This window comes from Enoplosus armatus, chromosome 8, assembly GCF_043641665.1.
Source record: "Enoplosus armatus isolate fEnoArm2 chromosome 8, fEnoArm2.hap1, whole genome shotgun sequence".
Classification (NCBI taxonomy): domain Eukaryota; kingdom Metazoa; phylum Chordata; class Actinopteri; order Centrarchiformes; family Enoplosidae; genus Enoplosus; species Enoplosus armatus.
In genome coordinates, this window is record NC_092187.1 from 13,482,458 (window position 1) to 13,552,109 (window position 69,652).

At 40.7% G+C, this 69,652-nt stretch overlaps 7 protein-coding genes across 10 annotated transcripts; 2 read left to right on the forward strand and 5 right to left on the reverse strand.

Moving 5' to 3' along the window:
* Nucleotides 1–4,598: 4,598 nt before the first annotated feature.
* On the reverse strand, nt 4,599–10,835 carry cbx5 (chromobox homolog 5 (HP1 alpha homolog, Drosophila)). The gene is made up of 5 exons (XM_070910014.1): nt 10,724–10,835; nt 9,980–10,160; nt 9,292–9,523; nt 8,545–8,645; nt 4,599–6,378 (listed from the first exon to the last, which is right to left on the reverse strand). The coding sequence occupies exons 2-5, from the start codon at nt 10,108–10,110 to the stop codon at nt 6,237–6,239; spliced, it is 606 nt and encodes a 201-aa protein (XP_070766115.1). The 5' UTR covers nt 10,111–10,160; nt 10,724–10,835; the 3' UTR covers nt 4,599–6,236.
* A 625-nt stretch (nt 10,836–11,460) lies between these two features.
* On the forward strand, nt 11,461–15,258 carry hnrnpa1b (heterogeneous nuclear ribonucleoprotein A1b). Its single transcript, XM_070909943.1, has 13 exons — nt 11,461–11,546; nt 12,098–12,214; nt 12,342–12,488; nt 12,581–12,791; nt 12,874–12,966; nt 13,052–13,102; nt 13,198–13,251; nt 13,339–13,470; nt 13,555–13,695; nt 13,784–13,847; nt 14,020–14,767; nt 15,020–15,078; nt 15,156–15,258. The coding sequence occupies exons 1-10, from the start codon at nt 11,535–11,537 to the stop codon at nt 13,834–13,836; spliced, it is 1,011 nt and encodes a 336-aa protein (XP_070766044.1). The 5' UTR covers nt 11,461–11,534; the 3' UTR covers nt 13,837–13,847; nt 14,020–14,767; nt 15,020–15,078; nt 15,156–15,258.
* nfe2 (nuclear factor, erythroid 2) lies at nt 15,115–17,742 on the reverse strand. The gene is made up of 3 exons (XM_070909942.1): nt 17,695–17,742; nt 17,463–17,600; nt 15,115–16,736 (listed from the first exon to the last, which is right to left on the reverse strand). The coding sequence occupies exons 1-3, from the start codon at nt 17,740–17,742 to the stop codon at nt 15,462–15,464; spliced, it is 1,461 nt and encodes a 486-aa protein (XP_070766043.1). The 3' UTR covers nt 15,115–15,461.
* Nucleotides 17,743–24,882: 7,140 nt separating this feature from the next.
* Nucleotides 24,883–29,412, forward strand: copz1 (COPI coat complex subunit zeta 1). Of its 3 annotated transcripts, XM_070909920.1 has the most exons (9): nt 24,883–24,940; nt 25,441–25,509; nt 26,140–26,221; nt 26,313–26,404; nt 27,453–27,508; nt 27,633–27,710; nt 27,830–27,881; nt 27,974–28,012; nt 28,770–29,412. In XM_070909920.1, exons 1-9 carry the CDS (start codon nt 24,923–24,925, stop codon nt 28,815–28,817), a joined length of 534 nt encoding a protein of 177 aa, XP_070766021.1. In that variant the 5' UTR covers nt 24,883–24,922; the 3' UTR covers nt 28,818–29,412. The 3 variants fall into 3 exon arrangements, with proteins under 3 accessions (XP_070766021.1, XP_070766022.1, XP_070766023.1); XM_070909921.1 differs by lacking the exon at nt 27,974–28,012 and having other exon boundaries at nt 27,830–27,869; XM_070909922.1 differs by lacking the exon at nt 25,441–25,509 and having other exon boundaries at nt 24,923–24,940.
* A 12,090-nt stretch (nt 29,413–41,502) lies between these two features.
* Nucleotides 41,503–43,685, reverse strand: znf740b (zinc finger protein 740b). Its single transcript, XM_070911152.1, has 6 exons — nt 43,618–43,685; nt 43,198–43,431; nt 42,640–42,783; nt 42,429–42,564; nt 41,864–41,982; nt 41,503–41,746 (listed from the first exon to the last, which is right to left on the reverse strand). Exons 1-6 carry the CDS (start codon nt 43,660–43,662, stop codon nt 41,597–41,599), a joined length of 828 nt encoding a protein of 275 aa, XP_070767253.1. The 5' UTR covers nt 43,663–43,685; the 3' UTR covers nt 41,503–41,596.
* A 2,904-nt stretch (nt 43,686–46,589) lies between these two features.
* On the reverse strand, nt 46,590–50,418 carry csad (cysteine sulfinic acid decarboxylase). 2 transcript variants are annotated; one of them, XM_070910916.1, is made up of 12 exons: nt 50,368–50,418; nt 50,190–50,280; nt 49,446–49,668; nt 49,254–49,333; nt 48,771–48,825; nt 48,472–48,588; nt 48,298–48,362; nt 48,106–48,187; nt 47,794–47,993; nt 47,387–47,438; nt 47,206–47,295; nt 46,590–46,971 (listed from the first exon to the last, which is right to left on the reverse strand). In XM_070910916.1, exons 2-12 carry the CDS (start codon nt 50,243–50,245, stop codon nt 46,798–46,800), a joined length of 1,194 nt encoding a protein of 397 aa, XP_070767017.1. In that variant the 5' UTR covers nt 50,246–50,280; nt 50,368–50,418; the 3' UTR covers nt 46,590–46,797. The 2 variants fall into 2 exon arrangements, with proteins under 2 accessions (XP_070767017.1, XP_070767016.1); XM_070910915.1 differs by having other exon boundaries at nt 50,190–50,384.
* Nucleotides 50,419–51,190: 772 nt separating this feature from the next.
* LOC139289422 (uncharacterized) lies at nt 51,191–53,565 on the reverse strand. Its single transcript, XM_070911026.1, has 4 exons — nt 53,518–53,565; nt 52,394–52,734; nt 52,227–52,307; nt 51,191–52,140 (listed from the first exon to the last, which is right to left on the reverse strand). Exons 2-4 carry the CDS (start codon nt 52,707–52,709, stop codon nt 51,860–51,862), a joined length of 678 nt encoding a protein of 225 aa, XP_070767127.1. The 5' UTR covers nt 52,710–52,734; nt 53,518–53,565; the 3' UTR covers nt 51,191–51,859.
* Between the last annotated feature and the right edge of the window lie 16,087 nt (nt 53,566–69,652).

Below are 69,652 nucleotides of genomic sequence, written 5' to 3' on the forward strand. Positions count from 1 at the left end.
TGTCTGCTCTGAATGTTAATGGATTAACGCTCGCAACACATACAGCTAGACTGGGAAACTCAAGATGACTTTTAACGTGAAAGGCCGCCAATAAGTCGCCATCATAAATTCAGGGACACATGCTGTCTGTAGCGGCGCGGCAGTCAGGCGTGTTTCCTCCGGGAGGCCAGGGCTGAGGGACTGTGTGATGGAGAATGGGGGAGCAGGTGGGCTCTGCGTTGGCTGACCTTGCCTCTCAGGCCCCACAAGATATGATCACAGTATGCTGGCAGCTGTGGCCTTGCCTAAATAACACCCAAGGTATCATGTAGAGTAGGTACACCAACACAGTTTTTCCACCTACAGACTGCTGTGCTAGTCTTGCTGTCACTTCACCCTCACTTCAGAACATCTTGTAGTCTGCATACAGTGTTTTAAACTCAGACCCTGCTGATTTTGCATTTTTCCACCACAAGGGAAGCCCATTCTGTTGCATAATTTTTCTCTTAATTGCTTTAAGAGAGTAACTTAGGCTTGTCTAATGTGAATTTCCACATGGCAAAGAGAGCTGCAGTTGTAGTGCTCAGACACTGTGCAGCGACAGCCCCAATCGCTATGTGTAATTTAGCAGCAGGGGACAATGAGCTAATCTTGCAGGAGAGCATATACTCCCAATTTAAAATCAATCAAGATGCATTTGGTTTTTTAGGACCTCCACTTGAGCTGTGCTGTAAATAAGAGCTAGGTTTTCGAAGCGCACAATTGGTGTCTGCCTGCGTGGGGGGCGATTTTAAATCCACTGATGGATTCACAGCACATTTCACTGCAAAGTTTCGCACACATTTTGACACTAATAAGCCCCATTTTTCCTAATCATTTTGCTGCTGCACCCCAAGTAATTGGGTATAATTATGTCAGTGGATGATGTCTAGCTATTTGTTGAAGAAGTGACTTACAAGCAATCATTAACAGCAGCCTGGTTTTAAATACTTGAAAGAAAAACAAGTGACACATGCAGGGACAGAAAAGTTATGGTGTTGGAATTTGTAATCCAGTTATCTTTTTCTAGTGAATAAAACACTGCGCTGTGGTTCCCTATGATTTTCTGTCTCCAACCACCGAGGACTTACTTAATGCCTTCAATCTTTTCTACTCTCTCTTCTGCAAATTAATTTATGGTCTAATTACAGGACAAGCCTCCAGATATGAAAGAACACAAATCATTGGTCCTTACCAGATGGCAGAAAAACGGCACAGGATAATTGAAAATCTAGAAGTGGATCAATATTTAGAAGCCCAAGGTTACACGAAGTATGACAATACTATTAACATGGAAATATGATGCATTACTTCCACAGGCAAATTGGCTTCTGTTATTTGATGGTGAATGAGTACTGACTGAAATGCATCTATCGCTAGCTCATTTTAATACTAGCTTTAAACGATCACAGGTCAACTTCTCCCACACACCGCTAGATTATCAAAAGTTTGCTGTTGCCGTCTCATGTGCATACCTACAGCCATATGTGCACACTTACAGGCATGCACACGGTTGGCCAGTGGTGTGTGGATCAGGTCTGGGGATCTCCTTTCCAACAGAATGTACCATGAAGGCTCAGAGACCCACCATGTCACAGACTACCTCTGGCCCACCCTACCCTTCTCTAGCATTTACCTCTGGCCTGTTAAAAATGATATCAGCTCATGGAGGGCAAGCATTAGCATTTGCATTTTATTGGAAGCACAGAGATTTAGAGCAGAGGATATATCAGCTCTGAGCAGACAGAATTAGTTAACAATGCATTACCTGCCTTTTATGGCAGCTATAACTCTTTCCCCTGGTGGGGAGAGGAGATGAAGGGAGGAGTGGGGGGTGTGGGGGTGTGAAGGGGAAACACAGCCAGCAGAGGGTTGGCGGTGAGAGCCGTGGCGCAGTAGAGGGGGCATTTAGAACGAAGAAGCTTTGTCTATGGTGCTTTACTGCACATTAAGTGTGATAGCCACCGAAATTAGAGCATCACATCGCAATCACCTTCACACAGATCAGTGCACTGTGCGGAGGGATGATGCGCCAGCCATCACTGCAGACCTTTTTATCTGGTTGCAACAAGGCAATGGAGACACAGCTGTTGGGCAGCTGTGCCTACATGATCACAGCACGAGAAAGGCCACATCGAATTACACCAGTCTCTGTGATACTCTTTGAACACTTTTAAATGTTTCACAGTTTCTTTGAGACACTAATTGAAGAATGAGGATGTTTTTTTTTCTTTCAGAAACAAGGTGAAAGTGTATTGTGCCGCGTGTTATGTGTTATCTGTATGAGTGCCCATTTATTTGTTTGCTGTTTTAGTGGTATCCTTGAACAAGCTGTGTAACACTGATGAGGCCCACTGCAGCAGTCCCTTCCCTCGCCACAGCTCCCCCGACACTCATTTGGTGTAATGTGCTGCAAGACGACCCACCTCTGCCGTGGGCAGTACCCTGTGGAACTCATTTGCACTAGAAGTTACTGGAACAGGAGGGACTATGTTTGAAGTGCAGGGAGGCTGCTGCAAATAAATAAATACATTTACACCAAAAGTGTAACTATATTTTACCACATGATCCCAGCTGAAACAAAGAACATACTTAGTAAGACACACCTGGTTAAAAATACTGTATGTTACATAAAAACATTACACAAATTAATAGGTAGCCTATATATTCAAAATGTCAAATACTTAGTGCAGTGTCAAAAATCTATGAATGTGTCCTGAAAAGCCGACACTTCATAGCTAAACAAGGCACAGACAGCTCCTTATTGACTGCCACACACACACACACACACACACACACACACACACACACACACACACACACACAGTACACACCCATTTCTAGCACATGGCTCAAATCAGATTTTCCTCATTTAGATTTTTAGCTTTGAAGAAGCTTCACTCTGCATGCCCGTTGACCACGCACCGGGACTGCCTCTACATCTGTATTTGCCACACACATCACAGGCAGGGCTCCCACGAGCGCCACTGTGGCTTTCCCAACCAAACCTATTGGCCTGGGTTTGTCAGCAGACAGCTCCAGGCTCCATAAAACAGCCTGCTGCTCGCTCCCTTTGCCCAGCTTAATGGTCCCAGGGGCTGAAAATTTACTAGTGACCTTTGCATTCCATTTGGAGTGTAAAAGCCTTTTTGCTAGGAAAATTCCATCACTTTAGACGTAGCTGAGCAGCACTTTGTGTGTGTGTGTGCGTGTCAAAGAGGGAGAGAGAGTCACTATAAAAGGCAGCAAGAAAGAAAAAGAGGGTGGTGAGAGAAGAACAAGGATTAGACTCAACCTTCACTGCAGTTTATTGCTGATATCGCTGTAGTTCCCCGTAGCAGAGACACTATTCTTATTTGACATCTATTTATTATAATAAACTAATTTAACATTTTCGTCATGGTGGTCAGATTGTGACTAAATGGGGGCTCGCCCTTACATTTTGACGTCTAGCTTTTGTGGAAATTGGCTTTGTCATATTCATTGAGTCACTTTCAAATTGAAAAAAACCTCAACTCACTTTTCCTCACATCTTGCAGCATTACTCATTCTGTGTATTCAGTTTGTCATTTTAGCTATGTGGTGCTTACACTGAATTTTTTTTTATGACTACATCATCGCATCAAATGGAAGTGGGGTGCCTCGGTGGCCTAGGGCTTTAAGGCGCCAACCATGCACGAACATAAAGTCCTCATTTCGCATCTGGCCAGGGACCTTTGTTGCATGTCATTCCCCATCACATCCCTTCATTTCTCTTGAGTAATAGCTCAATCTAATTAAGGCATAACATTTAAAAAAAGCATCAAGTGGAACTAATTAGAAATATTCTTCATGTGTTGAGCATTATTTTAGACACATTTCAGCCTGACGTGTGTCTAAAAACTCTTCTCTACAAAATATATTTTAGTTTTAACACTGCATGCTTTGCTGCACCACATGAGTTTGTGGACCTGTAGGTGGGTCCAACAGATGCTAAGAAGAGCCAAAGTGACTCAGGAGACAATTGACATCCTAGAGATATCAAAGACGTGATGTTAGTCAGTCAACACGACATGCCCATGCCCTTGTGAAAGATGCATGATAATCCATAAAGGCTGTTGAGAAAAGACTAATTTATGAGTTGTTGTAGTGAGCAACTTTAAGAGTTTGAACTGTGAATGACTTGCATAAAAATGGAGTTATGACTTTTGCATTGGTGTTGTTGAACAGCGCCATCTGCTGGGTGAAAGCAGCTGATGCTCTTGAAACATTTTCTTCAACTAAGAAAACTGATTTTTTTTAAAAAGTCTAATTTCGACAGGCCACATTAAACAGATTGAGTCTCATGATACTTGTGACAGATACTTCTCTCTCCCCCCAATATTAGCAAATGTCCTGATGTTAAGATAAGGTTTAGTGTAGTATATTTATTACTCGTTTTATCCAAAACAATTCCCATTGAATTAGTAATTTTGACTTTACTTTCCACCTCCCAGTAAATGTAATCATGGGTTAGGGTAGGTAGGTTCAAATTAAAGTAATTTATTTTCTCTGCAAAAATTCTATTCACATCCTAAAACAAAAGCCAACTGACACCAACATTAACATTGAAAATGTTTATTAAAGGGTGCTACTGTACACATTTGTAACATTTAGCTGACACAAGAAATAGTCTACTTTTTAAAAATTCTGCACTGGCAAAAACTGAGGACAAAAGTCAAGGGTCTGAAAGGACAAAATATTTTTAATGAAAGGATATTACACCAAAAACATAATCTAAGTGATGTCAAGGGACATGATTAATGTACTGTATGTATGAAAGGGGAGAAGGTCACACCTTCATTCACAATGCAGATTAAAGCCAAAACATAAAAAAGGAAAGAAAACACAACAGACCTCAGTCTGTAGACAGAAAATATTTGGTCCCACGAGTCCATGTTTGAGCACAGCAGATGAAACTCCGCACAAGACCTCCGCTTGCCAGGTAGCAACATCGTCCCAGATACATTTTAATACTATCCGAGAACGAGCAAATTACTCATCACAATAAAAGTCAGGATATGCGTAATTGGATCAAAAACTGGTTTTAATGTTTCAAATTAACTTCACAATGGTATCAACAACAAATGCTGTAATTGTTGAGTGGATTTTACCACTTGACACTGTAAAAAAAACCAAAAAAAACCTTATCAAAGTTTCACTAACTAACGAGATCAATAACACCATTAAAACTGCAGGGTTGTCATTATAGAGATTGGTCAAAAGATTTTCATCTTTTAGCCACAAGGTGGCAGACCCCAATGACTCGTAATGAATGCTGGTTTAATTTCATGTGGCTACAGTTAAGATTGTCTAACCTGTTAACACGAGACTGGTCCAAAGATAACACTGCAGTTTAACAAAAAAAAAAGAAAAGTACAAAACTGAACAAAATTTGCCTTTTCTTGAACTGGTGACAGCTTAAAGAAATTTTAAAAACACCACACAACGTTCACGTTAAAACTTGGAAATAAGATGATAAAAATGACAATTTAAAAAAATGAACAAGGATATCTTTAATTCTTTATAAAGACATAATTGGCCGGTGTCATCTGCAACTTTGCAAATTGAGTAGTTATATCCTGGTAGACAGGACAAACTGAAAAATCTACAAGAGATAAAAAGTTTTAAAAAAGGAAGTGATTATGTAGTCAGGAAAGTGCTGCGGTGGTTGCTTCCTGAATATTGAGTCTACGGTTTTATCCCTAAAAGTGTTGGTGGGTTCTTGAAACAAAGAGGTGCATTGCCTATAAAGACTTTAGTATGGGTGTTGTGCACCTGCCGTGGGACAAGCTCATGGTTAACACAGCTTGTACCAACTCTGGCTCTCAAGATTATGTTATGAGTTTGATGTGCCCATGGATGCAAAATATCTTACCGACATAATCGTGTCCTGTAAGCACTAAAACATGGTGTGTTAAGACATTAAAAAGGTAAAGAATACAGACAGAACAGCAGAAACCCTCCCCAGTAGCATGTCACCCATGTCCGCTACAGCTTCCCCTCCTGTCTGATGGATCTGTCTCAGCAGCCTGGGCCCCTTGTGCTCCAACGGGACATGGGTGGAGATAACACGACTGTCCGCTGTCTTTGTTGGACATGGTGAAGAGGAAGGATGGGAGGTTTGGGTGTGAAAAATGTCTGACTCAAGGTTGTCCCTGCAGTGGAGGAGGTCCTGTTTTCCTCCTGAGGTGATGCACTCACGCGCTGACAGCGTCCTTCTCCTTCTTGTCACTGTCTTCATGCCAGGTGAGACGTTCCTCATAGAAGGCTATGACAATCTGTGGGCACTTATGATTGGCCTCCTTTGCAAGCACGAGGTCAGCCTCATCAGAGTCTTTCCTGCAAGACATAAAGACCAAAGTTTGTCTTTAAAGTCAGTTCAGGACAGTGCATCTCTGCACAAATTGTACATTTCCATACATGTGTTATGTTGGAGATTTTCAAAGATGGCAACTAATAATATACTGCATGTAGGTTACAAGTGTACATCATATAGTGTACGTTTTAATCACCACAAAACAGATAAATTGGTTTGTAATTCTTTTTGTACCATTTATTATTTGACTACCTTTTGTTATTAAAGTCAGATAATGTTTTAAACACCAAATCACTCAAGTCATTTTCTTTTAAATTATACAGTTACATTATAAACCATGCTTCTTATGGCTGGGTCCTAAGCAGGTTCACAAGCTCTATCAGCCTACTTTGCCTATGTTTACATTTATTTTCTTTTTTGTATATATTCCTACAGATCTTCCCCCATAAGTAAATTAAAGAAATCACAGATATGGTATAACTGTTTCCTCATTTTGAGTCAGCAATCACCCTGGAATGGAGCTTGACCAGGCATGAGTGATGAGGTACTACACATATATCCATCCAGCTAATGTATAATGACATAAAATTTTATGGTGTGGCTTATTGTTTGTATATGAATGGACAGCCAGGCTATTAGTGCTGCTACTGGGTAGTTTGTCAGTAGCAATCTAGCATATTGAAAGCTGCCATTTGAAAAAAAATCATGCCATTACAAGTTGCAAGCAGTAGTACAGACAGCAACCGCTACAGGCAACACCCAAAGAACCAAAAGGGTTGACACCTAGAAACCAGAAGAGCAACAGCAGCATTTTTTTTTTTCAGAAGATATATGAATAGTAAGTATCCTATTAAGTGGAACGAAATGCAGTGTACCTCATTCATGTCATTATCGGTTATGAAGGTACAACTGTAATATAAAATCATAGCCCTACAGTGCACTAAAGCCTGACCATGTATCATCTGCAATGTTTGTAAGAAAAATGTGACAGATGTTTATAACCTGTAACCTCATGTCATGTATGCTTGTGGTATCTGTATTCTGCAATATATGGTTTCAAAGAAACTGCATTGATTCCAGTTGTGCAGATAGAAATCAGTGCAACCAGTAGTCCTGAACATTTAGAGAGAAGGCAGTGTGTCTGCATATAGACACACACATACAATATGACATTAATATTGTCTGCTTAGAATAATTTCTGTGTCAGAAAAAGTGTGTTCCATAAATAAGACATTATTATTATTATTATTATTACTACTACTACTACTGACTACCACTGCCATTCAACCCAGGGAATTAAAGCTGGTACATTCCAAAAAGTCGCTGATTCATCAGTCGAGAAGACGTGGAGTCAGCTTGCATTTTGTCAATCGAATCACTGCTTTTTTTCCATTGTACATAGCACAATGCCGAAGCAACAGCATGGCAGGCTGTAAACTTAACAAACCAAGTCTGGTATCAAAATGACCTCACCACAAAACTAACACTGATGAAAACAGAGAGGGATGGAAATGGAGGGCTGCACAACGCCGGACAGTGCGAGGCAGGGCAGCGCGACTCATGTCTGTCTGCTGCTGCAACGCTCTCCGCTTTGGTGCTGACGGCCAATCAAGCCGGCTAAACTACTTTTGAACCTCACACACACACACTGGTACAAACTCCTCAACTGCCATCCAGGGTAACAGTGTTTGGCTGACTGAGCATTAAAACGTGGGTCTTAGAGGTAAAACATGACTAATGGCTGATAAGGAATTTAGTATGGGGGTGGCAGCTCTGCAGGTGCGCTGAACTGACACTATATGAGAAGTGGGTGAATAATATATTTCCCATAATTGTAGGTACGGTGTATTAAGAAAAGACGTTGAGTGTTTATAAAAACAAAAAAGATCTACAGAAAACAAAAAATACAAGCCAATGAGCCAGTGTGACAAATTAATGAACAGAGGATGGCAACCCCCCCCCCCCCCCCCCCCCCCCCCCGCTCCAATTCAATGCATCAGTTTGAAGTGCCGACTCTGAAAATTATGATTCTGGGGCAGCCCTAGATTTTATATTTAAGTCAATAATCATCTTAAGACCTGTGCATGATTTCTAATGAGGATATTGTTATTGAAATTTCACATAGCAACGTTGGACCAAAACTAAGTTCTACATGCAAATTTTAAGATGAACATATCAACAAAACCTACCACTTCATAAGAAACATTAGGTCTCCACATGAATCAGTTGCTCCAATGATCTTCTCTGGCTCAAGTCCTCTCTCGAAGCCACGTGCAACTAGAATGTCATCCTGAAAGACAACAAAGGAATATATATTATAGTATACAAAAAATGCTAGAGTATGTTACAACCAACTATAAGATTGCAGACTGATGTTTAGGTTTAGATATATTGTGTGTCTGCTGTTCTCACAAAATTTTACCTAGCATAATATATATTTTTCAGGTATTTGTTTTACAGGTTTTACAGGAATATGTAAGATAATTCACTTGTAATTACTTTCCAATACCAAATAAAATTAAGTCAAAAGAAAATATCAAATTTTCCATGTCAGCACAAACCCACTGATTCAATATATTTTTACTGTATGCCAAATAAAACTGGCAAAGGTTTAAGCAAATAAATATATAAAACTGTAACAGTGTCTCTCTCTTCTAAGATGAGAGACCCATCAACTGTCAATTAACATACAAATAATGAGCTTTAAGTAAAGAGCTAAGGTATTGTTTCTTCCAAGAGTGGAAAGCTACTTTTGAGTCCCCACTGTGCAGCACACAAAGCATGAAAAGGTGTTAACCTCAAGCATGCAAATTATCTATATTGACTGACTAATACCACATACACCTCAGACTTCCAATGCTATTTTATTTTTATTTTAGATCTATCATATACATCATATTTCCATAATAAAACTACTGCACCAACATATCACGTACCTCCTTCTTCTTTTTGGGCTTACTTCCACCCTCCTCGTCATCATCCGAGCTTCGCTTCTTTGAGCTACTGGAGTCTTTGGAGCGTGCCAAGGCGCTTGTGTTTGATTTGCTGGCCCCGCTGCTGGGTGTGGAGCTTCCACCACTGCTGCTGCTTTTCTTGTAGGTCTTCATGAATTCTGAAATGAGCTCTGGACAGTCCAGATTCTTCTCTGGCTCCCACGTGTTGTGCTTTCTGAAGATAAGTGCAGCAAGTCAGTACCAATATAGTCATAACTCTTAATCAAAGATCTGTTAAAATCAATATTATGATATCAAGCTTGAACTCATCATCATCTGCGACACTCATAACACTGAAATGTATCTTCTTTATCTATTATTTCCTGGTCTTTAAAGCAGCATTACAGTAAACTGATGTTTTGTTTGTGAATGTTGTATCTGACTCAAAAAGGCAGTGAATGCCACTGTCTGACAGGCTAACGATAGCCCCATAACTAACTGATAATCACCGTTTTCCCATTTTACTTCTAAGTCGAAACGTCAAACGATACACTCAAAATAAATCATCAAATGCGTATGTTAATAAATTTAAACTACAGCCGAACACAATGTTGATGATGTAGCTTAAATCTGTAGCGATGTAACGTAACGTAACGTTACTGGTTAGCACACTGGCAGAAATACAACTTACTCTGAGTATCCTTTCCACTTCAGGAAGAACTCAACCCTGCCTTTCACCACCCTCCTGTCCAGCACCTTCTCCACAACATATTCTTCCTCATCAGAGGATGAGGAGTCTTCTTCACGAGACTTTTTGCCCATAGCAAAGTTTGTTGCTGAACACTACGCTGTCGCAGGCCAATGGCACTCCCCTGTACAGGAAAACGATAGAGAAGCTAACGTTAAAGATAATATTGATAATCCGTTTCTAAAGTTCTAGCCGTTATATTCAGCTATACCGTTATACATTAACGTTACGTGCGACGCAGGTACTTGAAGTTTCTGGTCGTTATACTTTAAACGTAAGCCAACGCTAGCTCGATACTAGCTCAACGTTATATCAACGAAAGGTATCATTTCATTGTCGTCTATCCGATCTGCAACAGGCACGACAAACTGAAAAAAAAGCCCAACTAATCAGCTGGCTAAACACCTCTCGGTAGCTGTCCAGTCGCTGAAATACTTGACGTTAACGGCTAGTTAACGTTACAAGACTTACTTACTACGTGCACATAGCAATGAAGACATTATGTTGTGTTTGCTAAGCTACTAGCTAAGCAATGGGCATGAAAGGCAAACTTGCTAAAGCAAGTAGCATGCAAGCTAACGCTTCAACAAGCTAACACTAGCTATATTTGACACCTAAACGCAAATGTGACGTTAGAATAATACTTGCAGCAGCACAAAGCACGTTCATGTGTAAACTTGTTCTTACCGTTTAGATGTGTAGACCGCCGATTTTGACCAGTTAACCGCAGCGATAACGCGTCTTTTGTGAACCTGCGGAATGTGAGGCCAACACTGGGACTCCTTTAGCTTCTAGCCTGGATCACAAAAAGGTGCTGTGCGCTTGTCTGTGCGTAAAAAGCGCGCGTTAAAGGCGCACAATGAAAGTACCCGCCCCTCGGTCAGCTGATGACCTACATACTTGGATAGCGAATATGGTCCTAGCATGATTACAACTTGTGCAGAACATGTTTATTGTAATACACCTGCATTGTACACCGCATTGGCTAGATATGAACGTGTGCATGTTAAGTAGTATATGCCAGTGAAAGGTATATTGGCGTTTCTGCACTGAGAAAGGCACAGCTCCTCCTCTACCCACAAGTCAAAAATCTGAATAATTTATGATTGATGATCTATAGTTTTAATGTGCATTTTTTCCCTCAGTACATCCACAGTGTTTATCCGGTTGTTTATCCGGTAGCCTACAAAACGCAATATCTTAAGGATATCCCTTCACATATAACATACATAATCTTTTTTTTCTTATTGTCGTGATTGTGTAATCCACGCCTGCCGTCAGGTTATTGGCCTCTAGTAGTGATTGACTGAATTTAGCCCAATCAGGTTCCATTTAATGCTGACGACAGACTGCAGCGGGAACAACCGACCAATTACTGTATGACAGAGGTGTATCCCTTGCTATTTATTCTACTGTTGAGTATCGGGTAAGGCTCGTCTGACGCAGGTCACCTCTCTTCGGTCAGCCTAAAAGGAATCGTCAAGGATTTAGCTGCAATATGTCGAAAGATGTGAGTATTGCATTTGGAAATCATTTATGTCATTCTCCTGTATGTTGCATGTCTAGAAACTTGAGTTTTTTGAAGCCATTGCGAGTACTCGATGCTCAATGCAGACTGCGTTTTCATCACAGCTGCCGCAGCTATCAAACGTTGTAAAGCCGCCATTTTATAGCAGCTGGGCCTCGTGGCCTTTTGTTCATGAGGCCAGCGATTAACGAAATTCAGGACATTGATTTATCTTGCTATTAATTATTGTATGCATATCGCAATAAACGCCTAATTAACAAACTCATGCGTCAGTGCTGGCATGTAATTGCTGCTAAAAGTACTCAAAAATAATCCGACCAGTGCGCTAACGTAAATGGCGGCGATGTCTCCCTCCTCCACCCTGTCCCGATTTTTGATGTGTGACGCAGGATTGGATTACTAAACGATCGGCACATTGCAAATGCTGGTGTGGTTTACTGTGAACACAATTATTGCCGAAATGACACCCAGTCCTCCTTTGAATGCCAGTTTATATATCCTGATGCTAGTGTCCTGCTTTGTCCATTGTGTAGGTCCCACGTGAACCGGAGCAGCTTCGCAAGCTGTTCATAGGAGGTTTGAGCTTCGAGACCACAGATGAAAGCCTGCGGGCCCATTTTGAGCAATGGGGGGGGCTTACAGATTGTGTGGTAAGTGGACTTTTCTGCGAAAAGTAAACATGATTGGTGTTGCCTTAGCCTTTGCATTTTGTATGCATTGAAAGCATGTATGTGATTCATGGGTAAAACTGGGAGTAATTAAAGCCTCTTCCTGTAGGTCATGAGGGATCCCAACAGCAAGCGATCCAGGGGCTTCGGCTTTGTTACATACTCGTCAGTAGATGAAGTTGATGCTGCCATGACTGCCCGCCCCCACAAGGTTGATGGAAGAGTTGTTGAACCTAAACGAGCCGTTTCCAGGGAGGTATGTAAAATTCAGTATTTTATGAGACTTCAGCCTTCAGTAAATTGCTTGTGTATGTATATAGTTACAACAGCATATGTCTTTAATCACAGGACTCAAACCGGCCAGGTGCCCACGTAACTGTGAAGAAGATCTTTGTTGGAGGCATCAAGGAAGATACAGAGGAGGCACACCTGCGAGATTACTTCGAACAGTTTGGCAAAATCGAGGTCATTGACATCATGACAGATCGTAATACTGGAAAGAAACGGGGCTTTGCCTTTGTGACCTTTGATGACCACGATTCAGTCGACAGGATTGTCAGTAAGTACTAACGTTGTCTTTTGGAGTTCAATTTAACCAATTGTCTTGACTGGCTACTTAATACCCCTTTTCCATCCCACAGTCCAGAAATACCACACAATCAACTCTCATAACTGTGAAGTGAGGAAGGCCCTCACAAAGCAGGAAATGCAGACTGCAGGAATGGGAATGAGAGGTATGTTATTGTAGAGCTGTAGGAAACAATCATATTGGATCTATGAACACAGTTCCAGAGCTAATGGTTGTACGTTTTGGTTTAGGTCGCAGCAGCGGTGGAAGGCCCTATGAATACGACAGAGGCTTCAATCAGGGTAAGACTACTTTTTGATAACGGGATTACACAATATTTGTTTATACTAGTAACTAGTGTCTGAAACCTGACTTTGCACATTTGTTTTGCTTTCAGGTGGCAGAGGTAGATATGGAGATGGTCCTTACAATTGCAATGGAGGTGATGGCGGTAAGTTGGCAAGACAGACTGAATGTTTTTTTTTTTGTTGTTGTTGTTCAATCATGTCAATGTACTCAAACAACATGTGTGTTGTAGGCTATGGAGGTGGCCCTGGCGGTCCTGGTGGATATAATAATGGCGGTAACCGGGGGTATAACCAGGGTTACAACCAGGGTGGAGGCGGAGGTGGGGGCTATGGAGGAAATGGTTATGACAGCAATGGCTATGGTAAGTGTTTTTGGCTGCCCTTAATGATGACTATTCTCTGGTCACGGTGTGGTTGACTAAATTTTGCATTTTATCTAATCCTAGGGAACTGTGGCGGCGGTGGTGGTGGTGGCGGAAATACCTACAGTAACATGGGCCACTACGACCCCCAGGCCTCCAACTTTGGCCCGATGAAGAACAACTTTGGTGGTGGTGGAGGTGGTGGCGGCGGCGGCAGGAATTTCGGTAAGATGGTGACACGTGTGTATACATGCATACATAGTCCTTTTGCAGAGTTTCTGTGAACTGAGTATTCTTTGTTTTTTGCTTCTAGGTGGCTATGGAGGTGGCTCCAACAATGGTGGATATGGCCGTCAACGATTTTGAAATGTGAAGTGGTAAGTACTTGAAGGCATGCCTGAAATATCTTTTGTATCATAAAACCAGAGTGTGTAGTTGCAGGGACTCATTAAGTGTAGATAACTGAACTAAAAAAAAAAATTCACTCTGGATCTCAGGTCATACAAAGTCAGTGCACGGTTAACAATGTTGTTCCGTATATTTCAACAGGACTGAGTACTTAGGAGAGGAGAGCAAGGAGAGGAGAGCAAGCGAAGTGACAGGGCAGCTGCAGGTTTACCTCCTAAATCTGCTCAGCCAAACAGTTGTGGCAGGTTACAGCTGCTGCAAGAAGAGATGTACAGTAGATAAATCATGGAGGGTCTTCATTTAAACGTTTTGTGTTTTTTCTTCGAAATGTGTTTCTGGAAAGCAAGCATTCCAATGAGGTTTTATGTCGCTTTTTCTTTAAGTCTGGTTTTTATTTGTAACTGCACCCAATCAAGCTGAAATAAACCATCTTTCAGTTTTTTTTAAAAAAAGTCTCGTTAGCCTCTTTAGTGGTTTGGGGAAAGGGAGGGTTCACTGTTAGATGCTGCACATAGTGGGGGTGAGGGTCACATTTTGCACATTGTGGGTAGTTTGGAAAGGTTCACTACCTTGATGTGTGAGAAGCACTATTCATGACATACTTCATAAGTCAATGCATTTATACCAATAAAATACTGGTTGAGGAAATGACAAGTGGTACACATATTCATCAAAGAGTGCATCACATGGTACTGACTGGACCCTGAGTTCTGCAAAGATCAACTGGAGGATGCTAGCTTACATGCAAAGTCTTTGAGGCTAGCCATGGAAGCCAGCTGAGGGAGAGAAGTAGCAAAACCAACGCCAGGATCATTGAAGCAGGGGAGAGTGAGAACAGAAGCCTGAGGCTAGTTGGCAGCAGCTACCAAAAGGCTTAAATGCTGTGTAGGTAAGACCAGACTTCTCAACTACTGATAGTATGTCTTGCTTTTGTCATGTAGCTGGTAGTGAGTTGTGTAGCCCAGTAATGACGTAACATTTTTGTGCAAACAAATTTTGTTATGACTTGCACCAATGTTGACTGGTAAAATTGGCCTCCTAATTGTGCATAGAGGTCCTACAACATATTGCATGCTGTGAACAGACATGAAGACAGTTTTGAAAGATAGCGTTTTACTTATTTGGTGTTTCTGCTTTCTAGGAATCTCAACACATGTCGTCCAAAACCTGACTGCATTTCAGCGCCAATGGCTCAATCAGGTACAAATTATCAAAACCTTGCACATCACCTTTTTCCAAAGATTTTATTTTTATTCAACTTGATTCTGTCTTCACAGGTTTGCTGAACAATCATGCTGGTGCTGAAGACTTTTTTACTTTTTTAACGGAAGACTGCTGTGCAGTTTCTTACTTTTTTAAATAAAGTATTTTTATAAAGCACTGTGGTGTGGTTTCAGTCAATTGTAAGAGCATGAAAAGTGTAATTTGATACATGTATGGCAAATTTAACATGAGGGTTAAGTCATAACCACATGAACTAAATATGTAACCTTCAGCCAGTTCATTTGCTTTCAGTTGGCACAATAGGACAATATACCTTTAAGTTTAAAAACATGACAGTCAACAATTCTTAAGCATTGATCTCACTTTTGTATTGATGTCTGAGGTACCAAGTAAATTTTACCATCTGGTGTCTGTTGAAGGGAGTATTCCTCTATTGAGTATGGTTGTCCATCTTCATCTCTTAAGTGGGAGAATACTTCTGAATAGAGGTCTGCAAGGCGACATTTAATAAAACCCAGGCTGTGCTGGAACTCGCGCCTTTCCTGTGCTAGATGCTCTCTTTGGGTATGCAGCTGGTTCAGTTCTTTTTCAAGGTGAATTATGCTTTCAAGCTTCCTTTTCCTGCAGTTCTGAGCTGCCACCTTGTTCTTCCCTCTCCGTCTGATGTCTCTTACCAGGGCTAGTTGATTATCTGTCAGAGTGTACTGTGTCAGGAGCTCATTGAAGTCATCCACGGGCAGATTGATAATCTTATCCATGGGGAATGGGATCTTTAAAGCCACGGCCCGTCGCTCGTCTCTGCTCAGCGGAGCAGGAGTGGACATGCTTCCTTGTGGTTTTGTGTACATGTTATGGTGAGAGCTCCCTCTGCTGGACACTCCACAGTCAATGTACAGGTCGCTCAGAGCAGTGGCCTGACCCTGCTGTTTCACTGACCAAGGAGTCGGAGCGTTCGGTTGTGTGTGAGACAAAGAGGGTTGGGGTGAAAAATAAGACAGCTGTGCACCTGAGTGTAAATATGAGTGAGACTGGCTCTGGTAGTCCATTGAGTAATGAATGTGTGCTCCTCTGGCGTGCTTAGTCATACTGTCTGGTTCACCGTCACCATATGTCGTGCCTATGTCTACACTCTGGTAACCTGGTGCGCCACCAACAGGATTATCTGGTGAGGCCAAAGGTGGACTCGAACCCAGAGAGAGACCAGAGTCCGACTCCAGATCATCAGCTGAGCGAGCGTGCGAACTTTGTCCATGTATAGTCCACAACATGTGCCGACTTAGACCCTGAGAGAGACAACTGTTGGCCCTCCTGTGCCCTTGACTGGTACCTGACATGTTCATCTGCTCCCTAGGAGCCATGAGTGAGGGCTGTGCGTGAGAGCAGATGGGGAGCATTCTTTGATTGAGCTGAGATTCAGAGTGTCCGTACATTGCCTCTGCGTTGCTGCCTAGATGATGACAGACGGGCACATCTTCAGAGTAACATCCATCATAAGTGTCAGCAGTGCTGAGCTCACAAGCCGCAGGAGGAGGCTCAGAATGGGACTGAGCCATCCCATATCCTCCCATAGGGACCATGGGCTCCATGGTTTGGTACTGTGTTGTTTCATAGGAGCCTTCTCCAGGGACTTCAAACTACAGTAACAAAAACAAAAGGGGCTTACCCAGTTATGATTGACAGTCACATCGGTATACATGTCACATTAACAGCAATAAAATGCTTGAAGGCCATTACTAAATTTACAAGACCTCTGAGTTAATTAGTAGAACAGTGTCTTTTCACAATTCATCTGATTCACTATGGAACACAGTTTGCCCCCACTTCAGCATGCCACCCATAGCCTATGAAGGGCTCTCATAGATGTGGTCAGGTTTCACCTGGAAACAGACGGCTATTGTGCGGTGCAGGGGGGCCACTAGCAACATACAGCGCTTGCCCCCTCTCATAATCTCTTTTCAACAGCTAGCATCAGATGAAAATTGTAAAATATGTACCTATTCCACTGGAATGAAACGAACATATTCTGTTTAGTAAGTATAAATTCATTTTAATTTATGAAACACATTTTAACTGTTGTGTTTCATACTTTGCTTTTAACATGAGACTGAGAATACCTTTATCACCGATTAAAATTAATTGATAAAATACATTTTTGCTGAGCTTGCTATTGGCCTTGGTGAGTGTCCTATTCATTTGTTAAAAACAATACAACCTTCACTGCTATTATTATGCAGCATGAGGTATTGTGATAACTCAACACTAATTGGCATATCTGGGATAAGACACACAACATAGTAACATTTTGCAATAAAAAGCTGGATTTTTACAGTGCTCTCAGTTTGTCAGTGCTAAAGCGTTACCTGCAGCTCTGTGATGGCCATCAGCTCCTGAAAAGCCACATCCATCTCTGTGTCTTGAGGAGCTCCATGAGACCTGGCTCCAGGGAAATTAGTTGACATGGACACTCCCCCACACAGCCTGCCTGGAGTGGCTAATACCTTGTAAAAGTAAATGATAGCTTATTTAAGAAATTCATAATTTAAGTCTATTTTAGGCTTTGGTTGTGTGTTGTGGTGTCTGTGACAGACCTACCTCACAGGTTCCCCTCAGTGGGAGAACATAGTTGGCTGTTGAACACATTCAGGACCGGCTCTTGCTGCAAAAAATCAACCTGATGGGGACACAGAGCAGCGGGTTCTTATCACCTACCTCGCCTCGTCACACACCAAAAAGAAGTAAAAAACAACTTTCACTCAGGCTAAGTGTGTCTGTGAACCGTAAAGTCTCACCTTCAAACACACATTTCTAATACATAGAGGACATTACATATCTGTGGACCTGCCGGTGCTAATTAGATGACTGTTGGGTGTTGTGTAGGTTTGCATGAAGGGCTCAGTTAAGTTGACTCCTCCCATCAGCTGTCCCGGGGCGCAGCTATGCTAACCCCTGATAAGACAATCTGTGCTCTACAAGACAGACAGAGGCCTGATGGCAGCTTTGGAAAAGTCGGTGTGTGGATAACATGTTGGCAGTGATCTTTAAACAGTTTTGGCTAAGCTCAGACATTAGTTTAAAGTTTTAGCATCTCCAACTTGTATATCAGAATTTAATTATTTCAATACACATCTTGTGTGAACACAGATGTGAACACTGAAAAACCCTTGAATTGATCCACCTGTCACATACATGTACGCCCTCATACTGTATATTAATACACACACACTCGCACCCGTACGTGCATACATAGTCAGGTATAATACATATACATAGACACATAAACACAGTATGTTTTATCTGTTCTATTGTTTTTATCCTGATGTTTTAATCTGAATTTAAAAGCCTAACCAGGGATGGGGCTGCAAATTAGCTTCAGCTATAGACGCCCTATATCCAATGCATCTGTTGCATTGCTTCCCCTTATGTTTATCTGTGTTGCCCCTATTAAATAGACTAATAAATAAATAAATAACTGGTAAGAGTCCTTCTTATGCACCTTGCAGTGGGTCACTTTTGTGCTGGCTGGAATTTTATTCTCGACCTTTACAGTGGAAAGGTCACTTTAATCAGTCGCATCCAAATATTAATAAACAATAAATGAGCAAGCAAGAGTCTTCAAGTGGCAGCCTAAAGCTACTCCACTGATAATTATACAGAAACTACTTTGTGGTTATACCACGGCCTACAGTGAGTGTCTTTGAGCTGAGTTATTTAATGAGTTTAGCCTTTAAAGAGACTTTAATGATCTGCAACAATTAAACTCCGATCTCCAAAAAAATAAATACATGTACATTTGCAAAATGTGGTATATTTCAGTATGACATATGTATTTATTAAATGTCTTTTCTACTTGGCAAAGTAATCCATGAACAAGATCATCTTTAACCATTTTTATTACATTTACCAATTTACTCTTACTGACCTTCAAAATGAACAGTGCATTATATTTTTAACATTGATTATTATTTCATACCAGCAGTTGTAAGGTGCTTTGATATCATCTGTCATGTGTGAATTATATTGTAAGGTTTAAAGGCTCTGAAACGTTGGGTTATAACTTATATTATATCCTGCTATAACCGGTGTTGTCTTTGCGGTAAGTCTCTTAAGGCTGTTTCCTTTACTGTAAGGAATCATAATTCACTGTCAACACTCAAAACTCTATTCACTGGTTCAATCAGTAAAATAAATAAGTTGACAAAACAGTGAATCAAATTAAGATAAAACTTCTAATAAAATCTAATTTGTGGAAATCTATTTGTTAACACATAATGGAAATCTGTGTTATTAACTTAAATGAATGGAAGTTTCATCAACAATATAATTATTATATTGTTCACTTTGTTACATGATGATGTAATGTCATATTATCTGAAGTGTTGCATCCACTTAAATATACTGCAATAAAGACTTTTAAGTGGGAACAGTGTAACCTGTCAGCATAGCTTTTGTAAATAGAAAAAATAAAGATCTGACAAATCAATAGAAGGAAGAATGAACATACCTGAGCACCATTCTCTGCTTCTTCAACAGGTGATGAGTTCAAAAAAAAAAAAAAAAAAAAAAAAAAAAAGCGCAATCCTGGTGGTAAGAAGAAGAAAAAATAAGTATAAGGAGATTCTTTTTGTCATATGTTGTGCTGTTGCTCACTTTTAACAGATCACAAGGAGTAAAACACACGAGACCTCTTACCCTATCTCTTATTCAACTGTCTGTCTCTCTCTGTTCAGCTACACAGACAGCCACCGGCATAAATGGGATGGCTCTGTGCAGACAAACGCAATCTTCCTGTAAAGCACCCACACCACAGTTTTTTGCACTCTTGTATCCTTAATAGCACACTTGCACCCCAACCTCCAAATTTCCCTTTTGCCCACACGACAAACCACAAACCAACAGTCTGGCACAACACCACGACAATCATTCAGTCAGTCCACAATGAAGTAGGTAGATGTTTACAAATTTAAAACAAACAAACAAAAGAAACAGTAAGCAATTTTGATTCTATTACTGTAATAACAAAAACATAAAATGATCAGATTAAACAACTAAAAGTGAATGAAAACTAAGCCAGATGGTTGTCTCTGCCCTGGCCAAACCGTACAAGAACTGTGTCCTTTCAAATCCTCCCAAACGAAAGGTATGAGGAGTGTGATGTGGAGCACCTGGAGTCAGAACAGGCATTGCAGTGAGGGCCCTGTTCAAGGCAAGCGGGGGTGGGTTGGAGGCAGGATTGAGACTTTAGTTTAGTAGAGATGGAATGCACACCCTCCGACAGGTAAGAAAGACTACATTGTTCCTGTATCTGGCAGAGCTACCGCCAAGGGAGAGAGAGGAGCAGGGGGAGAATGGAGGGGAGCGTGTCTTACATAGCAAGTGACCATTAAAATCCCTCACAAAAAAATCCCCTCATTGCCCTGATCTCAAGCACTGTGAGCAGTGAATTCACAAAGGCTATGTGTTATGTAGAACTGCCCCATTGTGAAACAGCATTCACACAATTACTGATAGTAGAGATGTTGCATATTTGTTGTTCCACAGAGCATCTATCTATCCTCACGCACAGTGATAGATAACAGTCTGTCACAGTGATGATTTTGGAACTAATCTGCATCACATGAAATATTCAAGACCCTTCATACTCTGTAAAAGACCCCCTACTGCGTACATTGTGTACAACATAGTGGATAGATTTCATTTTTTTAAAAGCATTTGTTTATGATAACAGAAATCACTTGATGCACACACTGAAATATATGTCTGTTAATTTGGCTTCTGTGGCTAAAATATGTTACGGCCTTGTGTAAGTTTAAAACAATCCCCTCAAAGTCTTCGTAAAATAAGCAGATGCAAATGTATGCTCGTAGAATTACCTGCATATGGCGTATCCTTGGCCCATTTTCTGGAAAGAAAAAAGTCTGTAGTCATTTGTGCGCAACAAATGCAAGCCGTGTATTCAAATAAGCATGGAACTACATAGAATTTATATTTCTGAGAAGTCACAAACAGATACACAACGTCACAATCACCTTCCTCCTTGAAATGCAGTGGGTGAATTGACTTTTAACACACTTAACAAATAAACTCAAATTGGTACAAATATTCTAGATTTACTACAAATATACACAAAATATGTACACACACTTTCAATCAATTATTCACACAAAATAATATCTCACTTGTAACCTCTTTGCTACGAACACGTGATAAGTTGAATAACTTATAGTTGATCTTTGTTCAGCTTGTTCTGACTCTCAAAACAGCAACTGGCTTCAGAAAATATGTGAAGGGGGGTTGAATATTTCTATAGTGGGTAAAACATTTATGATCTATGTGATTCGCAGCAGAATTACACTTAACGTTAAAAAGAGGAAGCTCATTTTAAGATATCTTTAGACACTTAGAGAAGTAATTAATATAAACTTTTGGATCTTTAATGATCAAAGAACACAAAGGATGTGAGGATAAATAAGTTTGGGGAACTTAATGTAAATGTTTGTTCTGAATACTGACCTGAAGCTGTGAAATAAATATATATTTTAGGGCAAGTAATAAACAAAATGGAGGTAAGACTTTCAGTAAGTCAGTGTATGAGAACTTCCATGAGAACATGGAAGGTTTTGTCTGGCCCATTACAATATCACATCCCACTGAGACATAAATCTCAATGTTTTCTCTGTCATTGTTCTAAGATGGAAAAAGTAGGTGGCTGACAGAGTCAAGAAAGGTGAATGTCTACCAGGAATCAAAGAAGGGACTTCCCAACCCAAGTTCCTAGCACCCAGCCCCTGACTCAACCACTGCCACAGCATGCCAAAGAGCACCCTGTTATTACTGCGACCACAGTGGTTTTGAATCTGGACACAGTTCCCAGGTCAACGCCCACATTCTCTGTTTGTGTTTGTTTGCTTCAATTAGTCTTTGACATCTCTGCTTTCCAGCTTGTCTGAACCTCTCAGGGCTGCGAGCCTTTTCTTATTGTGCACCTCGGTGCTACGAACGACTCTACTTCAAAAATAGACCGGACATGTTGGCTGGGAACTGCCCACAGTTGACTCACTTGGGCTAAAATTCTCTTAATGAGCATTGAATGTTATACTAGGACGTGTTAAATCTAATGTGGAATTAATATGTTAAACCTGTCTGTCCATCTGTTGTTTCCCCACCTCCTCTATGCATCTCGGTGTTTCCATGACATTTCATTTGTTCATTAAAGATGGAGGAATGTGGCATCTTTGGTTTTGTCTTAACATCCAGAAAGCTGTATCAGACATGAGTGGAAAAACCACCTCACTACTAAACAAAATGAATGTGTGCCTTGGGTTGTGGTATCAAAAGGGGAATATTTTTGGAGCTAGTTTCTGGGAAAGGAAAAAAAAATAGAGAGGACAGATGGAGTATTATTTCTTTTCATATGTTGATCAACAAATTGTAATTTTGATCTGAAATGTAAAAAAATAAGGATATGTTACTTATTTTTCAATTGTTAACAAAGGGGACATAACAATGTTAGTATGTGCAACCGTTCATTGTGGTGATATGCAAACTGGTACTCAACTGGAAAGGGTTTGTGAATTTGATCCAGCTACATGCAGCATGTAGGCTCACTGTTTGGCTGATATCCAATTTCACATATAGGCTTAATCCTATTGTGGACCATATTAAAGACGCACACGTTCAAATTGGTACATTTATCATCTTTTTCAAATGAGCAGGAGGCGAAATGATCTTTTGTTGCACACAGTCCTCCTCCGAGCAACTGCAGATGTAGATATAGAAATGGGATTCAGAGATAACTTTTCCATTGTTGTTCCTCAAAGTGTCTGTCATGATGGTCACACATTATCACTACCTGAAACAGAGCGAATGAGGAACCTGAACATGCAGCATCATTCTTCTGAATGTCTCAATCAGGCCTGCGCTTATCTCAAGATGTTTAGATTAAGATAATGTTTTGTAACAACAGTATTGTGTTTCTTAATTATTTTCTAATGGTTATTATTTGCCCCTTCATTTTTGTATTTGCGCATTCATAGAATAACACATAAGAAAATAAAACATAAATAAGTATTTATGTTTTTTTGTGTGCATGTGTGTGTGTATATATACATAAGTAATTGCATACATGCGATTAGGTCCATGTGTTCATAACAATGAATGTCAAAGCTGGTTGGTAATACAGACACAGAGAGGGAAGGTAGGGAAAGGAGGATGTTGGTTGGCGGAAGCTCTGCTTAATGCTGATAAAAGTAACACTTGGTTCTTAGGAAGGGAACTGCTAACTGCTGTGGTTGCTGGCATAAGCTGAGGAGAGGGGAGCAGCCCATACTATTACATTCATTCTCTCAATCTATTGCTATGTTATTCATTTCTACTTTTTAAACTTTGTGAGTAATAGACAGGACTAATAATATATGGTAAATACTTTAACAGGAGATTTATAAGAGACATTCTCCCGAACAGTTTCCTCACATCATGCTTTGAAATTTTTCTGAAGAGGCTTCATTCATGGTTTATTCTTTAAGGTCCTTCAACTATGAAGTGTATGTGCATACATTTATATACAACTTATTTAAAAGAAATCATTAGTGTGGTTCCATTCTTACGCCATTAAATATTTATCATTTTTATCATATCATTTATCATTCATCATTCAACTTTCATTCATCACCAAGTCTGCCCATCATACTCATCATCACTGCAATGGTTTTCAAATACATCTAAAGGCATGAATGTGTTTGACTTCCAACATGAGATGGCAATGACAATGACATCTGAGAACTGAGATCTTTTAACCTTTAAGTGTGAGCTAGTTCAAGGCAGCACACTGTTTCCCTTCAAGTCAGGGTCATTTTGAAATCTTAGTGGCTGAATTGTGTAAACAGTGCAGTATTGCAACATTTCATGGTTGCCCGCAGTGCTGTTATGAATGCATGTCAAAATAGTTTGTATCTTTTTACCATACTCTTTTTTGCAGTTAAATAATAGCTGTACACCATTTGCTTTCAAAACTGTACATATTCCAGTATTATTTGAAACTGAAGTCCAAAAATATCTTACAGTAAGGCCAAACAGTGATGTCATTTATGGAGTGAGATAGAGGGAAATCCCCATCAGCCTGGATTTCCAAATGCTTCCCAGAAGTGGGAACTAAGATAATTGGGGTTGGTTAAATGTAGGAGGATCCTTTAAAAAGATGTTGATGAGTACGAGTGAGCTAAAATGGCTTGTAAATGAGAGATATTTTGTTACTATGTAGGCCTATAAAAAACAGCAACCACCTTCAATCACAAAATGTTCAAGGATTCATAATAATAATATGGTTTAACTACAGATTTGAACTCTATAATGACCCTCAATGGTAGGCCTACTGTACTCCGGAAGAATATGTAGAAAAGAGTCCCTATAGGCAGGAGTTAGAACAGATTAACGTACTGTTTTACTTTAATGGTAAAAGGAACATATTTAGTTTTAGCCTAATGTTATTACACAGTAGCAGAAGACAAAATGACACATAAATAATGTTCATGGAGAACATACTATGTTTAACTTTACCTGAGGGACATTATCATGTTGCAACTTTCCCCACTGAGGGGACAAATGTGTTACAGATGCTGGTTCTTTATGACAAGCCATGTCGGTTCACTTTCAACATAAATGAAATGTGGGTTCTTTCCTGACTCCGCGTCCTGCAGTGAACTGCTCTTTGCCCTGCACGCACAACGCAGGACACTCAGTCAGCCAATGGGAAAGAGCCTCATTTACTGTACGTTTTACGTACGCTACTGCTAGCCTGCTAGTTGGTTTGCTAACAAGAAAGAAGATGGAATCTCCCATACTGGTAATGTTAGCGCATGTATTTATTTGACACAGTATACGTGTCATTCAAGCTTTCATTTAGAACTACTTCACACAACTATATGTTGAGTATTGTTTGTCGAAAGGTAGCGAAATATGGTAATTTTAGTTTCGAGTTAACTCTACATGGAGCTAACTAACGTAAACGGGTTGTGTTGGCTAACCAGCTAGCCTCAGAGAAGTTAGCTTCGTGTGTGTGTTTCTTGGTGATGTGGAAGTATCATGTCATGTCTTCCTTTTGACTTCGTGAAGAAGCAGTCATTACAAATACTCTCACATTGGTGACTGTGGTCGGATTGCGTTTGTTTCATTCACCCCATTTAGCGGCTCCACCGCCGCCTTGTCAGACTTTGTTGTTACCAGTTCATTTTTCGATTATTGACTTCGAGCTGTGTTTGTTAATTTCCGTCACTGATTAATAAGCCGCAGTCATGTGATACTTTCTTAAGTTAAATTCATGTTTAATGTCTTCTACTCTACCAGGAACCATCCCTGTACACTGTCAAAGCAGTTCTGATTCTGGACAACGATGGAGACAGGCTTTATGCGAAGGTATGATTAAGACAGCTGTACAGCAAAATTACCCTCATTGCTTAAACATTTCTTAAGAATTTCCTAGCTGAAGGATAAGCTTGGTGATATTCAGTATTTTTGATATCAACAAATCCCACTCAAAGACTAAAACCAACACATTTACACTATTAACAAGTATTGTCTCTGTAGCCAAACCCTAATATAATGTTAGCTTATTCCTCTGTGCCACAGACTTCCATTGCTGTCCAAAAACTATTAAAACGCATCAAAGAGCCACACTGTTGCACTGGATAACATGTTCTTTAATTACCATGAACATGGCCACTGTCATTCCCACATACACTGTCCTGATACTGTAAATACTCACTAGTGCACCAAATTTACAGCTGAAAATAGTCTCAATAAATGCACTACTTGCTCTGGATTGAGTAGCATTTGCTAAAACAGTGCCCAGTTGTTTTAGGAAATTATTTCGCCTTTTTAAAATGTTAGGATTAACTTGTTCAATAGGAACATTTGGCTTAGGGCTGTGAGCCACGGATCAGCTGGGGAAGTTAGAAAGTATTGAGAGACTGAACAATTGACTTAGACTTGTAAAGCTTTACATATCAACATATAATAACATCTTCACTTTTAATTAATCTACAGTATTATGACGATACATACCCAACAGTCAAGGAGCAGAAGGCGTTCGAGAAGAACATATTCAACAAAACTCACAGGACGGACAGTAAGACATGTTTACCATATTAAAGACAGTCACTTCTCCCGCCTCAGTACATGTCTAATAACATGCATGGTTGTTTTTTCTGTGTCCTTAGGTGAGATCGCATTACTCGAGGGCCTCACTGTTGTCTACAAGAGTAACATCGACCTCTTCTTTTATGTGATTGGAAGTTCCCATGAAAATGAGGTAAGCCTTATTTTAGTATTTTGTAATTAATTATTTTTAAATAAGACCAACTTTTGAGCAACGAGTAAAGTCACACAAACACAAGTAAACCAAAAGTGTTAGTTATCCTGTCCTGTCTCCTACAACAGAGGTGATGAATCATAAGTTGAGACCAAACAATTTATTTTGACCATTGATAGCTTCCCTGGTGTAATATGATATTCCAAAGCACTAAAACACTTGAGCAGTCTCTTCTAATGAGTCTTAATTTTACACGTTCCATTCTGCAGTTTACATTTAATGTTTTTTAACCTTTTATAAAATCAAATTAATTGTGTGATCTGCAGTCATACGTGATCATGCATTTACATTTAGTACCTTTACGTGGTACTTCTATGTCATTCGTGGTGTTTTTTTTTATTTATGTAGACAGACGGATATATGTTCAGATCAAAAGTAAATAATAGACCTTTCATTCACATTTTTATTTTCATAGAAAATAATTTCATTTCTCAACACCAGAATGACCTCATTTAAATTGTAATCAGGGGTGTTTTGGCTTTAACTTAAGTAGCAAATTTGCTCTCTTTCGAGCTAATCAACAGTGTTGCCTTGCGGTTCAGATTTTTCGGGGGTTATTTGGGGTATCAATATTGTGGCATACAGTGTATGTTGCTATAGAAACTAAATAGTAATGTTTGTCAATATGAACTAGTCTATATTTGGGTCTTACAAATATAAGAATGTTTTATATTTTACAAAAATGTAATACTTATATTGTAATTAAAGTAATTTCATCCATTGTAAAATGGGGTGTTATTTGTACACTTTATGTGTCTGTTGTTTTTAACCTAACAATAGTTTAGAGCCTGCACAGACAGATACCACGTTTGGCGTAGGTAGAAAATAGAAGAAATGATGTGCCTTAAGGTCCACAAATATTGTCAACACCATAACAAGTCATTACACACATGTTATTTCTTCAGTGATTTTTTTTCCAGATGATAGAAAAACAATGTGGACTCATTAGACATGAACAGATTCTAACATATTATTTTATTCTCAACAGCTTATGCTTATGGCTGTTCTAAATTGCCTTTTTGATTCGCTCAGTCAGATGTTGAGGTACGTTTTGGCAGCTGTTATTCATTCTACAAAAGTTCAATACAAAACTTTTTTTCTACAAATCCTTTTTCTGATGTCTAGAAAGTTAAGCTTGTGCATGTATTTGTTTTTTGTTACTCCGCAGAAAAAATGTTGAGAGGAGGGCTTTGTTGGAGAATATGGAGGGGCTCTTCCTGGCTGTGGATGAAATTGTAGATGGAGGGTAAGTAAGAATTTCAATTTTTGATGCTAAGTCATCTCTTGTTGAAATGACTACAGTGCTGCAGCATTTTGTCTCTCGGGTTACTAATTGTTGGTCTGTCTCTTTGCTGCCTCCTGCAGGGTGATCCTGGAGAGTGACCCACAACAAGTCGTGCACCGTGTGGCTCTCAGAGTAAGCTCCTCTCCTCTCCTCTCAGAAATATTTAACATAGTTTAATGTTGGTTGTGTCAGCTGTAAACATAACAACATAATTGTTCCTGTAGGGGGATGATGTGCCTTTGACAGAGCAGACAGTCACCCAGGTGAGAAAAACATACCTTGCTCCTCTCTGCTATAAAGTTTAAAAGCTCCATTAGTTTATTGACTCTTAAAACTCATTACCTCAGAACCTATGAATACAAGGGCATTGTTATAGCATCATTCTCCTCTACTTCTACTTCGTCCCTCGCCTATATATATTGCATTGTCTTCAATGCATGGCAGTGTACATGATTAGTAATTATTCAGTGGTAAGGTGGTAGGTAGCCAACGGTGTTTCCTGTCTTTCAGTTCTTACATGAGTCTGCCTCTGTGTGTGTGTGTGTGTGTGTGTGTGTGTGTGTGTGTGCGTGTGTGCGTGTGTGCGTGTGTGCGTGCGTGCGTGCGTGTGTGCGTGCGTGCGTGAGAGAGCTCCTTTTGATTAATGTTGTCATTTAAGAGGCCTGAGACTGGCTACCGCCATCCCTCCTCTAGCTGTGATTAATGGCTGTCCCCAATCCCCATACTTTATGGTTATGATTCAGCTTTCATTCAATGAATTAAGATGATTAATTAGATCTTGCCTATTTCTCTCCATTTACATTACTCGTTCACCCTTCTTTGTTCTGTTTTTTAACAATTATATGTCACTTTTTTTTTTTTTACGATTCTTCCCTTTTACCTCCACTTCTTTTTCATTTTGTGTTATTTGATATTTTTTCCCCTAAGGGTTTATCTCATACTGTAGCCATTCTTATACTGGCCACTGCAGTTGATGTTGTTGGAGCGATCTGCTTGGTCAAACATAGTTTTCTTCCACAGGTTCTTCAGTCTGCCAAAGAACAGATCAAGTGGTCGCTCCTACGATAGAGTCACCCCTGCACCAGTCTACCAGTGAGCCACTTTTCAGCCCAGTCTTCATGGCACTGATCCACATACTCCTGTTCCTCCGATTTCCACTCCGTCAATCAAAGCTGTGAGGAGAACCACTGGCTGATCCAGTCACACTCCCAGGACTACTGCTCGACAAAGTTTCATTTTCCATTTTTTTTATTCTTTTAGCACAGGCTTGCATTGTGTGACATAATCAACATGAGGATAACATATGGTGTACATTCCAGCATCAGGGCTCTCCTATTTTCTTTTGTTTTGTTTGTTGTTTCATTACAGAACCTGGGTGTTTATTACACCAGCGCATCTGTCTATAAAACATTGATAAACCTCATCATAGCCTGTGGCAACATTCCACGTGTCTCCTTGAACAAGAATTTCATCCCTCTTGGCACCACCCTGTCGTCTCCACCAGATTACTGTACAAAGTATTGAGGCACTATCTATCATTTAATTTACATGAATATTGTGATTAAAAAGTATACGACTTGTACTGTAGTAGGTATGTTTTGAATATACTTTGTCCGGGGATCTTCCATCATCAGATACTTTTAATAAATGTTTGTTGACACTGGTATGTGAACAGCTGTGATATGTCTTTACGTGTGTTGAACATTGTTTTTATGAATGTCACCCACAGCGTAATAGTCGTGAACTATAGACTACTAAAATGATTTGTCATACTTATATCTGCTAATTTAGCAGGCTTTTAAGAGTTAGTGTTTCCTTATTTCAGAGCTGCCATGCTCCATGCGCTTTATTCTTCAAGACCTCGGCAAGAGCCAGAGACAGTAGACCAAGGGCTCCATCTCCTGGTGTCTGCGCCAAAGTGCGAGGCTGAGGTACATTAATACTGTAGACAAGTAGGAAGAGAGGGGAGGAGAGTCATTCATGCGGCTATGATCAGGAGCTTACACTGTACTGTGTTACTGTGACATGCAGATAAGTTTTATGGAGTCATACTTGATTCATTTCTACTCTGTAGAGAGCCACTGTGTGCAGCATGAATTGTGTGCTTCAATGTGTGCAACCCCCACCTTAACACACTAACCTCATACACTCATTTTCATGCAAATGAAGGGTACACTCCAGAGAGAAATGGATGTGAGAATAGGCCGTACATCATGTTGGTACCTGATGCATATAACGGGAGAAGAAATGATCTATCTTCATTCTTCCGGCTAGGCATCCCCATGCGTTCTCATGCTAATCATTTGAAGGTATTTTTTACTAGCAGAGATGGCCGTGCAACAGACAGATCCAACCAGGCCTAACTTGAACCACATTTGGTAGCAGGTCTTACAGATGTCTTGTCCTTAGAATCAGACACCTTCTCTACTGTACTTGGCAAGCTGTGACATGTTTGATGGCCTGAGTCAAATGTCTTTAAGCTACTGCTTGTAGCCATTTCATATATTGGCATATTTGACGATTTTTCTTTCTCTCATCTATATCTGAATAAATCATTTGGCCTGGACATCAAAGTGAAGAGCAGATAAAGTGAGTGCTCTTGGTATGGAGACGTCTGTGGCCTGGAGCAGTTTGTGGAAAGGATCACACACATTAGTGGTAATGTTGGAATGCAGAAGGTAGATTAGAGCATTTCACTCTTTATTTGCCTAACGGGAAATTTCATACCTTTTCCACTGTCAAATAATCAGTTAAATATTGTGGTTATTCCACCGTCTGTCATATTATATATCTTTGATGGGAGCTGTTTATGTCGATCACAAACATGTAGGATAAAAAGCAGCACAAAGAAATGCAGTCATGGTATTCTGAGGCAAAATCAATCTTCTGCACATACTGTGTGCTTTTTGGAGTATTTCTGTTAGGAAAAAAAAGGAAAATACATTATAATTATTCTGGGCCACAGGACTTGGACATTGATTTCAGTAACTCAGCTCAATTGAGAACAAAATAGAAGTAGGCCTATGTATTTCTAGGTTAAAAAAAATAAAGTAAAAAAGGCCTAAAACAAAACAAAAGCTCAATGCATGTTGTGTATCAATCAGTTAACTGCAGGCAGACAGCAAAACAAGGCAACAGAATGTGTGTGTGTGTGTGTGTGTGTGTGTGTGTGTGTGTGTTGCTGCCTGGATGCATGCATGTGGGTTGATGTTTTCACATAACAGCGAGGAGTGTAGTCAATGAAACTGTTATTGGCTGTGACCTGTGGACCTATTGTCTTGGCTTTGCTCCAGTTTGATTCAGCCCTCGAATCTGTGGCCCTTTATGGCTGCAGAGATAGCATGATGGAGGCCATGTTGATGCTACTTGCTAAGTGTTTTACTGGAGAAAGAGCCACGAGAAAAGGAAAGGTAATCATTATAAATGGACTCCATTATTGCACCAGTTTACTGTTATCGCACCAGTTTGCCGGTATAATGAGGACGGCTTCTGTCTCAGTGTGTGGTTTGAGTGAGGGGAGGAAACATGAAGGTTAAAGAGGACGAGGTTAGCAGAAGTAGACAGCAGTAAATGTGATTAGATGAGATCCCGGCGAGGGCGCGGCGGGAAAGAGAGAGGGTTAAAACAGATCCCACCCAAGGTGCCTGTCCAGCCCCTCACTTTTCATCTAGATAGCCCTGCAGCACCATCGGGGGCGCAGTGACTTGCTTTCATCCACTAATTACAGTTGCACCATCATAAAAAACCAGCGAGGTAATTTATATTAATTATACAGGCATGAGTATAACAGTTTGAAACGCCATGGCTTGACATGCTGTACATAACATGCAGTAAAATTGTCAGAGACGTGTGGGCTAGAGCCTTGTAATTGATCGATGCATACAGTGAAAGAGTCCCTCTCTTTCTCTTGTGTGTGTGTGTGTGTGTGTGTGTGTGCGTGAGTGGACTGTGTGAATTAGAGTCAATAAATTATCATCATCTGTAAGCTTACAGAGTCTTTATGTCATAGTCAATGGGCCTGAGTACCCATCCAATGGCTTGCCCTGCTAAAGAGAAACAACGCTGGGGAAAACAATGACAGCATGTTGGATCCAATACAGTAAACATATTAAAGGAAGTGCCATTATATTGTCTGAGCAGGACAAAGGCCAGGACCCACATGATGTTTAATGACCCAATGTATTAAAATTAACAAGGCTATTTTACTTCTACTGCTTTCACGTTTCTACACAGCAGATAATGCGAAGACTTAACATAATGATATTAACATAATGGTTGGAAAAACTACCTTAATTTGAAAGGAAATCTGCCCCTCCTTTGTTTATTGTTGAGCAGCATTCACTCAGTTGTCAAAATAAACCAAACCACCATCATATCTCCATAATCATTGTACTCGACATAGCATTTTGAAATAAGTCATTAAAGGCTGCTCAAAGTGCATGTGTGTATGCAGAGAGGAAGCAGTATGGGCCCAGACCTGCTCCCTTTGCTTCAGCTGCATTTCGGCAGCCTGACGTGGTTTATGGCCCCAGTTGCCCTCTCTGGGTCTGTTTATGGATTCCCATAGAACAGAGAATCATGGCCACTCCAGGAAAAGCCCGCCAAAAACAACACCTCCACCATTGCACTCTTGCCTGCCTTGGTCATAACTCAACGTGCTGTTTATGTTTCTGAAGAAAAAAAAAAAGAATTCATAGTAATGACATAAGATGACAGTAAATTCTGATGCTAATGTTTAATTTTTTTTTGTTGATGTGAGATAAAAATGTCACCACAAACGTGGCTGGTTTATTGGACGTCCTTACAGGTTGGTGAAAAAAATGTGGGCTTTGTTAAGGGAAAGCTTTTTTCTTTGGGTTGAAATAGCATTGCCTTTGCAGGACCAGTTGTTTTATGATACCTGTTAGATTTATTACATGAAAATGTTCAACTTTGATAGGATAATGAAAGTGCACCACCAAGGGCATTGTTAATCGAGGAAATATTCTACCTGATGGGTTTTCCCTCTGCTGTTTTCCCCACAGTTCTTGTGTGCCAGTGCAATGCATTACTCTATACTGAAAGCATGCTTCAGAAGAGTGATAGTGGAAGCTCTCTGGTACTGGTTAGATGCTGCTGGACCATGTTGTGTTTCTTTGTGATTAGATGGCAAAACAAAAATCCTCAAGCGCAGTTGCTCTGGTTTGCTGTGCCGCAGGGGCAACTCCATCATCCTCTGAAGCTGCACACCTGGGGCACATCTGGTTAGTGGATGAGCTCGACTGGACCCCGCCTGTAATCCAGGGGGCAGCATGTATAGCCGGGTGCCTGCTGCTGCTACTGGTGGGGCTGTAGAGGTTACTGGGTTACTGCTGTTATCAAACAGTCAACACTAAGTTTTGGTCTAGCAATGATGCAGAAGAGCACTAAAGAAGGGCCATCAGTCATATTCACTGTTGACAGTCAACATCGGACACAGCCATGCTGGCCGTAAAGCTTTACGAGTGTTTCTGCTGGTGTTATTCAACTCCCACTGCATCCATCAGGGAAACATATAGTCTGTTTTTCCTTTTTTTTCTGGCCACGTTTAGTCTTGTTTTGCTCGAAAAAATCCCTCTGCATGCCTTCCACTGTTTTACTACAGTATGCGTGTGTATTTTTGAAGCAGGGCCAAAGAATGTAAAGAAAAGCATTTTCTGTTGCATAGCTCTGAACCCTCAGTTTGTTCCCTCCTCCCTCTGTCATCTACTCTTTCTCACTTTCTCCCCTCCCTCCCCGTGGATTCCCCAACCACACCACAACACCGTTAACAGACGCGGCCCTGACAGATTTACTGCCATCGTCTTTCCATTGGCCGCCAGCGTGACAGCTGAGATTTAATGCTGCCTTCCCATTGGCCAAAGCTCGACAGGTTAATTTATGGGTGCACTGTGATTTGATGCCTCCTGCCTTTGAAGTGAGTTACAGCTCTGTCGCTTATAGGACACAGAAACGGTGTCAGGTTGCAATCGTAAAATCTTATCCCTGAAGGGAGGTGGCGCTGGAGTATAATAGTCGTGACGTCATGAGAGGAGAAGAGACCTTCTTGTGAGCACAGAGGAAGAACAGAGAAATGTGTGTCTCTCCAGAAATGCTTTGAATAGTTCACAAAATAGAGAGAAATCCACTTATGTTGCAAAGAGAGAGGGAAAATGATTGTGCACATCTGCATGCATCCAGTCACATCCAACATCTTGCCTCAGATTTGAGGTTTTTCTGATTTTCTACCTGCATGGGAATGTGCATTCGTCTTCTTGCTTCTCTCATTCCACACCTCTTACGATCAGCTGGTTTTTGTTTGCCTTGGGGGTCAGAAGATCCTAAATGACTTGAGTGAATCACGCACACATTGCATAGCTGATCAACAGCAGCAAACTGCCAAAGTCACTTTGGAGCCTGGCTGCTGCATCGGCTCTCTGCAGCCCCAGTGTTCGTGCAACGCCATCATCTATCTGCAGCCTATCTCTTCATCAGCCTGACAGTCTATCTTGACAAGCTCAAGAAGAGCGAGAATGTGGCCCTGTAACAGCCTTGACCCATGGAAATCTCTAAGGGTAAAAAGCATGGGTGCCCCTGCCCTGTCTATCAACCCCTAGTGAATTCATGCACCGTTTCCCTTGGATATCAAATCCCTCTCTTTACTCTTTCACTTCACACTTGAGGTCGTCTGCTCAAGTGGAAAATTGTCAGAAAATAAAGAGACAGGAAAGCCCTGGACTTGCCTTGTCAAGTGGGATTGCATAATTTCATAAGAGACCTTCTCGTGAACTTGATAACTTGGGGTTACACAGCATGCCCCCTGACAATGTGCCATGTAAGAGAAAGAAAACCGGTTTTATACTTAAAGAGACATGATCCCTCTGAACTCAGGAATTGATGGATAGCTTGGCGGTGTGTTAGAAGAGGTTGAGACAAATATACCTGTGTGAAGTTAACCATTTCAGTGAGGTCTTTTCTCTAGAATCATGCTCCTTTTGTGAATCTTTGTTGTTCTGCTGTTTGTAGTATGTCTTTAATATACAATTGTGACTCTTTTTGCCCTTCAAAATGACATCATTGACATCATTTTGAAGGGTCTTTTACCAAATCTGCAGCATTGAGGTCATGGAAGAAAGCTTTGCTGAAAATTGACTCTGATAAACTCAAATGAGAAAAATAATGGATGGTTTTATTTTCAACTCTCCAAATATTTGTGTGTCTTTAGTCAATAGGGCATAAAGGTCGGGGCTTCCCAGATGAATTTGTCTTCCCACAGTGCAGTGAGCATCCAGCACCTCTGAGGCCAAATCATGGACTCTTGTTGTGGCTGGCTGGTTGTTCCCCGGAGAAGCAGCTCAATCCAAACGTGTCCCAACAAGCTGCAGATTAATAGGGAGGCATAAGGCCAAGGCATGTTAATGTATCTGTCGAGGCTAAACGCACCTCTGTTGGAAAGTGATTTTTACACAGTCGGCAGGGCGCCGGGGTGTCCGTCCTGTCAAGGGGAATGTGGATGACTCTCTGCAGCCAAATAAATCTCAGCAACAAGGTCCTGCACAACTGAACTTGATCTTTGTAAATATATCTGCATACTGCAGACCCTTAGCAAAGGTGTACATGGTAGAGCAGGAAGCCCTCATACTCAGTGGCCTCTGGGCCTCCTCCTGTCTTCCTCCTCTCTTCATGAGTGCCATGTATTACTAACATTTTGGCAGAAGATTTAGTGATTGTTTGAATTGAGGACTGGCAGTCCAGTACGGTGTTGCACTTTAGAAACTCAGACATAAGCTGTGTAATAGACCTTCTTCACAGCAACAGTTTGACTTGTCATAGCAGGAAAAAGCACAGGTGTTAACATTAACGATGGCTCCTTTCTATTCACAGTAAGCCATGACAGTGTGATAGTGAGCCTGCATGCACAACACCAGGACCCTGAAACTGAAGCAACGGAATGGAATTCGGCCATAGTGATTTTTAGCACACCTGTGCTTTTCCCACTGTGACACGCCTCAGTGGAAAAGACACCATCTGTCACAAATTCAATGCGTTTCGGTCAAGCTTATAGCCTTTTTCGTACGTCTGCTTCCCTCAAATCTTTCAGGCTTCACTCCGCACATGTGATCAAGCCAAATTGCAAAAAGTTCAATTTGAAAATTCAGGTTGCAAGCTCTGACTCGACTGGTGATTAATTTTCATGTATGAATATTCATGATTTGAACATATCAAAACACGCAAGTAGGCCGAACTTCACTTTTCCCTTGTTGCCAGTCAGATTGGTGACGGCTTGCGCTTCACTTCTCCTCTGTGTTATATTTTGAGGACTGGGAATGATGCAGGGGCTAATTAATCTTGTTGAGTTACACTAATTAGAAAAGTAGTGGCAGACATCTGAATATGGGACAGTTAAGCATGATGTGACAGAGCATTCCCCATCAGAGATGTTTTGTGAGGCAGGAAGTAACATTTACGAGATTTTGGTAAAAGTAACAGTAATACCCTGGTACCCTATGGACACTGTGTACACACCAACTATGTGTCCCACATGGGAGGCCATTTTGTCCATCTCAGATTGGTGTAAAATGGCTGCCGTTTGCTAAGACACCCTCCACTTAACCCAGCTATTCTTTAATTTTACATCGCTAAAGTTCTCAAACTAGTGCCGGATGCCTTTTGGTTATAAGGCAGACCAGAATTCAGCTACATACATAATTTATTTCTGAATAATAGCCCCCAGTGTAAGAGAATATTGCAATATTTGGTAATCATTAATAAGTAATGCATTCACACCTTCGCTGCTCATTGTTTGACGAGAACTTTAGATCTATGGCAAATTCTTTCATGTAATATCAAATAATTATTGAGGAAGTGCGATAAGTCAAATTGACATTTTTACATTTATGCCGACACAGTTGGGTTAACATTAAAATGCATGTAAAAAGACAGTGAATGCACCAACAGGAACATGTTCACAGTTAATTCATATAATTCCAGCTTTCCTCTAGTCGTCCGTTACATTTCCGTTGTTCACCTAAAGAAAAACAGCCGTTGCGTTCTCATTTATTGTCGTGTCTTGATTGCCATTTGCAGTAAACACTCTGTGCCTCTGTGTGAAGGTTTGAGGATGTGTTCACTGAGGTGTCCAGGAAAATGGGAGTAACCCGGACAGAGGAATTGAAATTTTAATGATGAGCAGCACCACCACGCTGACGGCCATGGAACACCTCAGACAGCTTAAATATCACTGCTAATTAACACAGAGAGGTGGGCTGTCACAGGCATGATGGATGCTCGGGGGGGGCAGATCGCTGCTTTCAACCAACCAGCGATTCCTTTATTAATCAAAGCCTAAGATGAAAAGGCTCTCCCACACCTCGGGGAGAGGGAGATAGCAGGAGCTATTGTTGGGAGGGTTTCAATCATTCGCCATGAGTCTGTGATGTATTTGATCAGGGGGCATCCAAACATTTGTAGGCGACAGAATGTGTCTGCTGCTGAGTGCTTGTTTTTGTAAACCTCTGAACCACCCATATGTTTACAGAGCCACAGTATGCACAGTCGGCGGAGATTTAGTGGTTGTTGGGGAAATTTCTGTTTGGAGCCCGTCCCTCTGACAGGAGAGGTGAGCATGTAGAGAGTTGGCTATCACTCTGAAACAGAGCTCTCCTCCCTGATGGAGTGAGCCAGACTGAGCACAAGGCAGCACTCCTACACTTTACCTCTGGACTGACTCCATGATCAGTCTGTCTCGCAGAGATGATTTCGAACCTAGATGATTTCAGCACTTTGTGTATGAAGATGGAGTGTTATCTCCCCCTCTCTGGTCTCCTTCCCATCTACCTCACTTAAGGAGGTCCATTGTTAAGTGCCGGGGGCCTGTGGGTGCTGTAAATCAGGCTGCAGAGGGAGGGGATGTCTCCCATGGGGGAAGGCGCACACTCCCAACAGCCTTCAGGCTGATCTCATCCCGCCTATCCTAATGCTTTAATTAAGGAACTGGTCAATAGCAAAGAGGAAGGTGCTAAAGGGTATGATCTGCACTTCCTAACGTACGACTGATGTGGCAATACCCATGCAGGCAGAATGACGGGGCAATGTACTTGAAGAAATTCTTTCCTCCTCTCTGAAGAACGTGGGTATCAGCTATCACCACACAGACTGTTATGTCTGTTTGATTACCCAGTCTGACAATAGTACTTCTTAACAGCAACATTTATAACAAATCATATTTCCTCGTGCCAGACTGGCTGCTCTGTACATTTTTAGCCAGTCTTGTAATCAAATTGGATTTGCAAACTCATAAAAAGTGACTGTTTTGACTACTTTGACCTGAACTTTTCAATTTCTTTGGAGGTTCAAAGTAGTGGAATGCAACATTACATCGGGGTGATATATTTCCAACCGACTCCAGGCCATGATATCAGTGATTTGTTCGCTGAAGAGATGTATTGATTATCTGTTGTCTCTGCTTTAACAATTGCTAAAAAAGGTCCCTGAAAGCTACAGAGCTCTTGGCTTTGCACAGTGCAAGTACCATCTGTTTCTTACTATCTCAAGGAGGGTTGTGAACAGACAGTAGCGTAGGATACACCTCCCTCTTGTGGTGCAAACAAGGCTGTGTTTAACCAACCAAATGACCAAACTGTATTGTAATGTGTAGATGAGCCAGTTGATTAATTGATGGTGATAAAAAGAGAAATTGACACTGACAATTTATATTGTTTTAATCCACTTCCAACGTGTTTGCAGGTTACAGCTCCTCAAATGTGAGGATTTGTTTTTCTCTTCAGTTTCATATCAGAGTAGATTTGGTTTTGTTGAACAGTGGTAAAGTATATTAATCAGTGATTAAAATGGGTCAAATGTGCACCCTCGTTTGAAAAAAAAGCATAAATGATGTGATACAGTGTATGTTGATTAATTGGCTTGTAATCTTTACCTAAAATTGTGTATATAATGTGATGTGTTTGGTCTTCCCCTTTTGGCATTTATCTCACTGCTTCTGTTTTGTACACACCTGCCTCCCAAGACTCATTTATGTGTGTAGCAACAACGTTTTGCCATTTATTATTTTATTATTAAAACAACAACGTATGATCAACCATCGTAGAAAGAGAGAACTATCTGCTTTTATCTCATTCATGTTAATTCCTTGTATATATTTCTTTTAACCCAGAACATTATGTGATCATTTTGAATTACCACCAATTGGGGGAAAAACATTTGAAAGTGTTTCTTCATCTTCATTATGGTCCTAGAGAGACAAGTGGCCCTCATATGGTCATGGATGCCACCTGCTGACAAGATTGGAGCATTACATGTTTCTGAAATGTTTTGCAGTCTTTCTCATCTGGAAGATTCAGAAAGTAATGCATCATTTGAAGACGAGTGATTCAATTTCTCATTTTATGTTGACTGAGGCTCAGTGGAAGACAACTGAAATGGGTCCCGATGATTTATGGATACTTCATGTTGAAAAGTCCTCAGAACATACTGTAACTCTGACTGAAATTCAGTCTTGCTTTCTAGAAAACAAATGAAAAATAACTTCAGAACCAGTGTTGCAGAAAATGTGAACAACATGCACTTGTTTAAAAAGTGTAACAGCTTTATTGAGACTTGGGGCCCTAAAACTTTCACTACAGTATGATTGAGTCAAAATTGATTTCACTTCACCCCTGAAATGACAAAAAAGGTGGGGCTCACATTTTAAAAAATCTCTTTACCAAAACAAAACATATACAAGATCCTCCAACAAATACATGCAAAATAAAAATAAAAAAATATGCTGACTAATCATGGCTGCTATACTAAAAAAAGGGCAAGAGGGGCAGCTTTTACTTCTAATAGCAAGATGAAGAATGACTTGCCATGGGCTTTTCAGTTCTCATAAGAAATCATCAGACTTAGGATTATAACTTTGTAGATACTCTGATTTTCTTTTGGAGTGTAGGTCCCATACATACTACTTTCTACCCCTAATACAATTTAAATATATATTAACTTCATAAAAAGTCAGAAATGGGCCCCAAACTCCTTTTCACATAATCTAAAAATCTGACAGCAACAGAAGTACCAGTCTACAATACAATCCTCTACAAATGAGCTAACATCTTCGTCCATCGTCCAGTGTTTACAGTCTGATTTTATCGTACAGAGGCCTGAACATAATATAATGTAGGTCATCATCGTCCAAAACACCACATGGACCTTATCTTCCCCTGTCCACTGCGCACAATTAGTCACCTTCACTGAAGATGCTCAAAGTTGAACTAGAGATGAAATGACATGGCACTGTAATCAGATCACATTCAGTCAGGTCAAGACGGAGGTGAGCCAAATTATACTCTCAACTGTTTGAATTGATCTGGGCCATTATCACGAGCACTGAAATAAACTAGTCTGCAGACAATGTCCCCAGTACCTGCAGCGAAAATCATTTTAGGCCTAGTACTAGTTTTAATCCAACTGTGTGCAAACAGCCTTGTAACCATCAGTTTTGACAAGATTTCACAGGCTAAATGTACAACCAGGAACTTTCAGGTTAAACCCCAGGATTTCAGATAACGTGCTGACCCCGCCTGACTTACTAAAATACTTTTGAAAGGACGGTCTTTCAAAGTCAGAAGAATCTATGAACGCAGAGCAGGAAAAAATAAGACTGACAGTGGTTTCTAGGAACATAGAGACAGTAAACAATTAATTTATATTGGGGGGGTTATTACAGAAGCACTTTAGGAAACATCTCCTTTCTGCAACAGACGAGTGGTTCCTACATCCAGTTAACGCAAAAGCATACTAACCTTGTTCAAGAGCATCAAAAAAATCTGGGCTCTTCCTACAGTCAGCCTTCTACTGTATTTCAACAGTGTAACCTATTAAGAGTCAGGACAAAACCCCTTTAAAACAAGGTAGAACAGTGAGTGTGTGAGCCAACAGTCGCTACACAACTTAACTAATACCAAGATTAGTTGAAAATGTAACATTTCAGGAGCATCTAGTTAACCATTAGTGTTTTATATCATCACCAACAGGACTGTACTTGTTGTTATTCTTTCAGTTTTACAGCTGAATGAATTATAGCAGTTAAGAAATTATTTTAGATCCATTTAAACTTTAAGGGAAAAGGCGATCTTGAACTCTGTAATAAGCCCCTTTCATGTTCAGATCGGTTTTTATCAAAAAGTATATTAAATTTCATTTCAGATGTGTTACGCACACAACACCTACAGTATTGGATAGGTGGCTAATTACGACCTCAAGGCAGCACGGACCACAAGTCTGCGGTGACCTTTTCGCTCATGAGCAGTAGCTGGTACAGGATTAGTAGCATAAGGAGCACAAAATGAGCAGGACTTGAACACTAAAAAGCTACACGGTTCTGTATGCGTGTCCTTTAGTGAACTGTTCATATGTAGTACAGGGCAGCACTGGGGTTGATTGCAGGTCAGCAGGACACCTAAGAGGTGCTGCGCAATACATCGACAGTCAATGCAGTCAGAAATACTTACTGCAATCCCTTCGCAGCAACACCAAAAAAATACCTGCAACCTTTCAGATGAAAGGAGAAAGTGTGCGTTTTTCATACAGTTATTGCGAGAATACCATGACCTACTGTCCAAGATCGTGAATTTGTCCTTCCCCTTTTGCCTGTATCATGAATGTAACAGTAGATAAAAAAAAGTACAAAAATCCACTATCAAGCTCTATAAATGAGCTGGCGAGAGCAAACTAAAGTTTGTTTGTGTTTAAGCTAGGCTGTTTTCAGGTTACAGTACTGTTGAGCTCCAATGTGCGACGTCGCTGAGCTGCAGACTGCTGTTGTCTGTAGGGTCTCTGTGGGAAGCGGAGGGTCAGACAGTCAGGCGGTTGTTGGAAGGCTGTAGGGGACTCCAGGAAGCTGGATGGGCTGATGCATCCTGTGAGTACTGGCTTTCCTCTTTGCTCATCCCGACTGTACATAGCCGTCGGTGTCTCAGCAGCCTGTCTGTCCGTGAGAAGTTCTGGAGGCAGGCAAAGACAGATCAAAGTCAGAGGAACAATGCTACTGACACTGCTAAGACAGATGGATTTGTTTAATGCTGTAAAAAGTCCCAAAAGTGCAACAATGGCTAACTAACCTGGTGGCAGCGATCACACTGGTACGGCTTCTCTCCGCTGTGCACCCTCTTGTGTCTGTCCAGGTGGTAACGCTGAATGAAGCGCATATCACACGCATCACAAGCAAATGGCTTTTCTCCTGTGAACAACGACAGGTGGAACATTTATCAAGACTCACGGCATAGTTCACTGGAATCAAGATACTTTTAAAATGTATTTTTAAATTAATTTGTACTTAAAATCTCTTCTTTTGAGAGTCTTGGCCAAAAGAGAATTACATAACATTACATGGACTAACACAGAACCAACATTCATAAAAAGAAGAGTAAGGAAAGGTAGAAATACATATATGGCATTATAACAAATTATAAACATGCCATCCCAATTTAGTACTTAAAATCATTTAGGATGGCTAAAGTCTGTGGCTTCTTTTGTAGTTTAATCCAAGTACATGGAGGGGTGGATGCTCACCGAGGTCCACTGGATGAGTAGTGGCCTCACTACTCTTTACACCACCCTTATATCTAATTACCAAATACAAAGAAGGGCCACACTGAAGCGAAGACGTGAGCTGCAAGTTCTCACCTGTATGTGTAAGTATATGTCGCTTGAGGTGGTAGCTACTCCGGAAAGCTCCGTAGCAGTGGTCACAGATGAAGTTCTTCTGGACTTTCAGGGAACTGTCATCATCATCATCCATATCGACTGGTGGAAGTATATGCTAACAACAATAACACAATTAGCTGAAACCGAACTGAACATCAAGAGTAGATGTTTTGCACGTATAATTTGAAACAATCCTTACCTCCACTTTTTCTTTAACTTTGTTGGATGACCCTGATTTTTTGTGCTTCTTCTTGGGTTGCATATTCTGGTTTGCCTGCAGGTCCTTTCCATCCATCATTCTTGACGAATGATAATCTCCGTCTTTTCGGATCAGCTTTTGAAGGAAGGAATGGTAGTAGGTAAAGTGTAGTATTATAAGCAGTATATGAACATTGAATAAATTGTTTATAACACACTATAATGTAGTTGTAAGCAGATACAAGTGTATGTAAAAGACATGTCTATGTCTTCATAGAAGAAGTTATAATATATTGTACATTAATAAACACTTTATATCCGCTTACAACTACATTACAGTGTAGTACATTGTATCGTATAGTACAGAATAACTCCAATGAATCCCACCACAGAATTAGAGCTACCTGTTTTCAGCCTGAGTTTTAAGTTAAGTTTCCTTTCACTACCATAACATCTGTCTATTAACAACTTAAATTTGGTTCGTGAAAGTTTAGAAATCACAGCTTTAACTTGCCGACAGTGACCCTCTCCATTTTTTTTTCTCTCTTACCAAGGGTGGACAGCTCCCAGATGAAGGATGGCCCATGTGGCTGTGGTGGGCTTGTCCGTGGTGACCCTGGTGTCCATGGTGGTTGTGGCTGTGCTGCGAGTGGGTTTGGTGACTCTCGGGACTGGCCCTGTGCCCTTGACCCAAGGGCGACATCATTCTCTTCTGGCCTGGGATGTTGTTGGCTTGCATCAGGGCCATGCTGGACAGCACCGCCTCGCAGCCCAGCAACCCAGCCTGGCAACACAAACAACATGTCAGAGCAGCAAGAGGGGTGCCACAGAACTCCACTGAGACAAGGAGTCAGGGGGAAGGAGAGGGAGTGGAGTAATGGGAGTAACAGCGAAATGCACTGGCATCAGGATTGGGAATGCACACTAAAACCATGATGGTGATTCTGCAGATGAAGAGACTTCCACTGACCCACTTCATATGGTCTCGAACAGAGCTGTTGGAATGGTGTGTCATCGTCGTGGTTTGAATGCGTGTGTGTTTGGGGAAACAGAGGGGGCTTCACTCAGGATGAGGGGTTACAGAAGACACCACACCCACCCAAATCATCAGGGGCCAAAGCCTGAAAGTAGAGGCACGACAACGTAAGGCTGACATTTTTACATGCTGGAATCAGGAGCTGGAAAACCAGACCAATCCATTCAGATTTCGTTAAATCACCAAATCTGGATATATGACCAGAAATTTAGGTCCAGCGTTAATATGTGCAACTTCTCAGGCAAGAAAGCCCCAATGGTTTGGTGCCACAGAACAGTATAATGACATATAATGGGAAAAATAAAAAAAAACACATGGGTAGGTATGACACATTAATCAAACAAATACAAGACGTGACACTGAAATACATAAAAAAAAAAATCAAATTAAATTATTATAGGCATCTTAAAATGGAATACAGGCAACATGTGACGTTTTCTAAACTGACTGAAACTATATAACTGTGGAAGTGTGCCCAATAAACACTGCAAAAGCATATTCATGCAGATAAGTCTAAAAATGTATATGCCTTAAAAAATATCTGACTTCTTGAGCAGTTACTACCTAAGGAACTAGTGACTGAGAAACATTAATCGTTTTGTATTTGGGATCATTTTAATTCATAGTGTGACTGGTTCAACAAATTGTGTTAAATGTATTAAGAGCAGGGATGCTTTGGTTAGAGTTTAGTGTTTTGATTCCATCAAAAACAAAAATGTGTAATTTGTCAATAAAACATGTCCTAAATTTATACTATAGACAAAATTCACCCCTAGTACACTATCACAGTGTGGAGAACTATGGCAGAAAAAAACAACTGCCTCTTGTGCTGTGGTATGTAGCACGTGTACAAGACTAAAAAGGGTAAGTAGCAGTTTGCCCATTATGTTAAAATGAGAATGACTAGAAACTCAATGGGGAATGGTTACATCGCTGCCACTGGAGAGCAGATTCTTTGATATGAACACACATATTCCCTGGCAGCGAGGCAAATTAACATAAAACCACAATGCACATGTAAATGAAAATATATAGCAGATAGACACCTATACAAACCGTGCATAAAACCTTTCATAGCAAACACTGTTATTCATCACTTTAGTGGAACAAGTTTACTTTCGTTATATCCATTTATCTTTAAAATCATTTGGGTTGCGAGTCATTCTCATTTGTGATCTTGCAAAAGCAAACAAGATGTCTCGTTTATAAAAATGAAGATGCAGCTCAGCACTGGTGTGCTAGCTAGCGACTTTATCCTGAAAAGCCGTTTGATTAAATGTTGGAAAAGTGAGCTTTATTATTCAAACGGGACCAAAGCTAGAGCACGCTGGAGATGCAGGTTGATGTAGCTAGAGCAGATATTTACGGTATAGATTTACGGTGCAGTATGGCGAGAGCCTCTGCTAAATTAAACAGAAAAGGCTAACCTGCTAGCTAGCCAGTAGTTGGTATTGGGACAACTCTTGTATGACTGAACCCCCACCCCCCGCCCCAGACAACACAACAACAGCCAGGCAGGGCGTGCGGGCGCCGCGCCGACCACGAAATAACACCTCCCTCACCGGCTACAGCCGTTAGAAAGAGACTATGAAACGTATAAAGAGTCGCGATGGAAATGTGTTGGAAAACCGACTGCTTACCTTTCGATTTTAAGAGTTTCGTAGATTATTATTTCTTGTCGCACTTCCAATTTTTCCTCAGTTTACAAACACTGACAGGAAACGCCACCGGAAGTGCTCACCGGGGAGAGCGGTGATTGGTCAGATGCCGTGTCACCTGACAGAAGGCGAATGACGCACATTCGCGGCCATAATTGTGAGGGAGTGGTGGAGGCCAGAGCTTCTTCCTCTTTTGAGTTTTTTGGCGGTTCGGCATCCATACGTGTTGCTTTACCGCCACCTGCTGGATTGTAACAGCTTCACAGTGCAAACTATGTCCGCACGGAGTGTTCCCATTCTGTAACTCAGACCCAATTCTTCTTCAAGTCTTGAGTTTCTGCAAATCCTTCCCTCTGTAACATCTAGATCTTCTCCAGATATTTCCACAATGTTCAAGAATCTCCTTGCAGCATCCAGCACCATCTTAATCCTTTCTGACTTCCCCTGTGTTTCAACAGCACAATTTATAACCGTGGTAATGAAAACCAAAACTTGTTTCTTGTCAATTGCTTTTCTGCAGATCGTACATCTCCAAGTTTTCCTCCTACAAACTTTCTGACCTCATGTTGATCCTTGAAAATCCTGTCTGTTTGTGTCACAGCTAACATCCCAACAAGATACATCTCCTGGAATCACTTGAACAATCACTCTTCTTCCTTTTCTTATTATTATTTTCAAATCCTCTCGCTCTCAGATTCCTGCTCTGACTCCATTGGTGGTGGTGGAGGCTGCATGGATGTGTGAGTTGTGTGATTTTGATAATAGATTAAACATTTAAATCATTTTTCAAGCAAAAATCCCAAACATCTAATGGTTCCCGGTTCTCAAATGTGAGATTGTGTTGCTTTCCTCGTCTTACATCATAGTTAATTGAAGATCTTTGGGTTTTAGACTGTTGGTCTGACAAAACAAGACATTTTGAGGTATTACCGTGGGCATTAGACATTGATATGAGCATTTTTCACAGTTTCACAGTTGAATCAAAAAAGATTCATGAAAATAATCATCAGTTGCAGCCCCACATTTATGGAAGCAAATAAAGGGGATCAGCAGGTAGTCATACAAAAAGTTAAATATAAAAGGATATATCAATGGTTTAAAAAAGTTTCTAATGAACTGATTTCAGAACAGTTGTTTAATTCACTGGACATGTTTCAAAACACCTTTAAAACAAAGGCCACAAATAAAGTCCTGATTTTTAACATTTATCAAGAATAAGGACACTCTATTTGTTTATTTATTCCTTCATTCATTTATTCATATTTGGGCCCATGGTCCTCAGATTTCAGAGTTTAGCATCTCCTTGTATATTACAACAGCGCTCTAAATTAAGCAAATCACATCCCTCAATTGGTCCAGCGAGGTTGTTTGTTATAAGATGTGACATGACAGGTTTTGTGCACAACCTCAAATTCTAGATAGACAAGGGGTACACTCCTATAAGTAGTGTTTTTGTTCACAAATCGTTTCCCAGTCTTTCAATTTCATCAAGTACGAAGTCCACGTCTTTCTGGGAAACCAGCGGAGAGAAAACAACCACACGGAAAAAGTTGACCTTGTTTCCCAAAGGTTGGTAGCCCACCATCATAGAGCCTCGTTTCATCATGCGTTCCTTGATGACTGGAGCTACCTGTTCAAAAGAAAGAAAACGAAACACACAGATAACTGTTAGATTTAGTGCACAGAGGTGGTACATACTTGAAGATGGTGGCCTCCATGTTTTTTAACAAAGCATGCACGCTACAAATAATTAGAAATTTGAATCTGAGTGATTAATGTGTGTGTGTGTGCAACAGAAGGAAGGAGTTAAAAATGTAAATCATGGAGGATTCAGTCTTTTTGTTCCCAGTCTACTGAAACTTACTTTCGCCAGCCTGTCCTGGTAATCTGCATTTCCTTCCTTCCCCCTCAGACTGGGTGGTATAAACCAGAAGCATACATTCACAAACTCTGGCTGTCCGTGGAGACAAATACAGACAAGTGATCAAAACTTTTCAGGGAGATAACAACTCATCTTCCTCAGTTTGCTTGAGATATTTACTTACCTCACGCAAAAGATGAAACCCTTCTCTTTTCTTCATCTGCTCCACCAGATACCTGCAGGAGAGTTGTTGAGATGTCACTTTCTGCTGGCCTGGGTCACAACTCGGCTAAAACTTTTGTTTAAAAACAAGTTTGTCTTATTTATGAAAGAAATAAGATTTTGCTGTAGTAGATACAGTAAGCAAACATGAGGTAAATGAGGGGATTAGATCCCAAAAGTAGCCTATTGGTATCTTAACCTGCTGGATGGACCCAAATGATCCTTCTTCATCCTTCAAAATCAACATCTAAATAGCAACTCAATGATGAGGGGATAAATTATTATAACTGAAATAGATATATAGCAGTTCTTTTAAATTATGCCTCTTGACCTACGTCCGGCTTGTGTTGTGCTGCATGCCTTATTCACCTCACATGGATGAATGCTTTGTCTACACGCTCTGCCAAACCAGTGGAGCCAACAGCTTTCCACATCAACCACAACTTCAGACAGTCGACCTTGCGGCTGCACTGCACTGACTTGTCCCCGATGTCCAGATTCACATCGTAGAATTTGTCTCGCTGGAAGAGGTATGTGGCGTTGGCGCAGTGGCACTGCTTCAACAAGTTCTGAGGAGAAGCAGAAGTCAATGAGAAGTAAAAAAAAAAAAAAAAAAAACTTTTTGAAAAACATTATGATGTGTATCGCATAATTCTGTAGCGACAAACTGTGAAACCAAACCGTGGTGTCCTGAAGCAACAGGGCAGAACACTGCAGGCCGGCCACCAGCATCTTGTGTGGATTCCAGGCTACTGAATTTGCTCTTGTTACACACAGAGACACATAAAAATATGACCATATCTGCCCAACTGTGTAGCTCTACTCATGTACAGGCAAATTAAAAATGCATTACATTGGCATGCATATTAATACCTGTCAACTCCTTTCATCAGATGTCTGTGTTGCTTGGAAAAGAGCACACTCCCTCCCCAGGCAGCCTGAAACACACGGCACAACAGACACAACTCTGCACGTCCTTAATGTTTAACAAATACAACAGAAGCATCACAAATACCAAAGGCTTGCCAACAGACATGGAGGACTCACGTCTACATGCATCCAGAGCTGGTGTTTCTCACAGACATCAGCTATGCGGTCCAGTGGGTCAAACGCACCCTGCACCGTGGTCCCTGAGGTGCAGCTTACAAGGAATGGCTCTGCACCCTGGTAGAAGAAAACACTGAAAGTGAACAGTTGTCATGCACTTGGTGCTTGCTGGTTTGCAGCATGAACAAAATGCAGCAGTTTCATGGTTAGTTATTGTTAAAACGAACACAAGTAACCCTAAAACCACAACTTGTTATATCTGATATAACTGGGTACTTGCGTAACATCAGTGAATTTACCTGAGATTTTGCCAGCTTTATCTTTTCATCCAGGTCCTCTGGAATCATACGGCCTCTGAAGCGCATGAGAGAGCAGAAAAAAGGCAAAGAAAATTAAGAAAGTTACGCATTTTACTGAATAAAACCCTGAGATTCATAATAGATAGGGCTGCAGCTAACAATCATTTTCATTATAGATTAATGTAGCAATATTTGTGAGTAATCGTTTAGGCTATGAAATGTCAGAAAATAGTGGAATAACACGCTAACATTGTCCAAGGTGACTTGGTGAATTGCTGGTTTTATTGGGCCAACAGTCCAAAAGATAATCAATTTACAATGATATGAAATAGAGAAAAGCTGTGAATCCTCACATTTGATAAGATGGAACCGCTTTTTGGCATCTTTGTTTGATAAAGTTCTTAAACAATTGACTGATTATGAGAACTGATGGGCTTATTTATTAATCAATTGTTTCAGCTGTTGTAATGAACAATACATTACCCATCATCCACTTTCACCAAGATGACATTGTCTGTCCCGATGCCCAGGAAGGCAGCCCCTTTCTTCACAGAGTAATGGCTCTGGAGAAACATGAGGAATACATCTGTCAATCATATTTATGTACATACAACACATAAAGTACAGCACGATCCTCAGTTTCAATCTCTACAGTGTCTGACGGCCATTCCTGACCTCTGGAGACGTAAAGATGGCGAGTCGTGGGAGACCCCACAGCCCCTGGCTTTTCACCTCTGGGAAGAGTCGATAGCGGGCAAGGTTCATGGCATACATGTTAGAGGTCGACCCCCCCGGGCAGAAAATACCATCACCTTCTGCCCAGCCAACCAGCTGCCGCAGCCCTCTCAGGACCTCCGTCTCCATCAGCACAAACACCGGGGCCACCTCATACGTGAAGCTTATAACACACAACATGTCTGATGATTTTTAAGGTTGTATTTCGTACTGTATGGCATCACATTATACACTTTATATACACAAAAATTACCACAGAGTTGAATAAACATCTACCTAACACCAATAGTGGAAAGTGCATTTACTTAAGCACTGTATTTAAGTATATATACTTTTACTCCATATTTATTTATTTGATATATAGTGACTTGTTACTTTCCAGATTCAGATTTTATGTTCAAAACATATGATCATCTAATAACATTATGCACTGCTGTAGGTTAAACAACCCAGTGGTATATGATATGGTGTATTCTGTATTCTAACTACTTTTTATACTTTCACTATATTTTGTTAGTTATTACTGCTTTTACTTATGTAGAGGATCTAAATACATCCTCCACTGCTGCCTGACACAGTCACCTTATCATCATCACCTTTGCATTATATTTTTACACACTTATTCTTGCATCCCCTATATAATTATGTGCTCATGTATTAGTTATATATTACGCTGAGTCTTACAGGTTAGTGTTGAGAGCCTCAGTGAGAAATCGTCCAGCCAGGGCATGATAGTCCATCCCGGCAAACTGCTGATTAAAAAAACGTGGGTGACCTGAAATAAAGAAGAAAAGTCTCCTCATGAAAGAAAAAGGCTCAATCTACCGTATTTAAATGTCTCAGCCGTCTCTGGCAGTTTTACTTGTCTTGATGCTGTACTTGGCGACATCTTTAACTCTCTGTAGGAGCCTGTGTTGTGGCTCCCCTGTCGCCCTCAGCTCCAGATCCAGGAGCAGAGCCAGCTCCTCCGGCTCTTTCCACTCACAAACCTGCGGGAAGAAAAAACATGGATCATGAGTTTTGTTTGGAGTAATCACTGCAATCGGACACGACTGTGATTTTAGGCTTCACAAGACGAGACCTTTTGTTTGACGTCTGTGCCCTTGCAGAGCACCTCCTCCACAATAATTTTGAAGGCTTCGTTCAAGAAGAGTTGGCCCTCCGAGTGGTCAATAAGAGGCTCGTTCAGGTCACGGTGATTAGCTGATTCCTTTACCTGCCCCTCTGCTGTTGTTGTAACAGTTGGACCCACAGACAAACACTTTCATAAGTCAGAGTTACAAACAAGAATAGACAAATAAAGCACACAGTACTTACATGAGAATTGGAGCTTGTTTGCCATATCAACGCTTTTGAAAAGTTGGTGAATCTCAACCCGTTTGTTTGTCTGTGCTGACAAAGGCAGACGCCTGAAAACGTGCTACAAAGCAAAGGTACAGCTTGTAGGAGTGGGAGGGATCAACCTTTGTCCCAGACTAAGTTAATTAATGTTGTCTGAGATGAAGGAAAAGTTTCTGTTACAAAAAAAGAAAGTTGATTGGTTTCATCAATTCACAAGTGGATTTCTCATGAATGAAAAAATGTATTGTGCATTTCATTAAATGAAAATCTCACTGGATCTCAACCTGTTTAAACCTTTTAAAGAGTATCAGATTAATTTTTCAAAGAACATTCTTGGAGTGAACTGTGGTGTAATGAGTTTATTCATTGTGTTGTGGAACATAGGCACTGCTTGTCTACCCTCTTTTACATGACGTCAAGAGCCACTATCTCAACAGGCACCAAGATGTACATTTAATCTAAAAGACCAAGATATGTAAATCAATAGGGAACATGTCAGCGTAACTGCTGTGACTCCTAATCATCTGCACATTCAGAGAAAATGACATGTTCTCCCACAAACTGAACATGTTGAGTTGAACAAAAGGTTAAAACATAAGCATATGGAGCAGTGATTACATCCTCCTCTTTAAATGCCGTAGTGTATTTACATTAAAAACGAAATGAGCACTGCTTAGTTGTTTTCCCAATTTCTCTCTCTACTGGGTGGAGAATAAAAATCATTACCACAGACACTATCAACAGGAAATAAAAACTCCTCTTCAAAAGAAACTTCATAAAACATGTGAAAAAAAATCTCACTGTCATATAAAAATAGTTGACTGTTGACCTTGAAAAAGAGGCCTCAGTGGTACTAAATGGTACTGTGGGGTAATTCCATAAAATAGTAAAGTCTTCAAGTGTTGTTTTTTTCCTGACATGGAGTGATGAGAAATGATCTATGATGAGAAACTCATTTCCAGTAAAAACCCTCTTAGGGTTTCAGTCTCAGTGAGCACCAGACAGTGAAGGCCTCAGTCGGTCTCCAACAGAAAGTCAATGCTTTCAGGCGGCAGCACCCAGTCCTCCTGACTGAGCAGGGAGTGCAGGTGAGCAGCAGTGGCTTTTCCCCTCTGGCTGGTACGCCAGTAACGCAGCATGGCGAATACTCGCTCCACGTGGATCGAATGGTCCTCTTCAATCTGCTCCAGCTTCACAGAGGGGACGTCCAGAGCCAGTCTGCCAATCTCCCTCCAGGATTTGCCAATGGTACGAGCCACGCTCATCAGCTGCTTCTCCTTAATTAAGTGAGAGCCTGTGTAATGAGACGGAGGCAGATAAAGTAAGTGATGGTCTCTGCAGTGTTTTAAGGAGAATAGCTTTGAGTGTAGTGTGACCCACCCTTGCTGCAGATCTTTTTGGACGGAATAGTCTCTTTCAAATCAGGAGCCGTTTCTCTCTTTCTTGATGTTTCTTTTTTCCCTTGTAAATAGAAAAAAACTTTTATATTTAAAATGTAACTATTTCATAATGCGATTGCTGAAAATTCTGAACAGACTTTGCCCTACCTGAAGACAGCGTGCTGACTTGCATATCCTTGATAAAGCGAAGCATTGGGAAGTTTTTCTGCAGGGCCTGGTCGTTCAGTAGTTCCAGCAGACCCTGTGCTGCTTCAGGTCCTCTCTGGATGATGTGATCCAGCAGGTCTGTGACCTTCTCACATGGATCACGGCAAGCTTTCACCTGCTGGTAGCCGCGAGGAGACAGCAAAAAGCGAGAGTCTGCATGCTGCAGGACAAAGTCAGCATCTGCGATTAGGATGTCTATTAGCTTGACCTTCAGGTGTCGGAGAAGCTGGACTTCTGCTGCTGGTTCCTCAGCCATGACTGAAGGTCACTTAAATCAGCTCCTGAGAAAATAAAGTGATGATGAATAATTTGAACGCAAGCTGATCAAATCTGAAATAATTGTAAAAGTAAATATTGAAAACATTGTGTGCAGTTCTTTTTAGTCCTGAAGTTATTTTCCATTTAGATTCTCACAATAAGGTCATGGTACACTTCTTTAAGCAATGAAACCTTCTGTCTTTGATTACCTGATATCATTGATAGGTGATAACAGGTAACATATAATAATATTCTCACATTTATTTGAGGTAACACTTCCAAGGCCACTGTAGCAGTCCCCCTAGTAGTTTATTAATGACCAACAAGCAATATGATACAAGATGTATCTAAGAATAAGTAGAGGTATTTCAAATATGTAGCTATTAGTATACTGTATATAAATTACCGAACATAACTTCTATACAGCAAGTGGGAGGTCTATTCCTGTTTGTGTGTAAAAGCTCCACCAAATAGCCTGAACAATGTCCATGTCAGTGGAAAAATTAAAAACATTATTCTCTATTTAAGTTGAAGTATAGACCGACTGGTTTGTACACGAGAAATATTCTAAGGAAAAACTTAATTAAAAACCATGTTTATTATTATTTGATATTTTAAAACAACATCTTTTACATTATGAACCGACGTGACAACAGTATTTATGTTTACATGTCACAGCAGTCCCGTGCTGAATATCTTGTGTCTGGACTTCCTGGTCTGTTGTCGTCCAGCTCCAGATGCGCTTCACATGCTCACTCTCTTACACAAAGTACGGCAAACAAAATGCATTCCCATGAGACTCTTACCATTTATTGTAACAGTTGGAGTAATAGAAAAAAAACAGGGGAGACGGAACACATGTACTCTGTTGACGTGGTTCAGATCGCAGGCGGTAGACTTCACTTCTTTACTCCCGCTGCTTTTTCTTCTTCGTCTACTTGCGACAGACTACAACCAAATGCATTGTAAATATGTGTGTTACTTCCGGTATTTCATGTCTGTGTGCCTCCGCCCAGTGCATGGATGTTTTAACTGCAGTAATCTGTCATGGCTGTGAGGATTTGGTGACACCTGGTGGAGTTGATTACGCATCGCTGTCAGTAGTGAGAGAAGTACTCGGAGATCATTTATTTAAAAAGAAAAAACGTAATAACACAATGTTTAAATAAAGATAAGATTTTATTGATCCACGAGGGGAAATCTTATTTTACAGCACAGAGACAGGCGGAGAGGTGTAAATAAAATGTAAATGTAATAAATATAAAGCTATACATACAGAGACTATACATAAGTGCAAATATTTGTGCAGAAGTCCAGTAGTGCAACTCCAGCAGCCATGGTGTGTGAACTATATATCTATATATAGTATAAGTACACAAGTATAGGCATGAATAATAGTATAAACTATATATCTATCTGTATGTCCTACAAAAATATAAAAGGAAAATAGAGGAATAGAAGAAAAGAAAATAAGATGTTATGTTTAATGTTGTTTCACTGAAATGAACTCCTGAACCAGGAGGCAAACGCTCACCGTTGTTGTGGTTCATTTAAATTGTTAAACTGTAGACTAAATGGCTTCTCCGCCTGGGCACACTTCCTCAAAGAAAGAAGCTCAAACATTCATGTCGACGCAGAGAAATGTGTTGTTGCTCACACCGTGGAAGTAGAAGGCTGTAAACATGGAATAAATATTTGATAGTTTTGTTTTGAGCAGAAAAGATTTACTGCATGAATATCAAATGGAAGAGGTGTGTGTGTGTGTGTGTGTATTTATTGGTTGAGCGTGTATTGACAAGTGCATGCAAGGCAATGTGGATGATGTAGGATATACAGCGGCTCTGAGTTGAGTGTATCACTTCAGGGAAAAGGCCTCTGACTGTTACAGGACAATTATCAGCGACCACCGGTCACACACCTGCTTAGACTGTTTACTCAGCTTCAGCTCTGGGAAATTACAAATCAATATCTTATTCCTGGACAGATATTTGCTTTACGTGAGAGGAAAAGCCTCTCGAGCCCATTTCATCCACACACAATATACACTCTGAGTTTCTGTGTGTATTAGCTGTCTGAATAAATCCAGTTTTCTTGCTGCCTACAGTGGGTGAAAAGAATAGAAAGAGAACCATCATTTGTTCTTATTATTTATTCTTACCACCCAGGTGAGACTGCGCTGTAAGAGAGTAATGCACAATTCATCCACCTTTATGTACTTCTAATGACTTTGTTATGCTATAAATTTGCATTATGTTCAGACTTTATCTTTAGAAGATAAATTGTGAAGACTTACACAAAGCCGAAATGCAGTGATCTACTGATCCAACAAAATATACACATGTTGACACTCTGGGTAGCTTTCGACTCCAAATGATGTATAATGTGCCTGTGAAATTTGCACTTAGTCGTTTTGCATTATATCACTGCAACACAAGTAGAGCGTGCTCTGTACGGAATATGAAAGTGAACTTACTTTGCCACTGATCGAGCATGATCCCACTCATACCCTTGTGCTTTTCAGGCCCCATCGCGCTCTCTGTCAAGTGGTAAACTCCATTTGTATGTGCATGCTAGTGGTGGATGGTATAATAGCTCGGACGCTCCACAGTGCTGATGGAGAATAATGTAGTTTCCTTATGAGTGGCTCTAGCTCCATTCTACAGACCTCTGCACCTGGAAAATTGGGATTTTGTAGATGAGGGTGTGTGTGTGTCTGTTTATTTATGCATGTATACGATTAAAGACTGTGCCAGTGCAGCAGCTTATCCCCTCCATGCCTTAACAGACAAATAAGATTTACATGTAAAGTAACAGAAAAGGGAAATCGCTCTTACTGACAGTCTTTAGCACTCCGAATCACAAGGGACAACATGGAGTTGGGTCTGTGTTTGTGTGGATCAACCATTGCTTTGTATGTGCTTTCACAAGACATGAGTAGGGACTTTTATTTGTATACAAAGATTCAAACATTCACATGAACAGAACTCCTTGTGGGAAGTTGTGGGAAAATATTTGTCCTTTGAATTAACATCCACTTTACAAACAGCTTCAGACACAACTCCTGTTATATTTCCATGAAACTTAAGATTCTGCACAAGAGCCCCACTCTCAGAACTAGTTTGATTTTATGTGATGAAATAGGTTTCACCTTAAAGATTATGTATTAATACACTCTGGTATAGGGGCCACATGGATTTTTTACCCCTGCAGAATGTACAGTTTATATTTGCTGTAGCTGACTGTTGTTCAGCTGGGCCTGGGCTGCACACATTGGGGGCCTTTGAGACGTGACCCTCCTCTTGGGGAGGATGGAGCAGCAGGGAGGGGACAGCCATGCATTTGAGTGACTCTGACATGTCTGTTTGTTTAACATGCATTATATATGAAAGACCAGAGTGAGGGAGGAAGGAGCATGGGAGCGGGGCAGCAGAACAGAGAGAGGGAGGAAGAGGGAGATGCCACCGAAGAGACAGACACCGGGAAGAGGGAGAGAGGGCAAAGGAGAGCAGCTGTTCACAGTAGAGTGGACACATACTGTAGATGGAAAGCTTCAGTCTTCCTGCCAAAGGAGGCTAGATTTAGTATTATGAAGGAAGAATTAGTGCAAAGCGCAGAAAAGTACAGAAGCAGAAAAAGAGATTTCATTAAGGCTCAACTCAGAGCGCCTAAGTAACGCTATCTGACATGATATTATCCTTACTTTCAGAGGAAAGAAGGGTGTAACATGGTATAATGGCAGGATGACCATTCATTATCATTCAGCATGTCACATACATCCTCTCAGATTAAGTATATATGAAGCTGTTGTTCATTACAGTTTGCGGAGGATTTATAGAGTCAGCCTGTAATGTAATTGACGGGTCCATTAATGCTGATAGAAGTGTAAATAATTTAAGTGTGTGTGTGTGTGTGTGTGTGTGTGTGTGTGTGTGTGTGTGTGTGTGTGTGTGCTCCTCAGCTCCCCTACTTTAGAGAGGATACTGAAGAATGGCAAACACAAAGGCATTTTCCTTCCTTTAAGTCTAATGAATGGAAAAGACAGTGAGTCTGACTGACAGAGCAGACACTTTCTCAGACTGCATTAAAGCTGCAGAGGAGAGAAGGGATGAGTGCAGGAGAGGCTGTGTGTGTGTGTGTGTGTGTGTGTGTGTGTGTGTGTGTGTGTGTGTGTGTGTGTGTGTGTGTGTATGTGTGAGGTAAGGAGGAGACTGTGAGATCATCACAGATGAAGTCACTGGACCCAGGGAGAGGCAGGTGAAAGCTGATGTCAGCATGTCATATCTGCTGTAATTGACTGAAGTCAATTCAGTTGTGTTGTGTCATGCCTCCTGTTTATTGGATTCATCAAGCCAAATCCAGGGGACCAGGAGATATCTGCATCCATCAAAGACAAAGAAACAAAGTGAACGAAAGAGGGGAGAGAGAAAATAGATGTGTGTGTGTGTGTGTGTGTGTGTGTGTGTGTGTGTGTGTGTGTGTGTCTACTGCAGTGTGAGTCGACCTCTAGAGGGAGCTCTTATCATTCTAAAGCATCCCTTGAATGCTCTCAACTGGCGCCCTCACTCAGCTCTTCATCTAAGCATACCTTTGGTATAATTTCAGCCAAAGAGCTCAGACCTCGCTCAACCCAACGACATCCCTGTTTTTGGACATGAGACGACACAAGGTCCCTCTGGCAAACGAGGGCGAGCCAGGTTTCCTGAGCTTCCCGAAAGAGACCCCAGCGGCAAAATTCGACCCACACTCTGCTAGGCTTTTGGGGGTTTGGTCTGGACTGTCCTGAACTCAGTGACCTCTTTTCTGAGGTCTGACTCTGAAACTGTAATGTTTTTTGAGGACATTACTCCTAACCTTTTGATCCAAGCCAGGGCCACTCTTACCCACTATGACGCATTGACTGAACATCATCTACCATCTGCTAATGTATTTAGGGTCCTGGTGGATTTGCAGCAACATGACCAATAATGACAACACAGGACTGGTTTAAACTTACAGGGAAAAACAGGTCATTATGTCTCCCCACTGCTGATTGTTCTGTTTCTAATAGAGATACTTTAATAAAGAACTGTTCAGTTAAAGAGGACATCATCATTTTTTACAGAGAAAGCCAGATTACAACTCCAGTCTTTCTCCTAACAAGTTCACAGCTCATTGTGTCACACACATCTGTAAATCCGTATTGCATATTGTGAATGGTGAACACAGTTGTGCCTTCTGTGTTCAAAGTATTTAACATTATTATAGTGTTTTCATAGCATATTTTATATCACAGTTTGGAGTTACAAGTTATGAGCATCTAGTTGATCACAGTGCAGGTCTTAGAAAGATGCACTTGCACTGTAAATATGACAAAATACTATCAAGTGTTGGAGGTTGTATTATCTATTTATGCTTGCTTGTTAGTTTTAAAGTATTGTGGTTGTGTGTGTGTGTGTGTGTGTGTGTGTGTGTGTGTGTGTGTGTGTGCTTGTAGCTGAACTTACCTGCATGCTATTCAGGTTATGATTAATGATATGAGGTTGGATACAGAGAACTAAAACAAATAATATTCCATTCCAGTTACATACTGCACTTAAACACATGCATGTGCACTGCACACATAAAACACTCATCTACATACACATACTTATTTGAACTGATTTGATTATTTGAATTATTTTTGGGGCTCCAATGAAAAAGTTCACACAAATATTCATTTTATTTGTGGATTTCATGTTGGAGTCATAAAAACATTTTGCCAGCAAAAAGGGAAAGATAATAGAAAGGAATTATTATTGAACCAACTGCTTGCATTGCTTTCAGCTATATTTCCTCTTGTTCCATCAAGTGAAGACCAATAGTTTTCAAGGCTTAAATTATCCTCCGTGTTCATCATCAAAAGATTCCCAACTTCTTTTGATCGGATCAATACCAGAAAACAGTGCTGTTTGTGACAAAATCAAATCCCAAGCTTTTAGTTTCTTTGCCATCGTAAAAAATTATACGACTGAACAAATTGTCTTTCATTCTTTCCGGTCAGCCCCCCAACTACCATTACCTGCAGACATGGATTTCTGTTGCAGTTACTACGTCCTAATAACCCCATTAGTGCTGGAAAACAGCAAATCCTGACTGTGTTAAAGAAGTCCACTGGATACACGCTTATGCCTTTTAACATATCCTGCTCTACATGAGCTAATTAAAGCACTAGAAGACAAGGGAGAGACTTATGACTTTGAGTGATTTACGTATGTGTGAGTGTGTGTGTGTGTGTGTGTGTGTACGCTGTATGTGTGAAAATGTTCAAGCACACAACCAAAGCTTCGAGGAGGTGTCTATGTCTCTGTCATTTTAAGTGTTTGTGACAGCCGTCGCTCTCTCCTGCTGTGTTTCCACCGCATATTGGTGTGAATATGTGTATTTGTGACCGTGTGTGTGTGTGTGTGTGTGTGTGTGTATGTAATAATTGGTGGTATTCCGGATATGGCAGTGATTCACATTTGAGTGTTGCATCACACCCAACATCCCCAGCGGGAGGAAGTCTCCTTACTGATTCAATTGGAAAAAGCTTTGCTTGAAAGCCTTGTTGGAAGTCGGAAGAAAACAGAAATATAATATATCATTTCTAATCAAATATGTTGGAATATTTTATTCATTATTGTCTCCATATTCATTTTGAATTTCCACGCTTTATAGTTTGAGCAATATTGATTGGCTCAGTGCTGGAAATCAGTCCGGGATGTTTACCTGCTTTGCACTTGGTGCATGCTTAGAAGCGAAGACAATGAATGAATGAGTAACCAAGCAATTACATGAATGGAAAAAATATGCATATCTCAGTGGGCCTGACAAGTGGGTCAATGACTGATGTAAAACAGTGAATAAAAAAGTTAAAGTGTATTGGCACCCACATCCACACATACCTTTGTCTTACTGAAAGACGGTATCCCTGCCATCCCAATAGATCTCCATGCTATAACCAGACAATCACTTAGTGTCTGGCTGTGGCCTGCTACCCACAGATTGCACTATCCCTCCCTTGGCCACGGGAATGGAGTATTATGCAACGAGTGGCCTACCTCAGGTCATTAAGATGCCCTCACTCAGCAAAACTGGCACATCTGTGCGTGCTGATCAGCCTGGCCCTGTGGTTGTGGAGGGATGATAACTTCATGCTAATTAAAAAGCCATTCATTGGAGTGAAAGGCCAATTAAAGGCCTAATATTTGATAAGGCTCTCAGTTCACTCAGCAGCAAGCCCACCTGGGAAGTATTTATTAAATGTTAATGGAGACTGTAATTAATATCCAGGGCGGATTAACGTGTAACTGAATATCATTCATATTCACAGAGAGGGGGAGAGGGAAGTGAGAGACAGATATGTAACTCAGCATTTGGCTCCGGTAGGCTGCCGTGAACACAAGAGGGTGTTATACTGGTTTCTCATTGCTGCTTCTGTGAAGCATGATGATTCCCTTTTTTAACAGACTGCAAAAAAATGTAGGAGAAATATTCTGATTCCTCTTCGCAGCTTACATTTCCTAAATAAGGCAGCCAGTTAGAGCTTGATAATTGGGTGCTTGTGTCTCTGTATATTGATATTCACACTGATGGGCCACACGAATAGAGTGCATTGGTTTGTGTGTATATTTGTAAATTAGCTTTGTGTGTGTCTGTAGCTGCTCCTGAATTGATAGAACATTCGGTATTATAGTATTTACTGAATACTGTGCATGCAGACATGCAGATCTTAAAACTATCTTCATGCTTTTTCATGCTATTTATTTAGATTTTTTCTGTCACTTTTCCTTTTCCCACTTCCAACTCATTCAGCTGACTGAGGGCGTTCACACTCATACTTTGCCACGACCTCTGTCTGTGAGCCAGTCATCTCGTTGCTGCCAAACTTTAAAACTGTTCCATTCTCTGCTGCTGTCAGCTGTCATTTTGATGTGACCAACATCCGCACCATTCACCTCCGGTTTCGCCAGAACCAGCTGCCCATGCTGTCTGTCCGCTGAGCTCATCTGAAGTCCTGCTCCACATCACATCCATCCAGATTTTCCGCTACATTCTCCACTCCTCTTATGGCGTGACTACAAAGTCAAAGTAATTAAACTACTCTCTAAGCCTTTAATACAAAATGTCCAGTCTATTAGTGCTGTATGTAGTATGAAGTGTTCGGACACGGCCTGTCCGTTTGGCAGTCTTCTGTTTCAGTCGCTGCCTGGTTGTGTCACTGTGTCAGTGTGTTCTGTGAGAGTGACTGTCCTTGCTGCTGTCCCTCAGAAGCTGGCCTCTATTTATAAGTTGTACTTTAAAAAAAAACTGTGTCCTCCTGGTCACTGAGCAGCATACACTCACTGTGTTCCTCTGCCTCTCACCAACAGAGGACAGGCCAAGTTGAACTGTAGATAACATACCTGGCGAAATGATTTCCCCCTAGAACAGGCCTCTATCTCCCCTTTTCCTTTTATAAATACCTTTGTTTGTTACAGCTGCTATGAGCCGAGTTATTGTCTGGCCGTGATGATGGTTTTCTTTCATTTCTTCTCCCATCGCGATGAGCTGTTTTGGTTTTAATTCTGACCTTGTTTACAACCCTTCCACAAGCCATTAGGAACTATGTAGTGTGTCTTCATTACTGATGGCTGCTCTATTGGCCAAGGCTAATAGACATGGTCACAGAGGAAGGACATGCCAATAGCACTAAATATGCTAAAGCTAATGGTCTATTGGATTGGTGGCAGGATTAAGGTTATATAGCAAAAGGTTGAGGTTAGAGTAACAATTTAACATTGGTGAATAGGGATAGAAATTGATAGTGTTCAGTGACTCCTATCCACAGTAAACTGTCGAAGGGCCAGTGTCAGCTGTTTACTAGTGGCAAAAAGGAGGTAAGCTGATAATGCAGCGAGCACACAAACATGCCACAGGAGCACTGTTATCTAATCGGGTTGTTCTAAATCTATTCCCAATCTGTGTTATTTTGGCTCACATGTGTGCATACTTGTGTGTATGTCTGTGTGTGTTTGTGTGTGTGTGTGCAACTCATGAGGATGATGTTGGCAGGATACACTGTGTGGGGTGAGAACTGACATTAATACTATGAATAATACACATACCTCAACCTGCGTTATTTAAATGCTCCATCAATAATAAAGAGACACTGATCATGAGCTTTGCACCAGTGCAGCTTCATATTATTTGCACACACTGGGCTTTTTGGCATAGAGTGTGCATGTGTGTATTTGTGCATGTGCATGTATGTGTGTGTGTGTGTGTGTGTGCGTGTGTGTGTGTGTGTGCATGCATTCGAATGGATTGGTGTTTGTTGTTGCTGAGTCAGAAAGTCTGATTAAAGCTGACATTGTTCCATTTAACTAAATTAGAAGACAATCATCTGATTTACTGTCTTTTATCTGCCAATCCTTGAAATGTCATTCTGTTTACTGTAAGTCTGCAAACAACAGACTCAGCAGCTCAGCAGGCAGAGTATTACATGCCTCCATGTGAGGAGAGTCAGAGGACCCCAAAGTAAATAGTGATCGTTTCAATAATAGATGTCTGTGTGCGTGTGAGTGACTGCATGGTGTGCAAATGGCAGGGATGAAGTGGATGTGTGTGTGTGTGTGTGGTCTTTATTGGTCAATAAAATACTCCTGAGCGTGAATGTAAATCTAACGTTTCTGTGGTCAGTTTGTTGTATGTGCATGAGTGTGTGTAGCAGAATTAATGCCACAGTATTCAGTAAATCAGTCAGACACAGCAGACAAAGCACTATGATAAAACTTCACTGTAGAGCAGCCAGAGAGCCAAGATGGATGGGTGGGGGTGGGGGACTATTAAAGGATATAAAGTAAAGGGAGGGAAGCCGAATGAGAGGAAATCAGCAGGAAACGGCTGTTGAACGGCGCTCAGATCAATACTAATAACCACACACAGAGAATGACTTCCTCTCATCCCTAATAACTCACACAGAGGAAGGAGAGGAGGAGAGGGGTGAGAACATGGAGGCTGTTAGAGGAGAGGCAGAGGGAGGAAAAATGAATGTGAAGTTCAAATTTGTCTGTTTTGCAATCTCTGTTGGTCTCCTGCTTCTTTCTCGTTCTCTTTCTTTCTGTGTAATAAGAGGGCAGGGTGAACAGACGGCCATGTTTGAGGTGCCACTTTATCACTGTGGAAACGCGGTACCACCCATCTCCTCCTTCAGCAGCTCTCACTGAGCTCACAGAGCTGCACTCATATTTGGAAGATTAGAGAAGTGTGTGTGTGTGTGGAGTGTTGGAGTGCCACACAATTTGTGGTGAATTAGATTGTTCTAAAAGCATCTCTCAATAAGAGGCTGGTGAATGCGTTTGCCCTAATGGCCTGCCATTTTATATTTCTTTAATGAAGTTACAGAAGAGGAGAAAATGGTCAACCCCACCGTGCTTCTCTACACACACATACATGCACAGTACTCTCCACTTTCTTTCTAAGCTGAGGTGCAGACATTAACCTCAGCTAATTCTGTGTGCCAGAGAGAAACTGAAGCTGCATAATGCTTACCTCATCACACTTCAGCACACAAGAAAGTATTGTGTGTGTTTCTTTTTGTGTGAGCGTACATATCTGTGCACATGTGCCGGCTGAACTTAACCAACACTGTATCGGCATAATAGCATAGCATAATAATGTGATCCCAGCTTACTTTGGAGTGACAATCCCATTTCACCCAGGCTTTGGTGAAATTCCAACACCTTGCTCAAACCCAAACATATTCACGCTTGAGTTGAAACTTCCCCCCATGAGAGACAGAGGAGCAGAATAAAGTAAGGGCTTGTGTGATGTCAGATGAAAAAACTATATGGACGCATACAGATATTTTAATGTTGCACATTGCCTGACAAGTGGAGCGATGAATCCAGTCTCTTCTTTTTGGTGCCAAACATGAAGGCAATAAATCTGCCCAAAACACATGCCTTTCCCAGTATGTTGAATGGCTGTTTGAAGAACCTTTTCAGATCATTTCCAACGCAGCGAGTGTTTGTGCGTTGGAAAGCGGACTTGTTGGTGATTCCCAGATGGCAGACAGCTCATTGTCTGCTGCTACATACATAGAGCCAAATTTTAGGACAGAGCTTTCATAAGCCGGTCATTATGGTAGAACTCAAGAGCAGATGGCCCCCTAAAGCCCTGCATGGAATTTGCTTCCGACAAAACCACCACTGGAACATATTGTCTGTAATATTTTTCATGCATTACTTTGGTAGGTAATGACCCTTGGGTAAGGAAAAGCCAAAGAGATGATATGAATCTTCATTCAAAAAGCAATATGTTGCAATTAATTCAAGTAGGGTTTGTAGGAGTGTCTATTATCCAGGCAATCTGCTCAAAAAGGCACCATGTACTCGTCAACAAAACCTGAATCAAAAAGAAAAGTTCAGATGCTTTGAGGACTTGCATACTGACAAAATTGGAAACACAGACTTGAGTAACACTAGACCATATTTTTTATGATATACAACTTTGAAATGCTATAATTTGCAACAGAAATAGATGTGCTTAGGCAGAGCATCCCAGGTGTACTTACAGGTATGGATGAATCAGAATCAGAATCAGAATCAGAAATACTTTATTGATCCCTGGGGGGAAATTGTACAATGAGCTACTAAACTGTTTCCCCGTACAGAAACAGGAAAAACACCTGAACGATATGACTCAATATAACTTGATTGAGGCTCACTTCTTCCAGCTAAGTAATTTAGGATTTGATCAAACAAAATGGGTCATATGAGGATTCCCTATTGATTTATTCTGATGAATGACATTACTCTGTACATTGTAGTGACACACATTTAGTTGTTATCTGTGCAACCTTCTATAAGACATGTGCTAATCAATAGTCTACCCTTACCTATAGATTTTCTCTAAGGCTATCTTAAGATGGTGCTATATCTTATCAAACAACAATGATACATATCACCATCGACCCATCCTAATCAATTATTCAATCCTACGACCTCGGCCATACCTACATATTTTATAGCCCCTAATGGCCATATCTATCTATTCCGGCCTTTTCTGTCCTTCCATCTTTCTCTGATATCGACTTACACAGAGTAAGGTATGGCAGGTATCGAGTCTAACAATGTCTGGCCAAAATGCTATTGACCTGGACAGTAGGTATTCATCAAAGTTCATCCCATTGGTGATGAAAGGTCTTCCATGGATATCACAAGAACACACATATGAACATGTTCTTATGAACAAATATAACCAACGAAGATCATGTGAGGAGAAATTTGATATTTCTGTCTACATATAATGGACATAATATAATTACATACAGTATATTTAATTCAAATAGAGTGTTAGATTGAGGTGAGCATATATGTATGAAGCTAGGTGTTGTCTTGGTGTTGTGAGGTATCCTGTGTCATTAGGCTTTGATTTCGGTTCCTTAAGTGTATTTTAAGGGGTTAAGGTTATTAGCAACAAGAAGTGGCAGATTGGAAATTGGCTAGATTTTTGGGGCCAATGCAGATAACGAAATGAAAAATGATGTCGCCACACTTAATAAGGATCCCTTAAATTTGGACCACTGGACAAACAAGGTAATGGGGTCACTGTTTCTAAACGACCTCACACATGTCATATGCCCAAGCAATGTATCAGTCGGTTTTTAATGGCAACAACAAGCCAAATTAAATAAGTTGTAAATATTGTAAGTTAAGACTTATGTACAACACTGATATCTTTGCAGTCTCTTAGTATACAGGAGATAGCAAACAGTGTCAATAGTGTAATAGTGGCTCAAACGAGGTGCTGAGATGGTGAAAATGTATTACGATTTTTTTAAAATTTTATTTCCATGATCCGAAACTTTTAAAGCATTGTGGGGTGCATTGCTACATGAGAGGTGCTATACGAATAACTATACTATACGAATCATTCTTCTTAGCATATATAATATAATAGGTAGAGGTCTGGCAAAACAGGTAAGCATCTACCAGGGCTGACTACTAAAGGACTCAGTGTAACATGCTATAGTATTGTATGCCAGTGCTTCCTACAAAGACGAATTAAAATAAATGTAATTAATGAATTAATAATATAATATATATACTATAAGGGACAATATTGTTATATATATTGTAAGGGACAGCAATGCACCTTAACGTGTGTTGCAATTAAATAGAGAAGAAGAAGAAGAAGAAGAAGAAGAAGAAGAGTTTCTCCGCTATTCCCCGTTGGCACGTGCAATGATGCCCGTTTAAGAGTGCAAAAGTTTTGGTGGCAATATTGAAAAAAACAACACCAAATTCCCAAGGGAAAGGGAAGGTTTTGGAGACGAGGAGACACAAGTAAGGACGGGGCGAAAAATATTTCTGACAAATTGACTTGTTTGACATAGATATTTATGCTAGCAACGTAGGTTAGATATAACTAGCTTAACACATAGCGTTACCTGGTAACGCTAACTGTTTCCTACCAGTAATAGGTTGTGGTGCAACGTTGAATCATGTCACCAGTAATATTTTTCGGCTTCGAAAGATTTATAACATTGGCTACACTTGAAATAAGTTTGGACCTTGAAGGATAGCTAGCTGTCACCTCTTGCCAATAATTTCGATAAATGTTAATTTAAGGTCAGATTGGTGAAGCTGAGAACGTGATGGGGGAGTTCTACAACGCCATAACACAAGGTGGATGAATACAACACTACAAACTGTAAGTGAAAGTCAGACTTATTTTCATTATATTTATGTTACTGTGTTTGTTTTTGGCCGCCGTGCCATTGCTGGACCTATGGCAGTGCTTGCTGTGACCTGTTGAATGTGTCTCTGTGGAGGTTGTAGTTTATCTGCGGATGAGTTTGTTGGCCACAGTTACTTTCACTGCTGTGTCCTCATTATCCGAGTACGGCTGAATGCATATCAATTAATTCATCGATTCTATAGCCTTGTTTTTTTTTTTTTTTTACAGCAAGTCTATTGAATATACTGGCTTTGTATTAGCATGTTTGAGTTATGTTGGCTACCTTGACAATACTTAATGCTTGTGACTGTCTCTGTGTGACAGATTCTATTTAACTCAGCCCCAGTTAAACACAATGGAGTTTATTGGTGTTTGGGTAGACCTGTAAGGCTTTCCCAGTTGTTTCAGTACCATGGAGAGAAACATTGTTATACTTTATTTGTACCTCAGTTGCAGTCTGTAAGACAAAAAATATGACTTAATACTTGTTTCCCTTCTGATCTGACTTAGATCAATGAATATGACGTGTACTCACATGTTTTAGGCATATTATATGTACTGTAGAGCGGGGTATTTGTTGGTCATTTGTTGATTTTGGTTATCAGAGCTTGGTATTGCATGTGTTTTATTATTTACTATTGTTTTATATCCAAACTATCTCGAAGGTTTATCATGAATAACTAAGGCTTCCACTACAATCTAATAGAAACAATTGCAAATATTTATTTGTAGTATAAGAGATAATGTAAAAGGTGAAGCTCTGGACACCATTTCTATAACTGTTAATATGAAAGTCTCGTGGGTTTGTTCAAGAAGGAGGACTTTTATGTTGCCATAACAGGAGATGGATTAATAGAAGTGTACAGGACTTCAAAAACTCTGAGTCATTCTCTAAGTCATTTCATCTATTTTGTAGTATGTTGTGTTTGTACCATTGCTGAATCCAAGGCTGTGCTTGTTGTTTCCTCGTTGAATGTGTGGCTGTGCATGCTGTATTTCAGCTGCTGATGAATTGTTGTGATTAGACCTTGGCAACGGTCACACTGGTGCACGGTGTTCTTGTTGACAGAGAATGGTTTGATTCATATGAATAATTCTGTAGACTCTCAGCTTTGTATTTGCAGGTTTTGAGTTATCTCGGTCTCCCTGTCATTTGTAGACCTAGATACTTATAATTTTCTCTCTATGACAGACTCTCTGTGACCTACACACACAACCGGTTGAGTTATGTAATATTTTGTGTTTTGATTTTTGTCAGTTAGTCTAAGTGCATTTGGTGTTGGGTCATATAAGTTTTCCCTATTGTTTCAGTACCATGGACAGCAACATTGTTCTCTATTTAGCAACATTGTTCTCTATTTAGCCCTAGGTTGTAGTCTTAATGGCATGGGATTTTACTGTGTGCTTTCCTTTCATCCTGGTGTGACTAACCTCAATGAATAGGTTGTTGTACTATGTGTGTACCATTGAGTGGGCTATGAGCTGGTCAAGAGGAATTCCCATGGTCATCAGAGCTTGCTGTAGACCTTTTTCATGGTAGACGTTTTGACTTGTCATAGCAGGAAAAGCACAGGTATCACTAATGACATTAGTGATGGCTCATTTCCGTTAATTGTCTTAGTGAACAATGCCAGTGAGACAGCAAGCTCAAAGCACAGCCCTGAAACTGGCTCGCCTAAAAGGTATACAGTCGGTATAAATGTTCTTAATTACATTTGATTTTCCTGCTAGGACAAGCAAAATGTTTCTCTTGAGAATTGTATTACAAAATTAGTTTGTTAGCATCACGGTTTATGATGAATGATCTTGCTTCTGTTTCACTTTTAACATAATAGATAGAAGTCAGTTTAATTTAATTTTCAAAAGATTTTTGTAGGACAGGAAATAATGTAAAAAGTCAACAGAGGTGAATGCTTTTGTAATTCACTCTATTGTATATATGATGACCAAATAGAAGACATAGCTGAATGAATTGTGTTAGTGTGTGTGTGTGTGTGTGTGTGTGTGTGCGCGTGCATGCGCTCTTACTCACATGTGTGAACTGGGTGTGGACATGGGAACTAATGGTGACTTATTAACATCATAATTCAGCCAGGCAGGACAACTAATCACTGAGACCTCAGATAGACCAGTCACAGGGGGTGATGGATGAAGCCTGTGTGTGTGTACTTGTTGGTGGTGTGCGTGCATCTGCATGCATGTGTGCGTGTGTGTGTGTTTCTGTGTGCGTGAGTGATAGATGGGTTGTGTAGGGATCCTTTCACACTGAGATGTCTCCTAATCAGTCTTAATGATTAGGCTCCATTGATGAGGTGCATTGATGAGAATGGGACCGTGGGTGTAGGGCGTGGCAACAAAACTCTTCGAAACAGGAAATACAACAACCGATATCCTGTCTACTGATGACTATTTTCATGTCCGTGTTTTTGTATGTGTTGGGTCTGCTGTCTGGCTTTAGCTCACAGAGGGACTGAGCTGAGGCCATTTGTCACAAAGAACTCTATAGAGAGGAGAGTGTGGATGTCCCTTCTTTTGTCTTCTCCTCCTCTGTCTGTGTCTCCATCCATCTCTCGGCCTCCTCCCTCAGCGCTGCCACTCATCCGTCTCTGGCCCAGTCAGGACTGTTTACACTCATTTAGCTCCAACTGAGGTGCAGCCTTTGAGGTATTTATAGCTAGCAGGAGAATAAAAGAGTAAACAGGAAACAAGAGAATATAACAAGGAAATTGTGTTGACACCAGCCGTCATCATTGGCATTGACGGGCAAAAACAACAGGTTCATTTTTGAGTCAAATACCTTGGCAGTGACCAAGAGCTGCAGATAGGCGAGAATGAGATCCCCACAATGGCTTCTGCTCTCTTAAGCTTGCAGTTATTGTAACCAATGTAAGCAATGAAATTACACTGCGGAGATAATTTAGCACATGTCTGATAGGAGTTATTCTTAATGTGGACATTTCCCCACCCTTCCTCTTTCTATCTCTCCATTCCTTAGCAAGCGGCGAGGGCCAGCGGAACAGAGGAAGAGACAAACTGAATTAGTGTTCTTTTCATCATCCGTGACCAGCGAGCCGTCTGATAACCCTGATCTCATTATGAACGCTAATTGTCAAGTTCTTCCTCCTCTCGTTCTCTCATCCTCTGTTCCTCGCCGTACACACAGTTAGGACTAAAGGCCCTTCTCAGTGAGAGGAAGCTTCTCTCTCTCTCTCTCTCTCT

Coding starts and splice junctions, on each gene's coding strand:
- cbx5 (XM_070910014.1), bottom strand. CDS start 10,110: ATGGGCAAAAAGTCTCGTGAAGAAGACTCCTCATCCTCTGATGAGGAA. Junction 8,646..9,291: donor AGCCCAAAAAGAAGAAGGAG/GTACGTGATATG, acceptor GTTGTCTTTCAG/GATGACATTCTAGTTGCACG. Junction 6,379..8,544: donor CTAATGTTTCTTATGAAGTG/GTAGGTTTTGTT, acceptor TATGTCTTGCAG/GAAAGACTCTGATGAGGCTG.
- hnrnpa1b (XM_070909943.1), top strand. Junction 12,215..12,341: donor GGGGGCTTACAGATTGTGTG/GTAAGTGGACTT, acceptor CTCTTCCTGTAG/GTCATGAGGGATCCCAACAG. Junction 13,696..13,783: donor CGGCGGCGGCAGGAATTTCG/GTAAGATGGTGA, acceptor TTTTGCTTCTAG/GTGGCTATGGAGGTGGCTCC.
- nfe2 (XM_070909942.1), bottom strand. CDS start 17,742: ATGTGTTCAACAGCCAACTATGTTCTCCCACTGAGGGGAACCTGTGAG. Junction 17,601..17,694: donor CACTGAGGGGAACCTGTGAG/GTAGGTCTGTCA, acceptor TACTTTTACAAG/GTATTAGCCACTCCAGGCAG. Junction 16,737..17,462: donor TGGCCATCACAGAGCTGCAG/GTAACGCTTTAG, acceptor TTGTTACTGTAG/TTTGAAGTCCCTGGAGAAGG.
- copz1 (XM_070909920.1), top strand. Junction 26,222..26,312: donor CAAAACTCACAGGACGGACA/GTAAGACATGTT, acceptor CTGTGTCCTTAG/GTGAGATCGCATTACTCGAG. Junction 28,013..28,769: donor CAGAGCAGACAGTCACCCAG/GTGAGAAAAACA, acceptor TTTCTTCCACAG/GTTCTTCAGTCTGCCAAAGA.
- znf740b (XM_070911152.1), bottom strand. CDS start 43,662: ATGACACACCATTCCAACAGCTCTGTTCGAGACCATATGAAGTGG. Junction 43,432..43,617: donor TTCGAGACCATATGAAGTGG/GTCAGTGGAAGT, acceptor TTGTGTTGCCAG/GCTGGGTTGCTGGGCTGCGA. Junction 42,565..42,639: donor AAAAAGTGGAGGTAAGGATT/GTTTCAAATTAT, acceptor TATTGTTGTTAG/CATATACTTCCACCAGTCGA.
- csad (XM_070910915.1), bottom strand. CDS start 50,308: ATGAGGAGACTTTTCTTCTTTATTTCAGGTCACCCACGTTTTTTTAAT. Junction 49,669..50,189: donor GAGGCTCTCAACACTAACCT/GTAAGACTCAGC, acceptor GTGTGTTATAAG/CTTCACGTATGAGGTGGCCC. Junction 48,188..48,297: donor CTGATGAAAGGAGTTGACAG/GTATTAATATGC, acceptor GTGTGTAACAAG/AGCAAATTCAGTAGCCTGGA.
- LOC139289422 (XM_070911026.1), bottom strand. CDS start 52,709: ATGGCTGAGGAACCAGCAGCAGAAGTCCAGCTTCTCCGACACCTGAAG. Junction 52,308..52,393: donor AGTCAGCACGCTGTCTTCAG/GTAGGGCAAAGT, acceptor TCTATTTACAAG/GGAAAAAAGAAACATCAAGA. Junction 52,141..52,226: donor CAAAAAGATCTGCAGCAAGG/GTGGGTCACACT, acceptor CTCATTACACAG/GCTCTCACTTAATTAAGGAG.